The 72,089-nt window shown below is 31.2% G+C and overlaps 2 protein-coding genes and 1 long non-coding RNA gene across 5 annotated transcripts; 1 reads left to right on the plus strand and 2 right to left on the minus strand.

The window, feature by feature from the left end:
• The first annotated feature begins 8,555 nt into the window (after window positions 1-8,555).
• On the plus strand, window positions 8,556-17,700 carry LOC112727723 (uncharacterized protein At5g03900, chloroplastic). 2 transcript variants are annotated; one of them, XM_025777605.3, is made up of 14 exons: window positions 8,556-9,246; window positions 9,989-10,096; window positions 10,199-10,302; window positions 10,433-10,513; window positions 11,167-11,239; window positions 11,334-11,399; window positions 11,631-11,720; window positions 13,262-13,327; window positions 15,368-15,507; window positions 15,599-15,685; window positions 15,767-15,830; window positions 16,378-16,521; window positions 16,982-17,146; window positions 17,232-17,700. In XM_025777605.3, the coding sequence occupies exons 1-13, from the start codon at window positions 8,878-8,880 to the stop codon at window positions 17,123-17,125; spliced, it is 1,536 nt and encodes a 511-aa protein (XP_025633390.1). In that variant the 5' UTR covers window positions 8,556-8,877; the 3' UTR covers window positions 17,126-17,146; window positions 17,232-17,700. The 2 variants fall into 2 exon arrangements, with proteins under 2 accessions (XP_025633390.1, XP_025633389.1); XM_025777604.3 differs by having other exon boundaries at window positions 17,249-17,700.
• A 15,123-nt stretch (window positions 17,701-32,823) lies between these two features.
• LOC112729323 (3-ketoacyl CoA thiolase 1, peroxisomal) lies at window positions 32,824-40,415 on the minus strand. 2 transcript variants are annotated; one of them, XM_025779576.2, is made up of 14 exons: window positions 40,258-40,409; window positions 39,847-39,929; window positions 39,114-39,198; window positions 38,524-38,650; window positions 38,039-38,137; window positions 36,168-36,238; window positions 35,935-36,042; window positions 35,431-35,508; window positions 35,071-35,203; window positions 34,515-34,611; window positions 34,171-34,294; window positions 33,641-33,749; window positions 33,407-33,490; window positions 32,825-33,164 (listed from the first exon to the last, which is right to left on the minus strand). In XM_025779576.2, the coding sequence occupies exons 1-14, from the start codon at window positions 40,351-40,353 to the stop codon at window positions 33,118-33,120; spliced, it is 1,341 nt and encodes a 446-aa protein (XP_025635361.1). In that variant the 5' UTR covers window positions 40,354-40,409; the 3' UTR covers window positions 32,825-33,117. The 2 variants fall into 2 exon arrangements, with proteins under 2 accessions (XP_072066558.1, XP_025635361.1); XM_072210457.1 differs by lacking the exon at window positions 33,407-33,490 and having other exon boundaries at window positions 32,824-33,164; window positions 40,258-40,415.
• Window positions 40,416-67,471: 27,056 nt separating this feature from the next.
• On the minus strand, window positions 67,472-68,919 carry LOC112729324 (uncharacterized). Its single transcript, XR_003166480.2, has 2 exons — window positions 68,475-68,919; window positions 67,472-67,710 (listed from the first exon to the last, which is right to left on the minus strand). It is a non-coding gene; the product is annotated as an uncharacterized lncRNA (long non-coding RNA).
• Window positions 68,920-72,089: the final 3,170 nt, after the last annotated feature.

Genomic DNA, 72,089 nt, shown 5'->3' on the forward strand with positions numbered 1-72,089 from the left:
CACCCAACTTAGTAAAAAAGCAATCATATGCATAAAAGAAAGGGCGCTCTGCCCGATCTAAAGAAGAAAAACTAACCCTCTCCTCGGGGTCAGGCGACACCAACTCATAGTCCTTCTCATCCTCCCTATTCCCACAAATCCTATGATATCTCCTAATTTTTTCACAATATTCCCAATCCGCTACAGTAACACATCCTAATACCACAGAATCTAACCGGTCAGCCATACCAGGGGGAACCTTTGTAGACATTTGATGAGTGATTTTATACCGGTGTAGAATTTATCAATAAACGCAGTCGTAGTATAGTCTAAACTGACACGCAATTACACGTCATACAATCTAAAATCAATAACCGAGAGGATGAGTCCCGAATCGTTCTCCCTAGGAGTGCTCCACAATGCACATTGTTGGTTAGAGATTGTATTGGTATTTTGGATTTTCTTGCAATCAATGAACAAGCTAATAGTGTGAATGAGAATCAAGCAAAATAAAAGCCTTTGCTAGAAGTGAGAATTGGACTTCCTATCATCATTATTTCTATCAATTGTAATCACAATTAGTTATTGCTTCACTTAGTTAACCTCTAGTACTAAGGAAAGTCAAGTGAAAGTAATCAATTTGGATTCACAAATCCTAGCCTAATCCTAGAGAAGTCTAGCTTTAGTGACATGCAAATCAATTAGTAATTTCCAATTGACAATCAACAAAAGACATTAATAATTCAAGTGTCTCCAATATCTCAACTTCCAAGCCAAGTAGGGAAAGTCTACTCCATAGTTAAAGTTAGCATTTTATCAAACACTTGGAGAGCAATGATGAGAGACATTGTAAAATTGAGAATAAACTTGAAATCAAAAGTGTCCACTACAAGAGATTAACAACAAACAAACAATTGAAGGCTAAGAACTTGAATTACCTCAATGTATCAAGAGAAATAGAAGTAACAACATCCACAAGCTAAGATCCACAAGTAACTTTGAACAACAAGAACTAAATTGAGAAGAGTAGAATCTAGATCTAAAATTGGAAGCAATGTAGAGTGAATTGACAATAGATCTCACCAATGAATACAAAAGAATTGGAAATTTGAGAAACAAAACCCTAAAGAGAAGCTAGAGAGAAGGTAGAGTTTCTCTCTCTACAAAATATAACTTCCAACTAGAAAATATCTAAAAATAATGCAATAGATGTGGATCCCTTCAATCCTTGGTCTTCTTATACTTTTTTCCGCCAGAATTCTGCCCCAAACAGGGTCTGTAACTGCCCTGAAATCGCTAGTCATATTTTCTCTTTAAAAGTCACGTGTGGCATTGACGCGTACGCGCACAGTACGCGTACGCATCCCTGGAGCTTTGCAATACACGCACATGCGTTAAGAGTGCGCGCGCGTCCATGAAGTCTGGCTCAGCCATATAAATGTGCCGGCTCCTGGCTTTGGCTCCTTCGCGCTAATCTTGATGGCGCACATCCACGCGTACGCGCAAGGTACGCACACGCGCCGGTGCTAAAATTCCAAAGCTCCGTTTTCAATGCTCCTTCCCTTCATGCATGCTTCCTTTCTCTCCTCTAGACCATCCCTGTCCTATAAGCTCTGAAATCACTTAACAAACAGATCACGACATCGAATGGTAATGGAGGATGATTAAAATACATCAACTTTAATGTAAAAAGAAGCATGCTTTCATCCATGAGGCAAAGTTGGGAAAGGAACACAAAATCATGCATTTTTTTATGAACAAGTGTGAAAGACTATTGATAAAACCCTAAAAATCCATACAAGATAAACCCTAAAAACGGGGTTTATCCACCTCCCCACACTTAAATGATAGCATGTCCTCATGCTAAAGAAAAGCAAAAGACCAAAGGATCACGAGAGAGTAAGATTTATGGGATGCAACCTACCTACATGAATGCAACTAAGATGAATGTCACTATCTACTCGGTTAAAAGCAAATCAATCTTCCAAGAACATACATAAGTACGTAGGGCAAAATGACAATGTGATATATGAATTCTACCAATTCGAACATCAAAGTGAGATGTGCGTGATTTGCATGAAGAATGCCCGTGAGAGCCGGGAACAAGGAATTTGGTTTCGAACCCTCACCGGAAGTATTTGCACTCTATTCACTCGGTATATAGGGTTAGTCATTCAATTCTCCCCTATTTCTTACTTTCCAAAATTTGTTCTTTATCTAACAATCGACAATTATTCAATGCATGCATACAATTATTTCTTCTCTGTTCGTGAACTCTCTCTCTCTCTCAACTTCACTCCCCTTTAACAATATTCAAATTTATATTTTAGCTCACCACTTAAAAAAAAAGTAAAAACAAATATAAATATTCATGACATTTAAATATAATTTATCTTTTATAAATAACTAACATATATTTTGGTTTATATATATATATATATATATTCTTTTTTAAATCAAGATAATATTATTACTATTAATTTTTGAATTATATTCTTTTTTTTGTAATAAGACAGATATATCTTTATCGTGTGTTTTTATAATTTAATATTTTAAATATCTTTATTAGTAATTTTAGTTTTAAAAAATATAATATAAATAAAGTTATGATAATATTAAAATGATGAAAAAAAAAAGTTAACTAATAAATTTAGAAAATAAATAATATATTAATAAAAAAACAAAATTAATTTTGTAAAAATAATAAAAAAGCAGTTGAACCCGCACAATAATACATGTTAAGCTAATATGTAATAAATTGAATATATGTACTTGAATATTTGATTTTGTAATATCTAAGAATTATCAATAAAATGAGGAGGAATGTTAGGGGTCAGCAATTTTGTGATTTGTAGTCATTAAATAGCCATCAATAATGGTTTTAATGGTGTGAGATTGATGTGAAATTTTATCCAATGACTCACTTTTTTTTGCTGGTTATATGTTGACCAAAATTTAACAAAGTTGCTGGCCTTAAACTTTTTCTAAAATGAGTTATAATGGTCGTATAATTCTTTTTTTGGTTAAAAGTCCACATATTTGCTGCATGTGATTATAATTTTACCTTCACTTTGAATAGTATTTTCAGTATTTTGCTTTCATAAATTCTTATAATTTCGCCTTTGATAGTGTTACAAGTTGGGATTTCTGAAAGAATTTGAATACCGAAAAAGTTTCATCACTTGTTCAACAAGTCCATGTGAGATTGTGAGTATTCATGCATTATAATCATTTTGACAAGTTCTCTTCTTGATCTTTTCTGATCAAATATGTTCTTCGTCATCTCTTTTACTTGGCTGAAATTGTGAATAAGAAGAAATTTTAAATGTCTACAAATCATTTTTTTCCTTCCACTTTTTATGTGCTCATCTAAGTACTAATCTGGCATATTAAGTTAGTGAGATAGCTGTTAAGTACTAATGTGGATAATTAAAAAATATCATATAATCAACTTATTCTAAAATTTAAATTGTTAAGAGATTTATTTGGTTTTATTCATTCAGATAAACGATATCATTTTAACGTCAAATCGGTTAGGAATGTAACATTTTAATACAATTTTTATAATTATTTTTTTTATTATATTAATATTTATTTAATAAATTCTTAAATATATGGTATAATAAATACAAATTAATTAATAAATTATTTAAATTTAAATATTATTTATTATAAAATTAAATAAATAATTCAAAATAAATTTTTAAATATATAAATAATAAAATTGAAATACAGTTAATAAATTTGTAATAATAATCCTATAATGTATTATTAGTTTTATGATCTAAATATTTTAAACAATAAAATATAAACTAATAATTATGCATATTATTTAACATATGTGTCATAATAATAATAATAATAATAATAATAATAATAATAATAATAATAATAATAATAATATTTTTACTAAGCTTTGATATGCACAAAATTTTTTGAATAATGCATATATATATATATATATATATATATATGAGACCGTTGATGAACTCGAAGCAATCTATTAATATTATATATTGTCACAAGATTAGAGATTAATAAAATTTAGTAATATAAGAAATAATATAGATTAATTATAATTTTTGTTACGTTGAATTAAAAAATGTCATAATAGTTAAAGAGTGATATAACTTATGAGAAACTCGTTGAATTGTTTGTATATATGTAGCCCATATATAAAATGATTATGGTATATAAAAGAGTTTTTAATTTTCTGGACTTAGAAGATAATAAATTATTATTTCATATTTGTAAGTTTTAAAAAAATATAGAGAATTTAAGAAAATAAAAAAATTAAAACTAAACAAGTGAATAAAAATAGGAATAAAAAATTGATATTTAAGAGAGAGAGAGAAATACTTATTCATAAGATATAAAAAATTTGACAAATATCAATTTTATAGAGTTAGTAAAATAATTAGGTTTACTATTTAATATTTTCAATCATTTTTCATTTATTTAATATTTATAATAATGATGTATCAAGTATTATTAATCAGTTTATATTTATTATACTATAAACAAAAATTTATTGAAAAAAAATACTAATATAATAAATATCACAGCAATAAAAAAATAATTTGAAAAAATATTGTATCAAGAATTTTTTAAGATAAATAGATCTTTGACAAATAAATTTTTGAGTTTTTGACTAATTTAATGTTAAAACGACATCATTTTGAATAGAGATAAATAAATTCTCGACGAATTTGAATTTCAGGACAAATCCATTCCTATCTTTTTTTTTTTAACTATCCATATTGACGTTTAACATCTACTTCACTAGTTTAATGTTCCAAATTAGCAACTTCTATCAGTACTAGACGACAACACTTACAGAAGAGCCCGTTGTCTCACGAAAATAAAGAACAAGGATCAAAGTGACTTTTTTTTTCATAAAAAATCACGTTATTTTTCATTAAAAAAAAAAAAAACAGGAATCGAATACTACTTTTCTTTTAACTTTAGCATGTTGGTACTTATCAAAATGTTCTCGATGTACGCTTTGTTTCTTAGTTTTGAACCATTTGAGAAATCTTCCATTTGTAAGTTCGGATTCAATTTGGTTGCATGTGATGATAATGTCGAATTTGGTGGATGAAAGATGCATTATTACTTTCAGAATTTAAACTATGTAATTTATTTATAACATTCATGGCACAAAAACAAATAAATTAAAAGCATCAAGTCTCAATTTGAGAAATACATTTATAAATTTTAACATATTTGAGCAATATAATATCATATTAGTAAAAATAAAGTTTAATTATTCTATTAGTTCTTATAGTTTTGCGAAATTTTCAATTAGATTTTTATATTTCTTTTTCTTTTAATTAGGTTCCTGCACTAAATTTATTTTTTAATGAGGTCCTTCTTGACAGTAATTGGCTTAATTGTATAGAGAACCAATTAAAAAAAATTAGTGCAGGGACCAAATAAAAGGAAAAAAAATATAAGAATTCAATTAAAAAAAATTGGTGAAAAAATTCAATTAAAAAGAAAAAAAAAGTATAGAGATCTAATTAAAAATTTCGCAAAACTATAGGGATTAACAAAGTAATGAAACCTAAAAATAATTATTTTTTATATTAACTACATGACCATATTAATACTCATCCACAAAAATAAATATAATTGTATAACAGTATAAAATGTTTTAATTGTCAATAAATAAAAATTAAACTATTGATTTAATACTAAAAAAATAAAATAGATTAAAAAAAAGTAGGTAGTTAATAATAATGGAAGGGAGGTCAAATTTTATACCTGAAGTGAACTTAAAATAAAATGCTCAAACAATCTAACTCTAAGTTTTCTCTATATTTATTTTAAGAAAAAATTTTGAAAGACAATATTGCACAAATAATATTGCAGTTAACATTTATATAAAAAAATTTTAAACTCTTAAAAATAAGTCGAATCTCAATTAAAAGAACATCTAAAATCCAAACACAATAAAAATTAATCTTTAGTTGACTTTTTTCTAGATTTGTTTGACAATTTACCTTTTAATATTGACTAAAATGGATTGCTATCATATTAGCTTTTAGTATTACCCTTATTTTAATTCAGGATAAAGTATTATATTTGTCTCTAATATTTAGGCTAAATTTTAATTTAAATTTTAATATTTTAAATATTTTATTTTTGTCCCAAAAAATTTTAAATAGTTCAATGTGGTCATATTCTTAAATTTGACACTAATAATTAATAAAATAAATGATGTAGACGTTAATAATGTTACTAATTAAATCATATTTTCTTTCACATATTAAAACATTAAAAACCTTCTTATAACACTTATTTTCTTCATTTTTTTTTACAAAATTTTAAATCCTACAATCAATCATTGCTTCAAAATAAAAAATATATATATTAATAATCATTAGTGGATCAATTTTACTTATATACTAAAATCGAATGTTGTTGGCTATTCAATATGCAAATTGATTGTATCAAATTTAACAGTGAGACAATATTAAACCCCTTAAAACCCAGGATGTTTGAAAGTTTTTGAATTTAAAATAAAACGTTAAAAGCTAAATTAAGATTCGACACAAATGCTAGGACTAAAATAATACTTTTTTCTTTAATTAGTTAATTAACTAGTATTTTTATCCGTAATTACATTACGGGAATATAAATCTTTTAAAATTACGTCGGTTTTGTTCTAATATTATAGATTATAACACAAAAGATTTATAGAATCAAACTACTTTTACAAAAAGATTGTAGGGAACAAAAGTCTCCGTTGACTAAGAAGACTAGGATCTTCGTAGATAAAAAATTAAATAATAAAATTTTTAGTTATTATTTTTACGTGAAAAAGTTTGATTTATTACTAATAATTAATTTTAATATTCGTTATCTAAAATTTGAAACGATTTAATTTGTATACTTTTGATTATGTGTTAAATTTATTGCACAAATAGAAATAATTAATTTTTATGCTTGTTATTTAAAAATAATACTTTTTCTCTTTATGTATATAAAAATATAATTAGATATTAACATAAAAAAATATATTGATAGTTATAAAATAAACTCAAAATTAATTTTTTTAAATAATTAAATCTTGATGTTAACTTTTAATCATAATATTAGTATTCTCTCCAAATTATATTTAATAAATATTTGAAAGAAGAGAAATGAAAATATAGATTAGAAAGATAAGCAGTAAAAATTTAAAACTAAATAAAAAAATAAAAAATATGTATATAATAATAATAATAATTTTTATTTGAATTGTATTTTTTTGTTAATTTTATTTTTTGTATAACAAAAAGATAGAAAAAAGAGAGAATAAGAGAAAAGAGAGAGAAAGATAAAGATGAAGATTGGGAGAGAGTTTATTAATTTTAAAAGAAAAATTCTTCAATTTTAGAGAAAAAAATTTGATTTTAATTGTAATAAAAAAGTGACATACATATTTTGATTGTAAAATTAGTAATATATAATAGAATATAAGTTTAATTACTCTATTGGTCCCTATAGTTTTGCCAAATTTTTAATTAGATTTTTTTTTTCTTTTTAATTGAGTCCTTGTACCAAAATTTTTTTAATTGGGTCTCTAAACTTTTTTTTTCCTTTTATTTGGATCCCTGTACTAATTTTTTTTACTTGAGTCCCTATGCAATTAAATCAATTACTAGGGGTGCATATGGGTCGGGTGAAGCCGAGTTTGATGTGATCCAGACCCGATCCGAAATATACATCGGGTCTATTTATTAGACCCGAACCGACTATAGACCCGATGAAACCAATATACTTACGGCCACAATTATACTGGGTGAAAACTAGGCCGTTAACATTACATTACATTGATACCTTCTTGTAAGCTAGCATGTAAAAATATCCAAATTTTCAAGACTCTAACCATTATTTGGCATGGTAAAATTCACTTAGAAAAATATAACAAGAATCAACCCTTCTTCAAAATTAAAGCATAACTACAATCAATACTAATATTGTCTAATAACACCAAATATTTAAATCAAGACAAATAACACAATATTATGCATTAGTCTAAAGTCTTATGCATTCTAAACATAAAACATTAACCTATAGTCTTATAATGACTAATAACACAAAATATTAAGGTTTACAATACTTAAATTCCACATAAGAATAGCCATAATCCATCACTAATAACACAAAATATTAATTGTGTATGATGACCGGGCCACCGGGTCGAATTCGAGTGACCTGAGCTATAATTTGGACCCGACCCAAAATAATGACCGAGTCTATTTTTGAGACCCTTACTCGGCCCTAAATCCGGTGAAATCACATCAAATTAGCCCCTAAAATGTTCGGAGCTAGACCGGGTCTTTGGATCGGACGGGACCATGTGCACCTCTATCAATTACTATAAAAAAGGATCTAATTGAAAAAAATTAGTGTAAGGATCAAATTAAGAAAAAAATATAAAAACTTAATTAAAATTCTGTAAAACTACATGGATTAACAGAATAATTAAACCTAGAATATAATAGATAATAGATTAATTTTTTTTAAACCACATTGACATATTGTCATTTCTAGGTAAACACCATATTGGGCAATTAAGAAAAAAAAGGAGCAGGGACAAATGCGTCAATACGCAAACCTCATCCTCCCGCCTTCGTTCTTTCTCCCACACAAGCCTACAACCCCACACTACTCCAAACCAGAAATCTCGTCAGTCATCACTCTCTACTTGCTATTTGCTAAAACTCATGTCTCCTTCAAAAATGACATAAAATATCTCAAAACCCCTCCCCTGAAAAAAAAAAAAAAAAACACAGTTCCATTTCACGCACCACACACTTCGCAGTTCACACAAAACCTTCTTCCATGTCCCAAAATTAGGGGTTAAAAAAAAAAATAAATAGAAAAACCTCACTATCCCCCAACATAATGGCTACCATCTCCACATGCCTTACTGTCACACCTCATTCCCGCGTCTTCTCTCACTCCCGCAGTCCGCCCAGGAGCCCGGGCCCCTTTCTGCAAAGCCCGGGCTTCCTCCGGGCAGTCCCAAGGAGGCCTAGGGTTTCGGTGCCCGCTGTGAGGGCGGGCATCGATGTAGGCCGGGTTATCCGTCCCGGCGGAGCTGTGGAGACCGATAAGCTGCCGTCGGATGTGAGGAAGCGGACGATGGAGGCAGTTGACGCGTGTGGCGGGAGGGTGACAGTTGGTGACGTGGCGAGCAGGGCTGGACTAAAGTTGAATGAGGCTCAGAAGGCTCTGCAAGCTCTTGCCGCTGATACAGATGGGTTCTTAGAGGTAGTTTTTTGCTTTTTCTTTCTGTTTTTCTTTCTGTTGGGATAATGTTGTGTTTGTTGAAGTAATTAGTCTGTGAATTTTGAATAGATGGGGTTTAATTATTTAGAAGTTCCATTTGCTGATAAAATTGTGATAGTGGTGACCACTTATATTTGTTTTGCATGTGCATTTGTTAGCTGAGTGATTATATTATAGGCTAGAGTTCACAGTGGTTTTGGTGCATGGCAATGCGCCTGAGTGACAATCAAGACATACATGCATTGATTCAAGAAAATCCTGAAAAGCGATATTGACGGATAAAGGGAAAGTAGCTGGAGGAAGTGTTATTTTTATTGTTATATTATAGTTACTCATGTGATTTTGAGCTGGTTAAGTAAAATTCAAATAGAATTCCTTAAAAAATGGTGGCTACAGAATTCAATACTTAACTTTAAAGGTAATATATTTAGTTCATGTTAATTCGTGTGAACTGTAGTGGTCGAGTCATATTCGAACTGTAACTTTGAAGGTAACAGTTTCAGTTAATTTATATTGCAATCAACCATGTTTTGGTATTGTAGCCAAAAGGTATGAATAACTGGATGTTGCAAAGTTATCTCTGTAGATGTAAAATATTTTTACATGTGTAGGGTTTAGTGTGAACTTGGGTTATACTAACAAAACACTGGCTTGTTACTTTTGATCTTTAATCTTCCAAGTTTTTGATTGTGAGAGTACAATTGTGCCAAGATGGTCTCTGCAGGTTTCTGAGGAAGGTGACATTCTGTATGTGTTTCCGAAAGATTATCGATCAAAGCTTGGTGCCAAGTCGTTTAGGATTAAAGCTGAACCCCTTTTTGAAAAGGCTAAGGTATTGAAGTTGAAGATAGTTGTATACTCTGCTAGTAATTGTTGACGATATTATGATTGGTAATAGATGTTTTGGCTGTTTTATGATCTTTGGCTTTGACAGGCTGCAGGAGAATACTTGATAAGGGTTTCTTTTGGTACAGCATTAATTGCATCCATTGTTATTGTTTACACAACAATAATTGCTCTGGTTACTAGTAGCAGAAGGTACTTCATAACTTTAACATGAACTTACCCAAATGCTTGTTGATCCATATCATGCGAGATTGCTTCATGCATAGTTTATCAGGAACACTTTTGTGGTTCCCATGCAATAATAATGTGGTTTTAAGTGCAGTGAAGAGGACAATCGTGGAAGACGAGGCAGATCATATGATTCAGGATTTACCTTCTACTTTAATCCAGTAGACTTATTTTGGTAATTGTTTTCCTTACTTTGTTCCCTTTATTTGTTTATTCTTTTCTGCTTCTGTTGTTTTGGGTGGGAAGAATCCTATGTCCCGGTGTAGGACAGCAGATTGTTTCAATACCTTTTTTAACTGTATCATGTAACTGGTACTCAAAGTTCTGTAAACTTGCATGTTTCTTGTTGATGAAAAGGTTTTGATTCTTCCTATTGATATTTTATGTGCCCAAGTGAAAAAAAAAAGTGAAAAGAAGAAAGGCAAGAGAGAAGGAGATAAGGAAAATAGTAGAGCGGTTTAAAGATATTGATTTGATCAACATATGTATTTCTAATACTTCTAATTACATACACATAAGATATTGATTATTAATTTCGCTTTGTGTTGATTTGAGAAAATTGATCATTCAATACAAATGTTTGAGTTAATTATCTTGTTGTCACTAAGCATATATACTCTATGAAGTAGCACAATGCTTAGTAAGAAACCCATTTTTCTGTGCCTAACTTGAGTTGCTTCTGATCAAATTTTAAGTTGAATGCGATAAAATTTTGCTCCTATTCAGTTTAATCTCAGTTTGTAGCATGCTTAGCTAGTTTCTTGCTACTAAAAACCCAGTTTCTTTGAGAGAAACCTAGTGACAGATTGTTATATTTTACCATGGAAGGTACTGGGATCCATATTACTATAGGAGGCGAAGGATACAAGCTGATGATGAGAAGATGAACTTCATTGAATCGGTGTGTGTTGCAAATGAGTGAATTTTGTTTTATCCCCCTTTTGGTAATATTTTACTGTTTCTGACAGAAGGATTCTGCTGTTGTTTTTCTCTAGGTATTCTCCTTTGTATTTGGAGATGGTGATCCCAATCAAGGAATTGAAGAAGAGAGATGGAAGTTGGTAATAATTGAGGACTGAATTCAGTGGTCCGTTGCCTTTGATGGTTGAATTGTTTTTTGTTTCTTTTTCTCAATACATTTATTACATAGGTTATGTCACTGGATGCTACGCTATTTATATGATACACATTATTTATAAAATGCAAGTTCTCTGTTACTTTGTTATCTTTTTATCATCCACCTAACCATGTTTGCCTCATCTGATTGCTATTGCTATTTATTTTATGTGCAGATTGGGCAGTATATATCATCTAATGGTGGTGTTGTTGCAGCCGAAGAACTTGCTCCATATCTTGATATAGATTCTGTGCAGGGACTTCAGGTAATTTGTATTCCCGACTGTGGTATTTTATTAGCCACAGATGGAGGGTAGCTCCTTGATCGCAGAGTTTGTACTCTGTATTACATGTTAAACTGCGGAATTCCAAAACTAGAAAGCAACAACAGGGATCAACCTAAGTTGAATGTATACCAGATTCCACTCGGTGGCCCAGAACTCAAAATTTGACAGTGATATTTTTTCGATTCCTTTATCTCATCTTTCTCAGTTCCATCTTTCCCATTCTGGTGTGATGCTGGAGTTTTCTTCTCCATTTGTATGGTGCCAGCTGCTCCATCCTCTAACAAACACCTCTATTATCAGTCTATCCTTGTTGAGTGTTGTTTCTCCTTTCGTAAAATCTGCAGCTCTTTTATTCTTAGCCCATTTTTGCTTTGCTCTCTCATAAACTTTCTATATTTATCTATCAAAGATTATTGTGAATTTGTTAGGATCCCTAAACCTAAAATATTATTGTTAGGATCCCATTGATATATGAGTTAGGTACCATTAGTAAGTGCTTGTTTGGGTGCCATTAAATTGATAGAAAAAGATCTTTTTTCAATGAAAAAATAATTTTTTTTTTTATTTTTTAGTGTGTTTGGCAAATTTCTAGTAGTAAAAGTAAAAGTATTAGAAAAATAAAAAAAAAAACATCTTTTTTGAGAAGCTACAATTTCTAGTTACAATTGATTAGTTACATGAGTAGTATAAATGGAAGTTATAGGGCAGAGGGAAAGGGGTCTAGTCATTTAAATATTTGTGAGACTTAGGAGTGCAAAGGATCTCTCAGATATACCTAACCCATTGTAGTTCCATATCCAGAAATACTATAGACTTTTGAGGAAGGGAAAAGGCTTGTTTGAGTGAGTTTCTAAGAAAAGATCTTTTTTCGAGTTATCTTTTTTTAAAAGATCTTATAGAAAAGTAAAAGTAATTTTATGTTTGGATATCTCATGCAAAAAATCTTTTTATCTATCAATTATTTTTGGGCTTAACAATATAAAAGTACTTTTTTGTTTATTTATTATGTGAAAAACATCATTTTTTTAAAAAAGATATATTTTTTTTAATTTTTCTAGTGCTTTTATTTTTATTACTAGAAATTTACTGAACACTAAAAAATAAAAAAAAGATATTTTTTCATTGAAAAAAGATATTTCTTTTATCAACTTAATGGCACTCAAACAAGCACTAAAAAAAAAGAATTTGCATGGAACCCGTCCAGCCCACTTTTCTTTTACGTAACACATTTGATTTAAATTCATGACATCTTAAGTTCTTAACAGTAAAGAGTGTAATAGATCTCCAGTTGATCGACTTTCCTTAATTTGAATTAGCGTGTTAAGATTCTCAGTTGCATTTTGAATAAGATAATTTAAATAAAGGCTCAATTGTTTGACCTTGTGTTCTACTATACTACTATACTTTCTTATTAGCTGTATTGGGTTTCTTTTCTTTTCATTGCTTCATTTTTATGATATAATGTTTTGCTATGCTTACTGTTGGTGTTCTATTGACACGGTTTATTTGGTTGGTTCCAGGATGATGAATCATATATCTTACCTGTGCTTTTACGTTTTGATGGTCAGCCTGAAGTTGATGAGAAGGTATTTTGAGATATTGTCATAGAATGAAACATAATCATTTGTGCCCCTTTTCATTCCTTTGCAATGGTGTTTTCATGGTTATCTTTCCTACTTTTTTTAGTCCTTAAAATTTGAAAGAGCTCCCTGTTGTGCAGGGGAGGAGGCCCTGTGGGTGTTTTTGTTGGGGGGGGGGGGGTTGGGTTATAAACAACAACAAAGCCTTGTCCCACTAAGTGAGGTCGGCTACATGAATCAAACGACGCCATTGTGCTCTGTCATGTATCATGTCTACAGAAAGACCGTTTACATGTAGATCTCGTTTGACCACCTCATGGATGGTTTTCTTAGGTCTTCCTCTGCCTTTCGCCCTTTGTCCATCTTCCATCTCATCCACCCTCCTGACTGGATGTTCTATCGGTCTTCTTCCCACATGTCCAAACCACCTGAGACGCGATTCAACCATCTTTTCCACAATGGGTGCTACTCCAACTTTCTCCCTTATATCTTCATTCCTTATTTTATCCAATCGCGTATGACCACTCATCCATCTCAACATCTTCATCTCTGCCACACTCAACTTATGTTCGTGCTCCCCTTTAGCCGCCCAACACTCCGTACCATACAGCATAGCCGGTCTTATAGCGGTGCGATAGAATTTACCTTTAAGTTTTAAAGGCACTTTTTTGTCGCATATAAAACCAGATGCGCTCCGCCATTTTGACCAACCTGCTTGGATCCTATGATTTACATCCTGTTCAATCTCTCCATTATCCTGTATGATGCACCCAAGATACTTAAAACTTTTAACTTTTCGCAGGATGTTTTCTCCAATCTTCACCTCTATATTGGAGTTTTCCCTTCTCAGACTGAACTTACATTCCATATATTCCGTCTTGCTACGGCTTATGCGCAGACCATACGCTTCTAGAGCTTCTCTCCATAACTCCAACTTCTTATTTAGGTCTTCCCTTGACTCTCCCATAAGGACGATATCATCGGCAAAAAGCATGCACCATGGCACAGGCTCTTGGATGTGCTCTGTGAGTACTTCCAAGACTAATGTGAAAAGGTATGGACTTAAGGATGATCCCTGGTGTAATCCTATACCAATAGGGAATTCCTCTGTCACACCACCTTGAGTCTTCACACTAGTTGTGGCCCCATCATACATGTCTTTAATTGCCCGAATATATGCGATCCTTACTCTCCTCTTTTCTAAAACCTTCCATAAGACCTCCCTTGGTACCCTATCATACGCTTTTTCCAAATCAATAAACACCATGTGTAGATCCCTTTTATTACTACGATACCTCTCCATCATCCTTCTTAATAGGTATATCGCTTCAGTGGTAGATCTGCCTGGCATAAATCCAAATTGGTTCTCTGTTACTTGTGTCTCTTTTCTCAACCTCCGTTCTATCACCCTTTCCCATAACTTCATAGTATGACTCATAAGCTTAATCCCTCTATAGTTTCCGCAACTTTGTATATCCCCCTTATTCTTGTAGATAGGTACCAAGGTGCTCTTTCTCCACTCATCAGGCATCTTCTTTGACCTTAAAATCTCATTAAAAAGCTTGGTTAACCAGTTGATGCCTTTTCCTCCAAGACCCTTCCAAACCTCAATCGGGATATTATCAGGTCCTACTGCCCTGCCATTTTTCATCTGCTTTAGAGCCTCTTTTACCTCGAAGTCTCGAATCCTTCGATAGTAGTTAAAGTTTTGATCTTCTTCCCTTGTGCATAATCGACCAAGGCTCGGAAGAGTCTTCTGTCCCTCATTAAATAACTCGTAGAAGTAGCTCTTCCACCTTTCATTAATCTTCTCCTCTTTATACATTCACAAATTTTTCTAGATACGGTTGCATCATATGAGTATTACTGTCCATTTTTGTTTTACATAAAACATTTGGTTCTTGCTTAGTTGATAATTCCTTTGCCTCCCAAAAAGTATAAAGTATTACCTGACTTCATCTGGGAATGATTAACCTTTTTGTACTTCCATTTAGAAAACACAAAAAACAAAAGCAAAATACTGAATTGCATGTTACTTGTTTGCAGGGAAATATCGTATATAGGTTCCCATCTCTACAGAGGACAGCTTCTCAAAAGGGTAAGCGGAAAGAATATGTTGGTAGAAAATGGGCAGATTGGGTTGGAGGAGTTGAGAAGTTTTTCAAGGAAAAAACATGGCAATTCAGGTTCTTATCTTTTGGTTTTTTCTTTGTTTTTTGACCTCAGGTATTCTCATATCATAAAGTCATAACAACATGCACAAATGTTCTATTTCAGTAAAACAAGCACATCAGAGAGAGCAATGGTTATTGGCCTGGGTGGCTTTAATCTGTTTGGAGTTATTATTCTTGGAACCATGCTGAAGTATGTTATTCCCTTTATGTGTTGGTTATGTTTTTTTTCTTATGTTTCTGCTTCTCACTTCTGTTTTTCATTGATCCAAAGAGATATGACAGTTGCACCTAGTAGCTTCATTAAATTTGTGGCAGACATCTTTCCGCTTCTTCAGGTATGATTAATATTCCAGTTTGAAATAAATTAAGTTCTTTGATTTCAGAAATGGATTCGCAAGTTATATTTTTTTGGTTTTTTTTTTTTTGAATTTATGAAAGAATTCTTGATGATGATAATTTTGAGAATTTGATGGTAATGTCTTGCTGTAAATTTAGTATTTAATTCCATGATTTGATGCTGTTGCTTAGAGAAATATTATTTAAGACTTAAAATTTGAGGGTAACATGACCCAAAAAGAAAAATAAAAAAGTAGTCTTAGTTCTGGACTCTGCAAATTGGTGTCGCTGGAAAACATCATGTGTTGACCATCGATGAATGCTTCTCTTGCCTTGCTATGGCTTTTAAATATGATATAAATTGAAAGCATTGAAAACGTGAAATTATTGATAAAAGATGTTTGAGCGTTTGACAGCTTCTTTATGCCCTTCTTTCACTACCAATATATATTTTCTTGAGCATGAGGGTGTTATTTTAATGTCTATTAGCATTGGTTTAGGTTTGCTGTCACAATAGATTGAATGATGAATTGATAATATTTTCAGATTTATGCTGGTTCCTTCTTTGCGATTCCCCTTGTCCGATGGTTTTTTATTAGGAAGAGGAATGCTGACATTGAAAAGAGAAATAAAATTAGGAAGCAGTGTGCAAAAGTACTCGAATTACCTGACCCTTCCCTGAGACAGAAGGTATGGTTATTCATTTTGCTCCCATGTAAGTTAGAACAACAATATATGATGCGCGAAACTGTTATCTTGCCCATATAGTATGTCGATAAGTGTTTTTTACATAAATTTCTATAATATAATTGAAATTCTTTTGAAGTTCATGAAGGAAATGTTGTAGCCGTTAGTGGAAAATAAATATGGATACAAGTTTTAGATTTCTTCTGTTTTTTATCCTTTGGTAACCATTGGCTACTATATAGTTTCTGAATGTTTCAATTGCCATTGTTACATTATGTTTCTTACATATTTTTTATCACATCCAATATGTTATGTGCGTTTTCTTGATATGCCCTTTTGTGATTTGAGGAAACCAATGAATTGGAATAGGAGAGTTAAATGATGTTTGTCAGCAAAGTTTCTGAAGGTGTTTACTCTGTACTCAACATAATCTCTCAGACAATTTCCTTTGTTTTCATTTCAGCTTTTCAGTGCTAGGGACATGGCCCAAAAGACAGTCATAGGACAGGATCAAATTGTGTATAGCACTGACAAGGATTTACTAGAGCAAGAGTACGAGGCTCGTGAATGGGATAGAAAATTTCGGGAGCTAGAGAGATCCGATTAAGATAAGATCAACTGTAAACAGGTAAATTTTCTCTAATAATATAGTTCTGTTGATGGCATTTGCATCATACTAGACATTTTGTTGCTTAAACTGATTAGTTCACAAGTTATATTGAAATTTCAGGCCATTGAAGCTCACATTTTGGCATTCATGAATTACCAATTGTAGCACAGCATCTATAATTCTGCCTTTTGTGGAACGATTTGATGCGCTCCCTGATGAAATAGCATTTTTTCTATGGTGGTCACTACAAGATATGGCAAAGAACTCATGAAATCTGCTATGATGATATTGCCTCCTTTTGCTGCTTTATTCACCATTTCATTTCATAATTTGATTGGTGAACTATACAAGGGGAAACTGCGAAGGGTTTTAATTAGGGGAAACGTAAATTAAAATAAGCGTGTCCTTTGTATTATGTGAATATATTTATTTTATACGTCAGAGTTGACGTTTATTGGTGTGTCCAGTTACAACATAATCAACTTGTATTATAATGAAGAACTTAATTCAAAAGGTAGGTGGCAAGATTGAGAAGAACACTATCATAGGTACAATGGTTTATGGTTTCACAATTGACCTTTCTTGTTTTTTGTTGGTATCTGTTTCTGCTTAAGGGATAATAAAATACTGAATTCTAACGTCGGCGATATTGAATCTTAAACTAGTTGATAAGCTTCTAACGAGTTATTTCTCAAGTGGGCAATAACTTCCTAAAGGGAAATGAATCTCGATCACAATCGATTATTGACAGAACGACGTATTAAAAGCGTCACGAACATTGAGACACTCATCCAAAAGTACACAAATATATAAATAAAATATAAAAAACCATAATATATTTTCAATGTAAATCCAAAAAAAACATTAAAATTTCAACCACACCAAAGTCGTTAACTCGTTATAACAGTAGTGGGAACTGTACCACTACCAAATCAAATCAATAAGCTTGTTATTTACCGAGTCTTTTGTCTCGGTTTTTAATTTTTTTAGAATTTGAATCCTTTAAATTTTAGATTTTTATTTTGGAGGATAACGTGAGATTTCTCATCATTGAATGTTTTTTCTCTCATATTTTCTCTTGGTTCTACCTATAAAATAAATGGTGATAGATTATATTTTATCCTTTAAAGTGAAATTCAAAATTTAGGTTCCAAATCCGGTTTTTTAGGACCCAAAATGAGGTTTTGGTGATCGAATATTTTTCTTTCAAAAAATGAAAGAAATGGTGTGAATTTTGATGGCTCTTTTTACCTATTTGTCATTGTTTTCAAAACTAATTACTTTTACTGTTTTGAAACTTATTACCCAGTTGCCATTCTTTTGCTATGGTGGCAACTGGTTTTTCCATTTGCTGTGGATTAAGTTTGTCACGTACTAACGACATCAGTGTGTAGATTTGTTAAACAGACACAAATCTGACATCATTAGTGGTGACGAATCTCAATCAGCAGCTGACAAAAAAATCAATTGCCACGGTGGCAAGAGTGATAATTGAGTAATATATTTCAAAACAGTGACAATTTGGTAATTAGTTCTAAAAACAGTGGCAAATAAATAAAAACGCTAAGTTCTGATTCACCAGAGCCCAAATTCAGCTTTCAGTTTGGACAGTTATGCCATATGACTGAATTAGACAAAACACGGGTTAGCAATTCATCTATTCAACTGGATGGTTAGGTTGATATTTGCAACAAATTATGAAATTACACAAGAAATATGTATTATGAGTTGCAAATAACATGCTCAAAATATAATCTTTCTTGTTTTTGTTGATATTGTCATATATAGTAGATTTAATGATGATGATGATAATTAGAAGCAGTAACTCTTCTAATTTTACTATAACAGTTTAGACGTTATTTTATATGTTTTAAATTAACAACATCAACAAACAGGACGGATCTAGAAAAATTATTATTCAGGATGGAACCAGCCAATCATGTCATGGCTCATGTTTGATGATGGTATAAAGAAACAATACAAATTTTTACTTGATGGTCAGGAAGCATTTTGCCTTATTGTTTGATAATGATAAATTGATATAAGATCAAACAAGTGGCTAATGGGTACTTTTAATTTCATGGGTGCTGTTTTCTATGACTTGCTAGACTCTCAGTACAATAAAATGAATAAATCCACACTTTAGCGGGAATTCACGGCCACAAAAGGGCACGAAGACTAATGCTATATTTGTTTGAAGGAATAATAAAAGGAAAGAAAAGGAAAGAAAGAAAAGAAAAAGAAAAATAATTATTTTTTATTATTTGGTTGAGGAGAAAAATAGAAGAGAAAAAAAAAAGGATAGATATCAATTTTTTTTTTTATTATTGGAAAGAAAATGGAAAAAAAATTAATTCTCTTTTTTTACTTTTAATATTATTCTTTTATTTTTTTAATATATTTTATAATATAAAAATAAAATTGTTTTTTTATAATATTTTTTGTTTTTTGTTTTTTTTATCCAAACACATCTAAAGAACATAAAAATTCATTCTATTTTTTTCTTTTTTTTTCTATTTCTTTCCAACCAAACATAGCCTAAAAAATTCACCTTTTGAAATTTGAAAAGTTTAAAGTGAAGTAATAATAAAAGAGGTTCAAATATTTGAAGATTTGAAAATTTTATTCAATTGAAAAGTGGTTGACAATACTATTTTTTTTTTCAATTTTAGTTTTGATACTTATTTTTGGGTTATTAAAGATAAATAATATTTGGATTGGACTTTTATTTGTATTAGGTTGAACATTAAATATGCTTAATAATTTAATTACTAGTATAAGACAACTATTTATTCTATCTTTTAAATAAAAATAAAATTATATGATATATAATAATTTCATACACTTAGTATTATTAATTTTTGTTCAAAAAAGTTGGAGGGGGAGGCCTATGCTTGGCCTCCTTTAGATCCATCTTTGACGACGACAATAATAATAACAAATATGGAATTTTGGAGGAGAATCAAATGACTGAAAATGATAATTATTATTAGAGAATATTGAGTAGTTAGTAGTTAAATAGTAGTGATTGATTGTTGTAAATTAATATTTATGATAATAGTTTGTAATGTTTTTACAAATAATTTATGTATTGTATTATATGACACATAATTTAATACACTAAATTATTATTTTAATTTTTTTTTGAGTTTTAATATGATATAAAAGTCATGGTATCTTTATGAGAGTATAGATTATTTTCTTTCGATGTAACTATTGTATTTTAAAAATAATAGTTATTTTAATATAAAAATAAAATAAAAATATTTATAATAGAATAAAAATAATAAAATATTTATTATTTTTATTCTATATTATTTTAGAATAGTTAGATATTTTTAAAATATTAGGTAAAATATATATTTTAAATTTTAATTTTAAAATTTTAATTATTTTTTATTTTTTATTTATAAAGACCGGATTAATCAATTCATTTAATGATCTACTAATTGAATTAATGATCTAATATTCTAACCAATTTCACCACCGATTCAATTCTGACAAGTATAACCATCAGCCCTGAGATGATGCATTATGTTATGTCTTGCGCAGTGCGCGTCTTTTTTTAGTCGTGTTAACTGTTAGGCACTAGATGTTGAAGTAACTGCATGATCACTATGACTGCGTTTGTTTTTAGAGACAGGACAGAACATGACACTGAAACGGAGACAATAGGACAGAGACACTAAAAATTATCTTTTGTGTATTGTGTTTGGATACGATGGACAAGACACTAATGTAATGTCTAGTATTATGTTTGGATACATATGGATAAGACTAAAATATTATATGAAATGACTAAAATAGCCCTGTAATTCCAAATTTTCTACATCAATACAAATTAATTTAATAAAAAATGAGAGTACGTAGGAATACAAACGGAACTTAAAAAAAATATTTGAAGAGGTAAAAAATTTTAATAAAAAAATATATTAGTATTTATATTAAAATAAAATTTATAAATATAATTATTTTATTTTAAAATTTATTATTAATATGTAGGAATACATATGGTTAAGATTAACAAAAAAAAATAAATTTGAGTTTGATTAATAAAAAATTTTGTTTAAGTTAATAAGCCGAATTTTTACATGAAAAAATAATTAGTTTTTGCATATAAAAATATATTTTTATTTAAAAAAACTAATTTTTTTTTTAATCTAAAAACCGATTTTTCTTTATAAAAAACTTATTTTTCTTTAAATTATATGAAATCAATTACAATTTATAAATTATTTTTTAGCATTTTAAAAGATCAATTTTACTTTTGCCAATATTTATCTTTCAAAAATTTTAAGATTAATTATTTTTGTTATTATTTTTATTACAAAACAAATAATATAATATAAGATTAAAATGGTATTGAAGTAAAACGATAAAAAAAAGAATTATCTATCTCCAATAAAAAATTCTACAGAAAGAAGAGAGTATCTGAAAAACAAAGAGATAGAGGAAGAATAGGAAGAAAAAAGTATCTCTGAACAACGCAATAGAAAAAATAAAAAGGGGAATTATTGGAAAAAAGGGAAAACAAAATTTATAAAATTGTCCGTGTCCACTATTCCAAATCCCGTGTCCATCATTGTCCTTCGTGAAAGAGTGAACACAAAAGTATAAAAAACTGTCTTGGAGATAATATGTCCACTGTCCATGTCTCTGCTTCTAAACACTTTTTAAACAAGTGTTGTCCATATCTCCGTATCCTGCCCCCGAAAACAAACGCTACCTATATGTCAAATTTTTTTCTTTTCTTTTTTTTTTTCGTTTTCTTACTTTTATAAATAAACAACAATAACATGAAAAAAGATAAAAAAAAAAAAAACTTCTGCATAGTATAAACTTTGCAATGATGTGACGTGGTGTATATCCATATTGCATAGTTAACCATTGCCTTTTTAAGTTTCTTTATTTATTATTTTATTTAGTTTTTCCTGTTTTTATTTTTGTTGATCCAAGTTTGATTTTTTTTTTTTATCTAAACAAAAATCTATCTGGAATTTTAGTAGTAAATAATGCCATCTCATTGTGATTCATTGTTTAAGTTAAAAAAATATAAGTATTATTTAAATGATCATAATTTGTATATAATATTCAATGATAATTGTTTTAAACGGATGTATTAATTAATGGTATAGTGGAATTAAGTTTTCATCCTTCTTTTTGTATAACTAGACTTCTAAACTCAAGATATCTTTATTTAAAGGTTAATTTTCACAAACTAATGGTTTTATCCAATATTTTCCATAACAAAATTGGTGGCGACTCCATTGTTTATATATCTATTTTCTTTTGTCACATTCTTGTAGTCCATTTTGGGCACGTTGTGACAATAATTTTTTTTTTCTTTTGTAACCACTGTATTTTTTTTTCATAAAGATACTTTTTTTCAGCACCTTTTTCTTTTTTTTTTTTTGCCATTGTTTTAATGTTTTCTTGTTATAAAGACTAGCCTTACTCCCCATCCGATCATTTCAGTTGAACAAATTAAAGTTCACCTTCATTCATCGCGGCACGTGCCCTTATGTGCCACCTGAAGTGTTGCTGGCGTTAAGTCTTCAGCCTCGTATCAATCCTTTCGTTATTTTTAGTAAGTTTCAAACTCAAGTGTTCAAATTCAAGTTGTCATTTGAGTTTGGGAGAATATTGAATAGTTAGTAATTAGATAATAGTGGTTGATTGTTGTAAGTTAATAGTTTATATTGCATCTATAAATAACTTATCTATTATATCAAATGACACACAATTGAATACACTAAACAATTTTTTTAGTCTTTTCTCTTGAGTTCTAAGACAATATCTGAGCCATAATATCATTTTTAAAGAGCATAAGTTATTCTTCTTTTGATAAAACTATCATGATTATCTTTCACAAAGATACTTTTCCTTCATGTCTTTTTCCCTTCTCTTTAGCCACTGTTTTGATGTTTTCTCGCAATAAAGACTAATCATTCTTCTTTGTCGCATGGTTCTAAGTTAAATGAGCTGAAGTTCATTGTCATTTTTTTCCACAAGTGACCTCATACGATGCCCAAAGTGATGCAGTTGTCAAGCCTTCAGCCTCCTTTCCATCCTTTCATTGTTTTTAATAAATTGCAAACTCAAGTTGATACTTGAGTTAGTTTGAAGGGGAATATTAGAGAATATTGAGTAGTTTGTAGTTTAAACATATTGATTGGTGGTTGTTGTTCAATATTTATGATAGTAGTTCATAATGTATCTATAAATATCTTATGTCTTATATCATACAACATACAATTGAATAATACACTAAATATTTTCTTTAGTCTTCTCTCTATAGTTATAATATGGTATCAAGGCTATATATGGTATCCTCCTTGAAGAGTATACATTTTTTTTCTTCCGATGAAAGCACCATATTTTTCTTTCACAAAGATACTTCTTCTTTGTGACTTTTTTTCTTCTTTTTTTTCATTGTTTGGAGCCTTTCTTACTATAATGACTAGCTCCTCCTTTCCACCGCATCGTTCTGAGTTGAATTAGTCAAAGTTTACCACCCTTCGCCACCGCACATACCCATTCGCTCCACCCGAAGAGCTGTTACCATCAAGGCTTTAGCCTACTACCCATCCTTCTGTTATTTTTAATAAGTTTCAAACTCAAGTTGTCACTTGATTTTAAGGAGGAATATTAGATAATATTGAATAGTTGGTAGTTAGATGTTGGTTGTTGTAGGTTAATATTTATGATAGCAATTTGTCATGCATTTATAAATAGCTTATATATTATATCATATGACACACAATTGAATACACTAAACCTTAGTCTTTTCTCTTGAATTTTAACGCGCTATTAGAATTGTGGTATCCTCTTTAAAAATCATAGGTTATTTTTCCACCAATGAAACCATCATTTTTTTTTTTTTTACAAAAATACTTATCCTGTGTGTCTTTTTCTTTTTCTTTTGCCATTGTTGTGATGCTTTCTCACCATAAAAAATAGTCTTTTCTCTCCGTTGCATCGTTTTGAGTTGAACGAGCTGAAATTCATCGTAATTTACCATCACAGACGCCTTCATGCACATCACGAAGTGCCACTATCATCAACCTTCAGCCTCCTATCTATCTTTCCATTTTTTAATATCTCTCAAACTCTAGTTGCCTATTTAGTTTGTGGTAAGATACTAGAGAACAGTAAATAGTTGATAGTTGGATAATAGTGGTTTGTTGTTAGTTAATATTTATGATAATAATTTGTAATGCATATATAAATATGTTATGTATTTATCATATGATATACAATTGAATACGCTAAACCATTTTCTAAGTCTTCTCTCTTCAGCCCTAACATGGTATATGGTATCCTCTTTAAAGAACATAGATAAAGACTAGTCTATTGCATTTTTCTTTCAAAAAGATACTTTTTTTCTGTGCCTTTGCCCTTCTCTTTTTTACCACTATTTTTATGCTTTCTTGCCAAACGAGATGAAGCTCTCCATCATTTGCCACTGCACACATCCTCACGCGGGACCCTAAGTGTTGCTGCCATCAAGCTTTTAGCATGCTATCCATCTTTCTATTGTTTATAATAAGTTTAAAACTCAAGTTGTCATTTGAGTTTGAGGGGGATATTAGAGAATATTAAGTAGTTGGTATTTGGATAGTAGTGGTTGGTTATTGTAAGTTAATTTTATGATTGCAGTTTGTAATGTATCTACAAATATAACTTATATATTATATCATACGGTACACAATTGAATAAACTAAACCATTTTCATATTTTTCTCTCTTTTGTTCTAACATGGTATCAGAGTTATGGTGTCCTTCTTGAAGAGCATAGGTTATTTTTCTTTCGACGAAACCACTATATTTTTCTTTCACAAAGATATATCTCTTTTATACTTTTTTCCTTCTCTTTTGCCACTATTTTGTTGTTTCTCACCATAAAGACTAGGCCCTACTCTACGTCACATCATTTTGAGTTGAACAGGCCAAAGTTTTCCGTCATTTTCCATTGTACGTACCCTCATACAGCCGCCAGAAGTGCTACTATCATCAACCTTCAGCCTCCTATCCATCCTTCCGTTATTTTTAATAAGTTACTACTTGAGTTTGAGGAGGTAGGGATATTAGAGAATATTGAATAGTTGGATAATAGTGGATGGTTATTGTCGATTAATCTTTATGATAATAGTTTGTAATGCATCTATAAATAGCTTATGTATTGCATTATATGACATAAAATTGAATACGCCAAACCATTTCCCCAGTCTTTAATTTTGAGTTCTAATATGGTATCAAAGTCATGGTATTCTCTATGAAAAGCATAGGTTATTTTTCTTCCGATGAAACCACTATGTTTTTCTTTCACAAAGATACTTTTTTCCATTCTTTTTTTTTATTTTGTCACTATTTTGATGGTTTCTTGTTATAAAGTCTAACCCTTCTCTCTGTCTAATTATTTTTAGTTGAATGAGCTGAAGTTCATCGTTATTTGCCGCCGCACGTGCCCCACGCCACCCGAAGTGCTACTGCTGTCAAGCCTTTAGCCTACTATCCTTTCTTCTGTTGTTTTAAATAAGTTTCAAACTCAAGTTGTCATTTTAGTTTGAGATGGAATGTTAGATAATATTGAGTATTTGGTAGTTATATTGTAGTGATTAGTTTCTGTCAGATTAATATTTATGATCGCAATATGTAATGCATCTATAAATAGTTTATGTATTGTATGATACGACATACAATTGAATACCCTAAATCATTTTCTTAGCCTTCTTTGTTGAGTTATAATATGGTATCAGAGCCATGTTATCATCCTTCAAGAACATAGGTTATTTTTCTTCTAATGAAATCATTGTGTTTTTCTTTAACAAAGAAACTTCTCCGTGCTTTTAATCATTCTCTTTTGCCACTGTTTTGATACTTTATTACCATAAAGACTAGTCCCTCCTCTTTGCCGCATCGTTTAGAGTTGAATCAGCCAAATTTCATCGTCATTTGCCACTACACATGCCCTCACACACCACCCAAAGTGCTATTGTGTCAATCTTGAGCCTCCTATCCATCATTATATTGTTTTTAATAAGTTTTAAATTCAAGTTGTCTATTAAATTTGATGTGGGATATTAGAGAATATTAAATAGTTGGTAGTTGAATTTGGATAGTATTAATTAGTTGTTGTTGGTTAATATTTATGATGGTAGTTTGTAATGCATATTTAAATAGCTTGTGTTGTATCATATAACATACAATTAAATAGGTAAATTATTTCCTTAGTCTTCTATTTTCAATTCTAATCTAACAGCTCTAATATCTATTATTGGCCTCACGTTTGATCGAGTTCATATGCATTGTATTTTGTTGAAAGCCATATTTTGTAGTAATATTTACTAAATTTGTGTTGTAGAAGTATTTTATATATAGGTTTTGTAGATCTCAGATTTTCAAAACCTAACGGTTTCTTTTTTTTTTTTCGAGAAATAAAGTCTAGTAAGGGAAAGAAGATGAATACAACAAATTTTGTAGAGTAGTAGAGAGACTTTTTGCGGCCATGTGTACTATTGGCGTTTATGTTAGAATTTTATGTTTTGAAGACAGATTTTTTTAATTTGGTATTTGTGTATGCCTGTTTAATTTCTAAAATAATCCCAAGAAATAATAATAAAAAACAAATGAGAAAGAAATTATTGGAGTAAGACGAAAACTATAATCTAATTAACATAGTTAATAGTTCTCCATTATTCCTGTGAAGCAATGTCAAACATGCAAACAAAATTAAAAAAATTCATCACATGTCAGCATGTTATATTTCAGTGTCTCACAACTAGGGGTGTTCATGGTTCAGTTTTTTTATAAACTGAATTGAAACTGCACTAAACCATTTTAAATGGTTTAGAAACTGAACCAAACTACTTTGTCACATAAGAAACTGGTTTTAAACCAGTTTACAATACAGTACCAGTTTAAACCAATTCATAAAAATAAAACCAGTTTTAATTGAAAAAATCAGTTTAAACTGGTTTATAGGTTAAAACTAGTTTTAACTTTTAACATATATAAAATTAGTTTTTTCATTTTCTCTATCTCCCCTTCTCTCTCCCACTCTATCTCCCTTCCTCTCCCTCCCTCTCTCTTCCCCTCTCCCTTTCCCTCTCCCTGCTCTCTCTCCTTTCTCTCCCTCTCTCTCTCTCTCCTTCCCTTCTCCCTCTCTCTCTTCTTCTCTCTCTCTCTCCCACTTTTTCTCTCCTTCTCTCTCCCCCTCCTCTCTTTATCTCCCTCTCTCTCCTTTCCCTCTTTCTCTCTCTATCTCTCTCTTTTTCTCTCCCTCTCTCCCCCTCCTTTCTCTCTTCCTTCTCTCTCTCTCTCCCTCCCTCCTCTCTCTCTTTTTCTTTTCTCTCTCTCTCTCCTCCTTCCCCTCTTTCTCTTTCTCTCTCTCCTTCTCTCCCCCTCCTCTCTCTCTCTTTCTCTCTCTCTCTCTCTCTCTCTCTCTCTCTCTCTCTCTCCCCCTTTTCTTCCTCTCTATCCCTTTCTCTCATTCTCTCTCTCCCCTATCTCTCTTCCTCTCTCTCTCCCTCTTTCTCCTTTCCTCCCCCCTCCTCTCTCTCTTTCTCTCTCTCTCTCTCTCTCAACATATATAAAATTAGATTTTACATTCTCTTTCTTCCCCTCTCTCGCTCCCCCCTCTCTCTTTCTCTCTCTCCCTTCTCTCCCTTTCTCTCTTTTCTTCCCCTCTTCCTCTCTTTCTCTTCTCTCCCTCTCTCCCCTCCTTTATCTCTCTCTCTCTCTCTCTCCTTTCCCTCTCTCTTCCTCTTCTCTCTCTTTCTCCCCTTCTTTCTCCCCTCTCCTTTCTTTGCCTTCCTCTCTCTCTCCCCTCTCTCCTTATCTCCCTCTCTTTTCCCCTCCTTTCTCTCTCCACTGCCCCTCATTCTCCCCCTCTCCTATCTTTCTCTCTCCCTTTTTTTTCTCTCTATCCATTTCTCTCATTCTCTCTCTCCCTTATCCCTCTACCTCTCTCTCTCTCTCCCTCTCTCTTCTTCCCTCTTCCCCTCCTCTTTCTCTCTCCCTCTCTGCTTCCTTCTGTCTCTCTCACTTTCTCTCCCTCTCTCTCCTTGCGCTCTTTCTCCCCCTCCCTTCTCTCTCTTTCTCTCTCTCTCTCTCTCTCTCTCTCTCTCTCTCCTCCTCCTCCTCTCTCTCTCTCTTCTATCTCTCATTCTCCCCTCTTTTTTCTTTTTTCTCTCTTATTTTGGAGAAAAGAGGAGGAATGAGAGAGAAAAGAGGGATATAGAGTGAGAGAAGGCTGAGAGAGAAGGAGAAAAGAGAGAAAGAAAGGTAGAAAAAGGAGAAAGAGAGAGGAGGGAGAAGAAAGAAAGAGAAGAGGAGAGAGAAAGAAGGGAAGGAAAGAGAGAGAGAAATAGGAGAGAGAAAGAGAGAAAAGGGAAAAAGGAGAGGGAGAGAGAGAAAGAGGAAGAGAGAAGGGAGGGAGAGAGAGAGAAACAAAAGAGGAAAGAAAGGGAAAAGAGGAAGAGATAGAGAGAGAGAAAAGGGGGAAGGGAGAGAGAGAGAGAGAGAGAAAAGAAAAGAAAGGGAGAGAGAACGAGAGGAAAACGAGAGAGAGAGAGATGAGGGGGAGAAAGAGAAGATGGAGAGTGAGAGGAAGAAAGAGGGGAGGGGGAGAGAGAGAGAAAGAGGAGGGAGAGGAGAGAGAAAGAAAAGGGAAAAGAGAGAAAAAGAAGGGAGAGAGAGAGAGAGAGGAAGGAAGGGGGAGAGAGAGAGAGAAAGATGGGGGAATGGGAGAGAGAGAGACAGAGAGAGGGAGAAGGAGAGAGAGAGAGGAAGAGAGATGAGAGGAGAGAGAGAGAGGAAGGAGATGAGAGAGAGAAAAAGAAAAGGAAAGAGAGAGGGAATTGAGGGAGAGAGAGAGAGAGAGAGAGGAGAGGGAGAGGAAGAGAGACGGGAAGGGAGAGGAAGAGAGAGAGAGAGAGAGAGAGAGAGAGAGAGAGAGAGAGAAGGGAGAGAGAGAGAGAAGGGGAGAAAGAGGAGAGAGAGAGGAAGGGGAGAGAGAGTGTGAAGGGAGAGAGAGAGAAAGAGTATGTAAAAACTAGGGTTGGAAGTGAGCCGAGCTTAGTCGAGCTAGACCAAGCTCAAGCTCGGCTCACCAAAATTGAGCTTGGCTCACGGCTCGGCTTATTAACAATCGAGCCTATTTCTTAAGCTCAAACTCGGCTCAACAAAAGCTCACGAGCTGGCTCAAGCTCACGAGCTGGCTCAAATAATAGAAACATAAATATATCATCTATAATTTTATATCAATAAATTATAACTTATATAGTTTAAAATGAAAAAGTTTAGGGGCCAGCAACTTTTGTATTTTGTGGCCAGCACTTAACCATCAAAGGAAAAATGAGTGATCTCCTACCATTGGATGTAATCTCACACCATTAAAAACACTATTGATGACCAATTGATGGTTAGAAAACACAAAAATTGCTGGCCCTCTAGCATTCCTCTTTTAATAAATATTTGAAAAGAACAATTTTATATATTATTTATCTATCAATAAATATAAATTTTTTATTTATGTCCTACATCAAAATTATATGTAATAAATAAATATAAAATTTTAAATAATTAATATCATTAATATATATAATTATATATTACTATTTCATATGTATATATATAATATTAAAAGTATAGACTAGATGCATATAGGATATGGGTATTAATTATATATATATATATATATATATATATATATATATATATATATATATATATATATATATATATATATATATATATAATCGAGCTAGCTCACGAGCTAATGAGCTGAGTTTATCTAAGCTCAAGTTCGGCTCATTTAATTTATGAGCTCAATTCCAGGCTCAAGCTTGGCTCACCAGCTCACGAGCTTAGCTTATCGAGCTATTAACGAGTCGAGCTCGAGCTGGCTTATGAGTTGGCTTCACTCACTTCCAGCCCTAGTAAAAACTAATTTTGGAGTTTAAAAAAACCAATTTTAATTTGGTTTAAAATTAAACTGAACCATAAAAATTGGTTTTTAATAAACTAATTTTCATAAAAACTATGATTTCAGTTTAGTTTTTTTATTTAAAAAAATTAATTTATTTAAAACAATTTTAGTTCAATTTCAATTCAGTTCAATAAAATCAATTTTTTTGCACACTCCTACTCACAACCAGTGTGGAACCATAAAAAACAGCCACAATAAATCGCATCAATCATATTACTTGATAATAAATGTCAAAATTTTCTATTACTTGCATCTTTTTTCTACTCTCAAGATTCATCTACCGCCGGACACGATATTTACTACCACCACCGATACTATCACCTTTATAATAGACGGAGATAGATCCACTCAACTCTTTCTCTTGATTTTTTTTGTATTTGTCAAATGTCACTTGTAACTGAAACTCCTTTTCAATTGCTTCTGTGTGTATTTAATTAAGAAAAATATAGATAGACAATGAAAATACTAAATAATGTGAATAATGGATATATTAAACTTTTAATTTATTAGATGTGCGGATGATTATCCTAATATTAAGATTTAGGTAGATAATTTAGATGTATAGTGTATTTTTATTTTATTGGACCAATTTTAAAGTCTATTATTTACATTGTTTACAAAAATTATTATCTACCTAACAAAATCTATTAATTAATACGGATGACATACTCTTTCACCAAAAAAATTTAATGTCGGCCACATACACTCAACTGTTGAGAATGAGCATTAATTTTCTTGGACCATCAACTACAGAGGTTATATTTTTCAAAATAAAAAGATTACCACTTCATTGAACAATTCATGCATCATAAAATTTTTTAGAAGCAATTATGAAAGAAGGTGAAAATTTACATGTAGTTATGTTTATGTGAAGTTGTTAGTTAAAAAATATTAAATAATTTGATATATTTGATAAAATTATTATCTAATAATTTTTAACTATTAACTTCACATAAAAGTATCTGTATTATAGAAAGATTGACACGTGATGTTTTCATGTGTGGATTGTTATACTATAGTAATGATAATAATATTGAAAGTTATAAAATCCAGTTTCTTTCTGAGTAGTGCTAGGTAGTTAAACAGTAATTACAATATAGAAATGTTACGTAAAAATTCTCATTCTCTTGATAAGCAAGTGACATACATCTCCTTATCACCCACTTTTTTTATCATCCACCTTTATTCTGCGTGGTTAGAGTCATTAATATTCTTTCTAAAATTAGTTTCAGTTTCTCCCAAATCAAATCCCTAACATTCCTCAATCACATTATTACTCATTAAAATACAATTTCTCTACAGAAATTATAGAGGTTAAATTAAAAAATTTTAACAACTTTTATTATACAACTCATATTTTACATATAGACTATTAGAAAATAAAAAATAAAATATAAAATATAAACAAAAATTAAAAAACAAATTTTTAAAAATAATTATTAACTTATTATATTAAAATCAATAAATAAACATACATATGAATATTAAATAAAAAATATTAAAATAATTAAAATCATGACTTATTAGTGCACATATGAGATAATTTGAAGAATATAATAAGACGCATAGTTTAAAATTTTGTAATATTAATTATAAAAATTTATTAATTATAGACATCATAGATATGAAATTGTGAATATTATCAATACGAAATTATAGATGTTATTAATATGAAGTTATGCATGTTATGTGTATAAATTTATGGATGTTATAAGTAAATTTATTAATTAAATAAATTAATTTAAGAATTTGATATTTTTTCAAATTCAATTATGATCAAATTTAAAACATCTGTGTTAACTTAATAGTTACTTATGCAATAATTAAAAAATGATATGTGTATGGATGTAATATCTAATAAATATGAATTTAATTTTTAGATGTTTGTTGTTATGTAATTATAGATGTTATGTATATGAACTTATGAATGTTATGTGTATGAACTTAGTTAGTACAGTATAGTATAATTATAAATGCACATAAAAACACAAAAAAAATTATATCAATTTATTACCATACCTCATCAAAACTAGTGTGATTTTTTATATTCTCGAAAATTGGTTGACTAGCAACAATTTTATTGAGTGAGTCTGTCTGTTGTTTAAATTATTCTTCAACTCCTTCTGATATCAGTACCGTGTTAATGTCAAATTCAAATGTTATACTATTTGCAATAATAAAGGCGACTTCTTATAAATTTTTTTAGCCTATCCCAATTATTGTGTTTGTAATTGAACTAGAGTTGTGATTTTTTACATCTAAGCTATACAACCTTCAATTCATGATCCTTGTAACAATGATAAAGGTATTAAACAAGGCTTTCACGTTTTCTAATTCCTGATATGGTAATAAATGAATTAAAAAGAAATAAAAATTAAAGTCAATTAAATCATTTAATGAATATTATTATTACTGTTTTTTTATTATTATTAGTCTTTATTGCATTTTTAAATATAAAATTTAAATTATAAAAAAAAATATTAAATAATAATTACAAAAATGTCTAGTCACCAAAAAAAAATTACAAGAATGTCTAATAATTAGAGATATAATATTATAATGAATATTATTAATAAATGGGTTGATAAAAGTATGATAAGTAGATTGATAAGAGAGTGAAATAAAAAATAAAAAATATTATTAAATATTATTAAGTTATATAAATGAAATAAATTTTAAAAAATTTTGATTATGGCTAAAAATTTTTTGTTACCAAACTTTTTCCTTTCTTTATTTTGATCCAAACCAAGAGCCCAGTCACAATAACTTGATTTTAACAAGTTATATGGAGAACAAGTATTTACAACAAGAGTCAAGAGAATACATAAATATATATTTATTTAACTTTTCTTTTCTACATGGAAGATTGAATATAATGTTCTAAGTTTCCACTAAAGCATTTAAAGTTGAGTCCATTTATTTGTAGAACCTTTCAATTGAAACTGAATTCAAAATAGAAAGATTTGAAATGTGTTCTCTGTCTAGGTAGGCTTGCGTCTTCAAGTGTCTCCCCTTTCAAACACAGCAGCAGCTCCCATACCTGTCCCTGAATGATGCGCCAAAATAATGTTATATATTCAGCAAGGATGGAGATAGGAAACATTATAATAAAATTAAAATATTTTTTATTTTAATAAATACATTAAAAATTTAAAATTTGTATGCTTTTTCTAAAAAAAATCGGATTAATAATCTTAATATATATCATTATTAGAATATATTTTATGAATTTAAAATCTAGATTACATTACTAAATCCTAATTATTCTAGCATCATCATCATCATCACCTATGCACATTGAGATTACACCAAAGCGACAATCCTTGCCACGACGCTTCATTTCATGCAGTAAAGTTGCAACACAACGTGCACCTAACACACACGTTCATCATGAAAGTTCAACACACACACACAGATATATATATATATATATATATATATATATATATATATATATATATATATACTTGTTCATGAATACGGAAATACATTAATTCTAAGTGTAACATATGTGAATGTTACCCGTAGCTCCGAGAGGATGCCCAAGAGCAATGGCGCCGCCATTGACATTCACCTTTTTGGGATCAAGTGCCAATTTCTTGCAGCAATAAACAAACTGAGACGCAAATGCCTTCACAATATATACCATTATATTATTGGTCATAAGAGTACATACAGTAAATACTTGTTTGTGTAAATAAATTAAAAAATACAGAAATTCTTAAGGATCAATCATTTTTATCAGTTTTAGTACAAATATTAAATTATTTTTAATAAATAATTTTTATTAATTTATATGTATAAATTTTAATAAATATAAATATAAATTGTATTGACTTATATATATAAACTCTGATAAATATAAATACTAATTATATAATTTTTATGTGCAAATTTTATAATGTAAATATAAATTATTGTTGGTAATGTAGTATTCTATATATATATATATACATAAAAGTTAAAGGAAGAAAAAGAAAAATAATGTTTTTACACGCAAGTATCACGGACATTGATATAAAACAAATTATAATAAAATGGATCCTTATTACCTCATTAATTTCAAACAAATCAATGTTACTTAGGACAAGACGAGCAGATTCCAGTGCAGCTGGAATTGCATAAACAGGACCAACCCCTTTGACAGCAGGGTCTACTCCAACAGTAGCAAAACTCCTACAACAGTATTGAACTCAATCAGTCATCATTTGAGTCATGATGATTTCCAATTTTCACATACATTAACAATGATCAGATAATAATGAATGAAAATGAGGTTTGTATCATGTTTGAATAATAATTTCTAGCTTTTTCTATTGAAATAAATATTAAAAAATAACTATTTACATGCATGGTACATATGATGTATTGAGGGTTATATCCAAATCCTCATTACCTGAAGATTCCGAGAATAGGGAGCTTTCTTTGCATAGCCACTCTTCTCTTCATGAGCAGCACTGCTGCAGCACCATCACTAACTTGGCTAGAATTCCCTAAATTGCAAAAACAAAATAATAATACTAAAAAAATGAAATTGAGAAGAAACACATACACTCTTTTACATATATGCAGTTTTTAGCAACATTTATTTAATCTGAAACATTTATATTACTAAAATATAATAGATCAAATTTTGTTATTGAATCAATCACCTTCAAAATATACGAAGAAGTTTAAAATTCAAAATTCTTTTAGTTTGTTGGCATAGTTTAAAATTCAAAACTCTATTAGTTTGTTTTGCTTTTGTGTATGTATATAATTAGTCATTATTTTCTATTTTCAATTAAATAAAAAATACATTCTTTACATATGTACTCTCTTAATTTTATTACTTGTTAAAACTTGTTAGAGACATAACTAATGGCTAATTAATGCGATATTTGTATAAAAATATTACTAGGTAGGACAATAATGTTTTCCATAGTAACAAAATTAACAAATTCTTTTAGCACCTGCTGTGGTGGATCCATTCTTTTGGAACGAAGGCTTAAGCTTTGCAAGATCCATCAGAGTTGTGTTTGGTCGGATACAATCATCAACACACACTACAATTTTCTTCTCCTCTCCAGTTTTTGGGTCAACAATCTTTGGAAAGAAATCATTATTAGTAATTTAGTGGTTGCATATACCATTAAGATGTGTTTGTAACCTTTGGATTTGCGTATAGCCTTTAGAAAGTAAACATTTTTTTCTTCCAAACACAATAATTGATGATTCACAATTCAATTTAATTCCAAATTGTTTCCTTTACAAACATACCCCTATCTAATTCATAAGAAATTAGTTCATGTTGGCAGTGTGTTTATATGTACCTTAGTGGGAAGAGGAATGATTTCTTCTTTGAATTTACCGGCTGTTGTTGCAGCAGCAGCACGCTTGTGAGACTCAACCTTTATTACACAAATTAAAAGCGTTTAATTAGGTACCTTCATATAATCTTTAATTTAAATTGATTTTTAGTTTAAGATGTATCCAGGGCTAAGGCTATGTATATATGTCAGCAGTAAAGTAATTTTTTTGAAGGTATTCATAGAAAAATTCTAAATTCTATCTTTTTTTTTTAATGCAATTAATTACTAATAAAACATACAGTGTAAAAACTAAAAACCACCAAGTAATATAAATAGAATAGTAGGAGAGAGCGTATATCCTTTTTGCTAATTATTTAATTATATTTACACATGCACGATTTTAGTGAAGAAAAAAAATAAAAAATTAGTTAGTATTGATTTAAATACAATATAAATATAAAAATATTAATCACCTAATATTTCTCTTAAAACTATACTTTATTGTTATTTGTCACATATACTTACGGAAGCTTGGTCTTGCTCCTGCCTTGTGACACCATAACGTTGTGCGAGATTCTCAGAAGTAATTCCCACTGGAAGAAGAAAATCCTGGGCTTGTGCCAAGGTTTCCACCTGTTATTTAAAATGACATGATAAAAAGTTCCAAGATGAATAATGAAAAAAAATGATACAGAAGATTATTATATGTGAGAACTTCGAAAATTTAATACTACATCATAGATAAATTATATTATTACTTTTGGGTTACTGTTACGGAGCGTTGTAATGATACTATCTTGAGTCATATACTCCAATCCTGCTCCAATGCCTGCATCATATAACAGGAATAAAGTTGAGATCTAGCCACGGTTAGTTAAGACTTTTAGCACTTTTCAATAGTGTTTTTAATGTGAATCAAGGTTGGAACCTTTTTCCCATGCGCGGTGAGTCACATATTGAAATAATTGTGCTCCATAAATTCGTTTTGTGTTACTTTTGGGCTTTGGCTAGCTAGTATAGTTAGATTTAGTTTTATAAAATTTTTATTTTTTAAAAATAATTTATAAAAATTAATTTTTTAAAATTTATATTATTTGACAAATTAAATTAAAAATAATTTTTAATTTATTTAAAATTTAAAAATATTATAATAGATATTAATATAAAAATTAAATTTAAATATTAATTAATGTGCGAATTTATATTAAATTTTTTAATTTTGATAAGCACAAGCTAATTTTAAAAAGTTCTTTCTTAAATGCTTTTAAATGTATTCCTAATTTTTAAAAATTACAAAAATAAGCACATAAATTTTTTATTTATCAAATACAAAATGAAGAGTTTATACTTTTGAAAAGTATAAATATCTCTCCAAAATATTTTACCAAACTAAATCTTAAATATATGTTTATTTGTGATTAGAGTGGATTAAAAATTTTAATAGAGAGCTGAATTTTATATAAACTTTTTAATTTTTGTGTATTATTTTTGTTTATTATATAAAAATAATTTATGCATGATATGTAGCTATTGAACTAAAAAAAAAAGTTTATTGAGTTAAAAAAATGTTAGAATTTTTTTAATAGTTTCATTTTTGATATGATAGTTAATAAAAAAGACACAACAATATTAATAACATTTTATAAAATAAAAAATACTAATACTTTGATAGTATTTTTAGTTAAGAAGTTATGACATATCTCAATAATTAAAATTGATTCTTTAAAAATTTTAAAATTTAAAGACAAATCATAAATGATTAATTATCTAAAAATTATTAGTAATAGAATACAATATACAAATTTTAAAATAAAATGATAGTTGAAATAAGATATGATTAAAAAAGATATGGTAAAATGTTTTTCTTTTGACAATATAAATTTAGAAAAAAATTTAATTTTTTAAAAAAATATCTAAAATACACATTATATAAATTACCAAAACAAAAAGATATAAATTATTATTAATTTTTATATAATAATATGAATATTAAATATGTTAATATTTTATATTATTAAAAATCAAATAAAGTTTTATAAAATAAATATAAAAATAAATATATAAAAGCTAATTTTAAAAAAATATAAAGACTTTAGTGTACGATGTTAAATTATTTAAATAAAAATTATTAATAAGTAAAACAATTGAAACTTAAACTCATTACATAATAAAAAATAATAATCACATATAAATTTACTACATTATATATCATCTTTTATTTTTTTAAGCAAATATTTTATATAAAGATATAAATATTTAAAATTCTAGAGCCGAAACCGCTATTCATCATCACTTAGCATTCGTCAAGTTGATGAATAAGATTATTAGTAATTATTTATTAACTATCTTTTATTATATATATATATATATATCCAATAAAAAAAAACTATAAAACCATATATATTTTTCTTATTATTAGCTAAAGAAAATTGGATTACTATCAAATAATTAACACTTTATTATACAGATTTAAATTGTATAAAAAAAAATAATTTTTTTATAATTATTTTTTATTATTTAATTGTTGTTTAAAATGTGAGTCTTATTTTTTTTAATTTTTTTTTTATCCTATAAAAAAAATATGTAAACTTACATTTTACCATATAATTTACTAATAATTAATTGTTACCAATGTCATAGAAGCCTGATTTTATATAAGCAGCCACGTCAGCAACAGCCTGAAGTCCAGAGGAACATATTCTATTGACAGTTCGGATGGGTACAGTCTCTGCAACAAGATTAGTGGAGGGATTCGTTTATTATCAATAGTTACACTCGAAATTAAGCTTTCAAATACATAGGAGCTCAAATTAAATCATCTGTCATATCTATTAAAAAATCTACGTCGATACTAAATAAGTTATCAAATTAATTATTATATATTTAATTAATTTTTAATATATATTTTTATTTTAATATATATTATATAATTTTTTATGTATACGTTATGGTTATTATATATGAATAATATTAGAATAAATTTAAAATTTTTTAATTAAAATATATAATAATATTCTTTTAATTAATTTTATAACTACTATTATTATTATATATTTAATAAATAAAAAATAAATTAATAAATATGTTTGTGTTTATCTATATATAAAGATAGACCAGGGAAACCAGCGTAGAAGGCTGCCAATCTGCATTCAACAAGTTTGTCAGCTCCAGGAGCCAACACTGTTCCAACAACTATGTCTCCAACTTCACTTGCCTTCACATTTGTTTTCTCTATTACTGCCTGTCTCACATGTCATGAAATAATGATGGTTAGAATGTGAAAGAAGACTTCTTATTAAGGACCAAAAAGAAAACAGCAATAAAGAAATTAACAGGTGGATTTTATATATATTAATTGCGTAAAATATTTTACAAAATTATTTAATTAAATTTTTTATTTTAAATAATTTTTTATATAATTAGTGTAAAAGCAAAAAAGTAACTAAATATATTTATTAATATGATCATAAATAATTAAATATTTGTATAAAATTTAGTATGTACAAAAGAACCACATATTATATATTTTTATTCTTGTTTTTTTATGGCAAAATTTTCGTAGAATTAGATTTGACTTAATATATATCGAACAAATTTTAATCTCACAAAATTGATGAATCAATTATTATTATTATTAAAACCTATAAATGAAGCATGAGAATTAAATTTTGGCAAACAATGAGTTGATCATGCATGGAATTCACCTTCAAAACTGAAGCAAGTAGGTCATCCGGAGGGGTATCCTTGAAGCCACCACGCTTTGCTTTGCAAATAGCAGTTCGGTATGCACTAATATTTATAATTGTTTTTTATAGCCTCATTAGTAATTAACCATATAGGTTATCAATAGTGTCTCTCTTAATATTAAAAGACCAAAATGAAAAAGTCAAAACAATGCCTTTTATATTAAATTCAAATTCTAATACAATCAAATAATCTAATTTTATACGGGTATATGTCTTTTTTGAGTTAATCCTAAAATGTTGTTTTAGGTGTATAATTTTCTAATTTTAAATGTATATATATAATTGTATATATAATTATTATTAGAGAAAGTGTTTGAAACTAATATTTTACAATCAACATTACAATTAATATTCAATACAAAGAAAGAAAATATCTAAAAAATTAAAACTCTTAAAAATAAAAACATTTAAAGTTTAAACTTAACAAAAGTTCATCTTTAATAGATTTCATAATAAATTTGTTTAGCAACCTGATATATTGATTGAAATTGATTACTGTAATGTTAATTTTCTAACATTACTGTTATTGTTAACTGATTTTTGTCGTTTTCTCCTAATCAACAAGACAATTATATATTAATGAGTTATAATTTAAATGATATAGTCTCTTCATTTTTATCTAAAAATTTCAAGTTTGCGGTCTCACTTTTAACTTTGAAAAAAAAAAAAACAAAAGCCATTATAAACTTACGCTACGATAACCACATCATTATCATCAACTTCAGAAGCATCAGTTTTCCCATATGAAGATTTGCCAGCAACACATGCTGAGGCCTAATAAGAAATTTGAAATTGGTCGAAGGAAAGAGATCAGAGTAGTGTAAGAAGATGAGAGAAATTTTATTTGAAGGTGAGAGTAAAATATACATAAACTGAAAAATTTTAACACCGCACACCGGCGGCATTCATTTTTCTGTTTATGGAAATCATCTCTAAAATAAAAGTAACCTGGCATGCCTGTTAATTAATTCTTAAAATAATTAATATAAGTTACCATACTATTATGCAATATTTCAACTTTTTTCAAAGCTGAAACCTTTTGGACATGCATGTCTCCGTTTGTAAACACTAAGACATAATAATAATAGGTAAATAAACTTACTGAGAGATGAGTGGATTGAAGATGAAAAGATGAATGTGAAGGATTTTGTTGTAGATGTTTAAGCAAAACTCTCTGTCTATGAATTGCTTTCTCCATATTTGAACACCTTCTTCTATTGCTGACTTTTTCGGAAAGAAAAAGTTATATATAACAAATAATACAGAAGAGGATTGACTTATAGCCTAGTAGTGTTCCTCCAACTTGAGGATTAAAAATAACAAAAATTAAGAATGGATACTTTAAATATGCCAATTCATTTCTCCATAAATGACTTAATTGATATTTTTTATTTCAAAAACTAATTAGTTTAAAATCAAAACCATCAAAACTCTAATTTTCAATCTACTCTTAATGGTAACATATAAAGCTCCTCAATCCTAAACTATTATCTTCAACCTAAAAACAATCATAAATTCAATAAAGAATCATTGAATAATAACTGTGTGATAAAAAAAAAATAAAAAACATCCAAAACTCGTCAAGCAAAATAATAAAGAGTAAGCTAGTTTTAAATATATTTAAAGACATTCTTGTTAATAAAAACTCCTAAAGTTGCAACTAACATAAATCGAAGACTGCGAAGATCAGTGTCTATAGAAGAGATGAAAAGAGTTACATTCAGCATGTATACTCAAAGTGTCTCAGAAGAAAATGGATTCACAACAAAAATTTTTTAATTTTAAAAAAAATTGTTAGTGGAGATGTGTTTACAGTAATTCGAAATTTCTTTCATAGTGGCCACATGCTCAGGAACTTCAATCACACCCAAATTTGTCTCATATCAAAGATCCTAGATGCAAATAACATGATTCAAGTAAGATTTATTAGCTTGTCTTCAGTTATTTACAAGATAATTTCAAAAATTATGGTGCATAAATTATAAAGAATAATGAATAAGATTATTAGTGCGAATCAAAATGCCTTTCTTAAAGGACGCCTCATTTCTGACAACATTCTTATTACACATGAATGTATGCACTATTTGAAATATAAGAAGAGAGGCTCTGAGTTTGAAATGGCTATAAAACTTGACATGAATATGATAGAGTTAAATGATATTTCCTGTAGTATATTATGGAAAAATTGAGTTTTGATTCAAAGTGGATTAACTGGACCAAAGAATTGGTGACTACTGAAAGCATTAATTATAGACCTTTTAGCAAATTATGAAAGTTTTAGTGGTCAGACGATTAATTTGAGGAAGTCGGTTATATTTTAATTTTCAGTCAAAACACGCCTCAACATATGAGACTGGAAATTATAGAAGCCCTCAGTATCAACCACATCGGAGCCCAAGATAAGTATCTCGGGCTCCTTTTAGTTGTTCAACGTTCCAAAAAAGGGATATTTAGAGAAATTAAAGATAAAGTTCGTAAGAAGGTGCGAGTTGGAAACGAAGTTTGCTTTCCTCGGGTGGCAGGCAGGTTCTGATCAAAGCAGTGGGTGAAACTATACCTATATACACCCTATCATGTTTTCGTCTACTAGACACGCTACTAAATGAAATTCACAGCTTTCTCTCCCAGTTCTGGTGGGGACAGCGTGGCGACGAACGAAAAATGGCATTGGTCAAATGGGATACCATGACAAGAGCTAAGAAGGAAGGAGATTAGGGATAAAGGACCTACAAGCTCAAATTTGACATTTTTAGGTAAACAATGTTGGTGAATCATTAAACAACCTAATTCTACTCTATCACAGATACTCAGAGGCAAGTATTTTCGCTATAGTAACATTATGAATGCTGAGATAGGCAATGTACCTTCTTGAGGTTGGAGAAGTATCCTGGAAGGCCGTAAAATGATTGAAAAAGGCCTAGTTTAGAGAGTTGGTTTGGGCAGAAATATCCAAAATTTTCAAGACCCATGACTTCCACCACCATGCCCGTTCAATGTTCTTGTGTCTGCAGTCCCAAATCTTCTAACACAGTCCCAAATTTACATTGATTTTAGTGGGACCTTTATTAGGTGTAACATTTCTTAATTTTAATGAGACCTTAAGGTAGAATTGAAATTGATTTTATTCTTTATAACGTTTGATAAATTTAATGGAATGTTAAGGTGTAAAAAATAAATAATAAGACATATGAAGAAAGAGGAGTAAAAAATTAACAATGGATCTAGAGCTACTTAAACTGATATGACATCATGTTAGAAATCTAGGAGGTTAAGAATGAATCTGAAAGCTACTTTTAGCTCTCTTTTAATATATTATATTTAAAATTTCGTTTAGTTATATTTTAAAACTGGTAAAAACTCAGGTGCAGATAATTTTACGTGAAGTTGATAATTGAGAGCCGTTAAATGATTTGAATGATTTGACTAAATTTTCATCTAACGGCTTTCAGTTATCAATTTCACATGAAATTGACTGCACCTGACTTTTCACCTTTAAAACTAATATTACAATTGATTACATTTAAAATAGATTGGTTATCTTAACTTTAGTGAAAATTTAAAAGAATTTATTAATTTATCTTTTATTTCTTATAACATTTCATTATTTTAATGGGATCTTAAAAATAAATTAATTTTTTTTGTACATTGAATTTTATTAGGAGTAACATTTCATAATTTTAATGAGAATTTAAGGTAGAATTTATATTGATTTTAGTGAGATCTTTATTAGGTATAACGTTTCATAATTTTAATGAGACCTTAAGGTGGAATTGACATTGATTTTATTCCTTGTAATGTTTAATAAATTTAACGGGACGTTAAGTGTAAAAAATAAATAATGAGATATATGAAAAAAGAGAATAAAAAAGCTAACAATAAATCTAAAGACTAAAAATAAATTTAGAGGCTATCTTTAACATAGCATTATATCAAAAACTGAAAAGCTAAAAATGAATCTAAAAACTATTTATAACTCTTTTTTAATATATTACTAATAAATATAATATAACACTAATAATTGAGAGCTTTAACAATAGAATAGTGCACATAACAAAGGATCTTCTAATTAAGAAAGGAGGAGAAACCAGCCAAAAAACAACGACAAAAAAAATTAATATGTATCTATGTATGTACGTTGGCACTATATTCATAGTCACTCACAAGATCACTGTGTTAAAGATCTCACCACTGTCTACAATCTCTTCCTAATTTTCAATGGCATCTTCTTTTGGATGCTGCCAGAATCAAACACGATGTCTTCATCAGCTTTAGAGGAGAAGACATTCGCACTTCTTTTCTTAGTCACTAGCATTTGGTCCGTGCAATTGTGCGAAAATATTTAACCTTTTTTTTTTTGTTAAAATTTATATTTCTCATATAAAATTTATACAAAATAAAACTTTCAGTGGAAATAAAAATTAAAATATGGATGATGTCAAATTATATCAAAATAAGTCTGAACTTATTATATATATAATAGTAATATGACTATTACAAAATATTACAACATTCATAAATCATCCGTGGCAAAATAAATTTTTGCATATTCCAAATTAAAAGTAGTATTTATTGATACTATTAAAACAAAATAAAAACGACAAAAAACAAGATAATTTCAACCAGATAAATTAGTTAATTCTAATAATTTCATTGAATCGTTTTTCTTAAACAATTTTAAAAGTATACATATGTCTTTTTTCTTAACACGATGCACCTTAATAAATATTTTTTTTGTTTAAACTTTTGGAAAAGTTTTTAAATATACTTATACACCGGTATTTTAATGAATTTTATTCGTTGATGTTAATTATATATATTTATTATATATATCTCATATCATTTTGCAAGATCCTTACTTTTGACTGGCCAATCAAAAAGATGGAATCCAATGTTAACATCATCAACACATGAGGAAAGCAAGCTTTTGTATCGATATCATAAAAAAATTGAAAAATTTTTAAGTATATTGATAGATTGGTGTTTCAGTAATTTTAATCGCAAATTTTAATTATAAAAAAATATATAATAGATATAATTAATATTAACAATTAAAATTTATTAAAATATCGTTGTACTGATATATTTGAAAACTTTTTTATACTATTTAGATAAAACATTCAAAAGATTACATTGTTATTTTGTAAAAAAATATTGATAATATATATTTGACTCAAAAATATAAATAACATATCCACTCTATCATTTTCAATAGAAGACATAGTATCCATATCGATGCTAGCATTACTAACAACTGCAACAACAGTATCCACATTAAACTAAAAACCTGTACTTATTTATATAAAGACCAAATATTTAGAAACACCAACAAAAAAAAAGTAATGTTCAATTTTTTAACATAAATCCATCACTGGAACCAAAGTAGTATGAAAAGTATAGTTTATTCACAAATATCAAACATTCTAACTCCTAAATAGCTATATCTAATCAAACAAATGATACTTTGATAAGATGAATATATCATGCACATCACAAGAATTGTGTGTAAAACTCGGTTAATTAATGACTAATTAGCCTATAAATAAGAATTTATTTTAGAAAGACAAAAAATGTGATTTTTATGGCTTAATATGATAGAGGAGATTGAGACGAGAATTTCGATACCAATTTTATAGAAATCGGCCCAAGATTGGACCGAACGGACCAAACCGGACCAACCGGATCCATATTGGGCCCTTAGCCCAACCAAACTAAATCTAAAACCCTCATTTCAGTACTCTCTCTCTTCACTAAACACTCAATCACGCTGGAAATGAGAAAGAAAGGGGGAAGAACACTCCTCCAAAGTTCTACCCTTGTTTGATCTTCAAACCACCATAACTTTTGATCCGGAGCTCCAATTGTCGCACCGTTTGCGACCACGCATTCACCGCGATGAGCTCTACAAAACTCACATTTTGTTCTTGAGATAAGCCACAATTTTAGTTCAGTTCCTCAACCCTTAAATTCGAATTTATTGGGAAAAAGTGTTGAAATTTTGGGCTCTTTGATGTTATAAGGTCCAACTAGCTTGAAGGAGAAGAGTAATCTTGTCTCCTTGATCCTTGAGTGTGGTAAGATTCTCAACTCTAGTGGAATTTGTTGATTTATGATGATGGATATTGAGTTGTTGTGTTTGGATGTGATAATTGTGGCTTAGGTAGTGTGTATGTGAATATTGAAAATTGATTGAGATTTTGAAAAGCTTGAAAAAGGGTTTTGGTGTGCTAAAAATATGTTCTTGGAGGTGTTGGAACTTGGTGAGCTTGTGAAAAAGTGATTTGGAAGTGCTCGGACTGAGCGGAGAAATCGGCTAAGGTATGGTCTCGTTTTTCCGTATCTAAAATGTAATGTGGTGTGAAAACTTAGGCTAGAGGCCCTAAGATAGGAATTGAATTGTTGATGTTGTTGAATGGTTGAGACAGATTGTGTGGTCATATATGTGATTATGAGTATTGATGTTTTGATGGTATGATGTATAAGAGTTATGCATGTTTTGATATATGCTTGATGATTGGTTGAGGTTGAATTGTGAGTAAAACCATGTTGATGGTGGGGTGATATTGATTATATGTAATGATGGTTGATTGGATATGTGTTGTTGGAAATTGGGATGAGGAAGAGTATATGACATGGTAATGTGTTTAAATTGATCTATTTGATTGAGATGGATTATAAAGGTGGGATGGTGATTTTGTGAACTTGATAGGAATGTTAATGTATGAGTTAAGGAGGCTTGAGTTGATTTTTGGTATGTTTTTCTTGATTTTAAAAAGGGTTGGAATTGGGTTGTTTTGGAAATGGCACTTTGTGATTTTGTATGAAAATGTGGTTTTTGGGCATACTTTGACGGAGCGTAACTTGGACTCCGGATCCCCGTTTTGTGCCAAATTTGTTTAAAAATGAAATTAGATCCGGGTGGTTATGCCGTTCAAAGAATGGGTGAAAAATAATTTAAAACGGAGAAGTTATGCCCGTCGGAAGATTGGGGTTTGAAGTTGTAAATTCTGCAGCTTTTTAACTTAGTAAAATTTTTGGCAGAACTCACTCCCACGCTTATGCGTGGCCGACGCGCATGCGTCGCTTTCAAAGTTTCACTACCCATGCGTGCGCGTGGCTCACGCGTATGTGTCGATGAGCTAAATCAGTTGCCCAGCCAAAATTTCCGAGAGTTGTGCTGGTTTTGTGCCTGGGGCACAAAACGCACTTACCCGTACGCGTGGCTGACGCGCAGGCGTCACTTGGCTTTTCTCCCATCCATGCGTGCGCATGGAGGGGATGCGTACGCGTCACTGTGTCTTGCTGCCTTCCACGCATGCGCGTGGGCAACGTGCACGCGTGACCCTGTTTTCATCCCAAAGTTGGTTTTTGAGTTTTTAAAGCCAAATTTCAGACTTCTAAGCCTCCGATCTCACCCCTTATATATTAAATTCTTATGATATGCCTAGCAATGGGAAGGGCTAGCCAATGTGGTAACTTGTGGATGAAGAAAGGGGAGAGTTAATGATGAATGATGATCAATGATCATTGTATGAGATACGGAGGAGGTATGTGGAAGTGCTTGATATGCCATGAGCCGAAGGGCTATAATTGTTATTGAATTGGCTGGTTATGAATTTTATTATGAGCCGGATGGCTGAGATATTGCCGAGTTACGGCTGAGCTATTATTGAATTACGACTGAGTATGTTTGCATATATGCGTATTGAATGAAATGTGAATGTTGCACTTCCACTATCTGAGATACGAGTTTCCCTGGGAGAAAGCAGTGGCTAGCCACCATGTGCTCCAGGTGGAGACTCGATACTCTGCTGACCATATGTCATAAGTGTGGTTGGACACTGTGAAAGTTCCGGATGAGCTCGCCCTCGTGAATATACATCAGTGAGGGTGTTGGATATGAATTATGACTTATGTTGTGAATAACTCGAGTTGGGGATGCACGACAGAGAGACAGTCCAATGGTTAGCTACTAGGACTTGTCGGGTTGGCTATATAACTGACAGATGATATCATCAGCCATTAGGACAGGCATTTATCATATGCATATTATGTGAATTGTTTGGAATTGCCTAATTGACTGCATATTACATGCTAATTGTCTAAATGTCATAACTGCTCCTAATTGTATATACCCAGGTTTGATATAACTGTGTTTGCCTACTGCTGGCGGTTGGGAGGTCTGCAAGATTTGGAAAGGGGAATGTTAGTTAGACTGAAGATCTTTAGTCAGTTGTCATTTATGGTTTAGTCTGTTTATAAGCTTTGAATTATCTAGTGGAAGTTCTAGGATTGCCTTCGGCTTTCCCAGGACATTACATGTTAGATATGTGGGTACTGTTACCATACTGAGAACCTCCGGTTCTCACTCATGCAAATTTTGTGGTTTTCAGATGCAGGACGTGAGGCTTCTTGTTGAGACATGCTGGAGACTTCTAGATTAGTGAAGATCCTTGGTTCTTGGGACTTTATTTTTGGTCTTATGTTTTTACTTAGATACTTTTACCTCTACTAAATAATGTATATAAATATACTATTTTGACTCCTCTTAGAGGTTGTTTTGGAGATTAGGTTTTGATAGTTTGTCCTTGGGGTTTCCCTTGGGTTTCTTACTTTACTTATATGTATATACTTCTATGCTCGGACCGGTTTTCTTTGCAACCGGATTTTGAGTTTTGACTCTCTCTTGTTTATGTATTCGCGTTGGTTTACCTTTTTGTGTCTCGTTACATTATCGATCGGAGTGCTGCGCTTTTCAATTTAACGGTTTTGTTTTATCCCTTTTCTTTAAAGGCTCCTAGTTATAAATATTCTTCACAATAATATATGTACTAAATTTTATTTTTAGAGGTTGTAATACCTCGCCACCTCTGTCTTATGACTTAAGCATAAGGCTCTGTGTGGTAGGGTGTTACAATATGCATATATAACCTTCCTACGGCTAATGCATCTCACAAAATATTTTCCATCCAAAACCAAATTTGTATTCATTCTTTCGATCTCGGCTGTTGAATAGTTTAACGATGAACTGATTTTGAACTCTATTTGGTAGACCAATTATAGTCCATCTACTCATAACTCTAGCTTGGTGAAGGATCTTACAAAATGAACTGGAACATATTGAAAATACAACAATAGATTAGTGGCTTCTAATTCAAATTATAACAACATGATTTTTTGAAAATTAAGTAATGAGTTATTTATGATTTATTATATTTGTTGATAATTCTATTTAAAGAAAATTATTTTTAATAAAAGTAAGTAAATTAAATTTTATGATACTTTGAGTTTAAAATTCATTAGAATTTATAAAATTTTTTAAATAATTGAGTATTTTTATATAAAGAATTTAAAGTTTAGTAATTGAAAATAATGAGATTTTTACATAATTTAAATTGAATAACTAAAAGTTTTGATTAATTTTATAAACTAAAAGAAAATTATTTATTTATCTCTAATTTTAAATTAGAGTACTTAATTAAAAATAATTTATAAGTTGAAAAAATAAATAATATTCTTAAAGTTAATTATATTCACCATCGCCATCCCCTTTCCCTTTATCCAACCCTACACACACGTGGCGTGCACACACACTAACGGGGGAGGGTGGGAGGGGGGGGGGGGGAGCGAGAAAGAAAGGGAAAGAGAGAAGGGGGAGGGGGACCGAGGGAGAAGAGGAAGAAGGGTGAGCCGAGGGGAGGGTCAAGTTTGACTTAGTAGAAACCTGTTAATACTCACTTTTGATCAGCTTATTGATGAGTCCATATTTTTCGGTATATTTTGGTTTGATTCGAATAGATTTCATCATATAAACCGACATTTATTCATCCAAATAGTATGCTTTTGTGTTCTCTCCTTTAATTGAGCCTAAATGTGAAAACATGCTATTTTGTGCTTATTTTGATCACTTTTATCCCACTTTTATACCATTCGATGCCATGACATATTTGTTGAGTGATTTTAGGTCCTAAAGGCAAGTTTGGCAAGGAAAAAGTGGAAGGAAGCATGAACAAAGGGAGAAAGCATGAAGAAAACAAAGGAGAAGCACACATTGGAGTGTGCGTGCGCACAACCACCTGTGCGTACGCACAAGAGCCACAAAACCATGTGTACATACGCACGACATCCTGTGCGTACGCACAGGAAGAAATCAGCATGTGTGCATACGCACACACCTGTGTGTTCGCACACATCCCAACACGTAACTCATTTATTGCAAATCGCTGGGGCGATTTTTGGGCCTTTAGGGCCCAATTTTGGGACTTTCTGAAGCTGATTGGGTGCTATATGAAGGAAGACCTCACTCCATATAAAGGGGAAATGAAGAAATTAGGGCTAGTTTTGCATCATGTAGTTCATTTTCTAGAGAGAGAAGCTCCCTCCTCTCTCTAGAATTAGGGTTAGCTAGTTTAATTTCCTTGTAATTTTTATGCTTAATTCTTGTTTTATTCTAGTTTCTTCTACCTTTCTTTGTTTTATTATCTTAATCTCTTTAGTTTATCATGTTAATTTCTCATTTTGTTGCTTTTTATGTTTATGAGCACACTCTTGTTACTTTAATTTACATTTAATGCAATTTTATGTTTCATGTCATTTATTACTTCATTGAGTTGCTATCTTTATTTTCTTTGCTTGGTAGTTGTAGCATTTATTATTTCTTGTCATTTTACCATGCTTTCTTTACATGCCCACCAAGTGTTTGACAAAATGCTTGGTTGGGTTTTTACATAGTTTTTCACACTCTTGGTTGGGAATTTGGGTGTTTAGGTGAACTTGAGTGGTGGATGTCCATTCCACGTTGTGTGAGGGTTGTTAATTAATTTGGTTTTCCTTGACTCTAAGTGACCCACTAGTGTTGACTTAGGACTTATGGATTGAGATTAGTTATGCCTAGTTGACTTATCCTCGATGTAGGGTTGACTAATTGGGATTAATTCACACACAATTACCATGTTTGTGGTCCACAACTAGGATAGGAATCCTTAATTACCCACTTCTTGCCAAGAGTCCTTTTTAGCTTTCAATTTCCATTTTCATTGCCTTTACTTGCTTTGACTTTTAATTTCTTGCATGCTAAGTTACCTTCTTACATTTTAATTTCTTGCTATTTATATTCCTTGCTCTCTCTTGCAATCATCCAACCCCAATTTCCTCCTATAGCCAATAATGAACATTTCATTGTAATTCCTAGGGAGAACGACCCGGGATTTAAAACTCCCCTTTATTTTGTGTTGATTGTGACATTTTTAGGATTATAATTTGATTGATGATCAATGGTTGGGTTTGGACTATACTTGCAACGTCAATCCTATTTTTAGTGTGAAAATATCCAAACCTATGCTTTTGGTCATTCATCAAATTTTGGCACCGTTGCCGAGGAGTTGCAATGGTGTAAAGTTAGTGGCTATTGTAAATATGTTAATATGTAAATAGCTTGCTTTTTTATTGTCTTTGTTGATGGTTAGGATTGGGATCCTAGAAGATATTGGACTTTCTAGCATTTGGTGGGGAAGTCAAGCACAAGCCACCATAGCAAGGGCTCTCCCAATTGTCTAACTTAAAGACATTAAATAAAAGTGTTTGGTAATATTGTTCTAACTCTTCTCTTTTTGTACATATTTTGACTTGTTTGCCTTTTTGTTATGCTTGGTTAGCTTAGAATTAGTTTAATTTTGAGTTAGTTATGTTAATTTTGGTTTGGATCATGAATTTATGGGTTCTTGCATATTTTGGTGCTTGGTTTTGATTGAGCTAACGCTTGGTACCTTAGAATTTTGAAATTTTTTTTTGCAAAACAGGACATCTGTGCGGACGCACGTACTTGTGCGTGCGCACAAAACAGCTATTTTCTACTTCCTGTGCGCACCAACCTGTGCGCACGCCCACGCATGCTTTCTGCGACCTGTGCGTACGCACCCGCTCGTGCGTACGCACACATACCCTTTTTCGCGCTGTATGTGCGGTCGCACAGGCTTGTGCGTCCACACGCCAACTCGCAACCACTCTAGTGGGAGCGTTGGCACAGCCTGTGCGTATGAATCCCTGCCCTCTTATGCTTCTGTGTGCGCGTACGGACCTCTGTGCGCGCGCACACATGATCCAATCCTAAAAAAAAAAGTCTTCTGTGCGTGCGCACAGGTTTGTGCGCACGCACACGCCTTAATTCCTCTTCTGTTCGCAGCGCTCGCACCATGCTGTGCGCTCGCACACCCTCCCTTATTTCACCTTGTGTGCATACGCACACATACCTGTGTGTACGCACGCCTCTGTTTTCACCCATTATACTTCTTTTCTTCTCTTCTCTCTACTTCTTCTCTTCTCTTCTCTTCCACCCTTCTTTTCTCTTGCTTTTGCCTTCTTCTCTACTTGCTTTACTTTGTTTTGTTTGCATTTTATTTTGATTTTAGAAATTATATTAGTTTTTGTTAAGTTGTTTGTTAATTAAATAAATTGCAAGTGTTTGCTTGATGATTATTGGGTTGCTTCTTGCTTAAGTTTTGGTGTAATTATTGATGAATATGTGCACTAAGCATCAAAAACTTGTTTAATTGCCTAGATGAATTGTGAGTTTGATTCATATGTTGTCACGACCATATGTGTTAGACTTTATCCTTGTTTAGCATTATGAATTGTGCACTTTTACTTTAGTGAATTGAGTTGAACTACTTAGTCATCACGGTTCTTAAGTGAATATAATCACATAACAAGGTATTTGTTCCTTGTTAATGCTTTGCATTTTTTTTTGAGTTGACTTGACTTGATTCTTATCAAAACTTGTCACTTTTTGTAACAAGCACCTTATACATGTGATTATTTCCTTCTTCCTAAGGGTGAATAAGTAGCCTCTTTTAATCATTGAATTGGTTGTTGTTTATTATGCCATTTTCTATTAATCTTGCACTTTCACTTGCACGATTCCAATAACCGATTTCTTCTATACTCAATTCACTTTAGTTGTGGCCACCTAGGTTTGTTTATGCCTTAAGTTTTGCTTATTCATCACTTGCAACCTAGACCACTTAATTGAGGAACATGCTATTTCTTTTGCTTTTGTGGTTCTTGTTTTACCCGATCAATGTGTTGTGTTCTCAATTGTGTGCGCATTTAGAATACACACATTGTCTATTATCATACCACACACATCTTACTTTCCCTCAATTGTTATTTATTTGTTTACAAAGCAACCGGAGCCCTCGGAATCCACCAGCTGAAGGTGGAGCCTCACAGTTCTTCACCCCTGGATCATGTGCATGCACGGAGGACCATGCATTATTTAAGTGTGGGGGAGGATCGCTAACTTCAAGGGGGTAAAATTTCTTTTCTTAGACACTTTGCAATACTTTTTTTGTTCTTTTTCTTCAATTTTTGCAATTTTTGTTCTTGTTTGCATTTTGTTTAGTTTGGTTTGTTTGTATAGATCTCTTTAATGCTTATAGTTATATGATAGTAAATACTTGCATGTTGCATGTTAGATTGAATAAGTTTTGGTAAAACAACAAAGAATTTTCAAGAAATCTCTTTTTGGGCATTCCATTGATTAGATTTAAAAATTATTTTTGAACTTGCTTGAAGTATTTTTATGGAACATAGAAAAGAGTTTGAACAAATACCAAGTGAGATTTGAGCTTAAAGTGTGTGGTTGCATATTTTCAACCACAAATTTTGTTCTTGTGTGTTATACTCCTTTTATGATTGTGATCTTAGATTTGCTTTAGTCTATATATCCTATATTTGTTGTTTTGGATTGCATTTAGTATGATTGAGGCCATCTTTGTATAGCTCACTAACCCATATGGCCAACCCTTGCATCTATCTTTGTAAACCACTTTTTGAGCCTTTAATTCCCCTTTGTTCTCATTATAAGCACATCATTCATCCTAAGAGAAAAACTATTATATCCATTGATTGTCTCTTTGATTAGCGTGGGTTTGAGTGTGTGTGTTAATCAAGTGTGGGGGGAATTTGTGGAAAACAATGGTAGAAAGTTATTTTGGGTATTCATTGTGAAAATTTGGAAAAATAGGTAAACACTCATGCATCTATCACTTAAAACATATGCATCTCTCTTATTTGATAAAAGAAAAATTTTGATGTACATACTTTGTTTAAAAAAAATGTGAAAAGAAAAGAAAAGAAAAGAAAAGAAAATAAGTATGTAAATAAGAGATGCATATGTGGTTGAATTGAAAAGAAAATGCATGAGTGAATGTGAGAAAATGGATAAATGGGTAGCTAGGATTGTTTTGTTATGTATATAGGATGATATATAGGATTAGTTGGATACTTAAACTAATCAAAGATCCAATCTATTAGCCCACTTAACCATATTAATCCTACCCTTACCTAAGCCCCGTTACAACCCACAAAAGTCCTCATGATGTTTGCATTCATTCATCAAATATTAGTTGATTGTTAGACGACTTGCAAATCTTTGAAAAATATTATTAAAGGAGGATTGAGTGATTAAACCCTACACACTGAGCGATTAGAGTGTAAACACATCCGGTGAGGGTTTCATTCGTTCAATTCTATGTTCCCTTTGCTTATCTTGTGCCTTCTTGCAAGTTGTTGAAATGAATTTTAGAAATTTCAAATCAAATCTTTGGACATTAATTATATTGCTATATTTTCTTGTCTTAGCCCTAAGTTCTTATTTTGGATTGATTGAGATTCTTTTGTTTGTTTTTACCAAACTCAATAGGAACCATAGTGTAGATATAGATAGATAGTATTTAGTATAGTTGCATGCATGTAGTTAGTTGCATTAAATAAATTGCTTTCCCTCCTTATCCTTCTCCTTTGATTATGATTAGCATGAGGATATGCTATTGTTTAGTGTGGGGGAATTGATGAGTCCATATTTTTCGGTATATTTTGGTTTGATTCGAATGGATTTCATCATATAAACCCACATTTATTCATCCAAATAACATACTTTTGTGTTCTCTCCCTTAATTGAGCCTAAATGTGAAAACATGCTATTTCGTGCTTATTTTGATCATTTTTATCCCACTTTTATGCCATTCGATACCATGACATGTTTGTTGAGTGATTTTAGGTCCTAAAGGCAAGTTTGGCAAGGCAAAAGTGGAAGGAAGCATGAACAAAGGGAGAAAGCATGAAGAAAACAAAGGAGAAGCACACATTGGAGTGTGCGTGCGCACAACCACCTGTGCGTACGCACAAGAGCCACAAAATTATGTGTGCGTACGCATGACATCCTGTGCGTCCGCACACGTCCCAGTGCGTGACTCATTTATTGCAAATTGTTGGGGGCGAATTTTGGGCCTCTAGGGCCCAATTTTGGGACTTTCTAAAGCTGATTGGGTGCTATATGAAGGAAGGCCTCACTCCATGTGAAGGGAGAGGGGAGAAATTAGGGCTAGTTTTGCATCATGTAGTTCATTTTCTAGAGAAAGAAGCTCCCCCCTTTTTCTAGAATTAGGGTTAGCTAGTTTAATTTCCTTGTAATTTCTATGCTTAATCCTTGTTTTATTCTAGTTTCTTCTACCTTTCTTTGTTTTATTGTCTTAATCTCTTTAGTTTATCATGTTAATTTCTCATTTTGTTGCTTTTTATGTTTATGAGCACACTCTTGTTACTTTAATTTACATTTAATGCAATTTTATGTTTCGTGTCATTTATTGCTTCATTGAGTTGCTATCTTTATTTTCTTTGCTTGGTAGTTGTAGCATTTATTATTTCTTGTCATTTTACTATGCTTTCTTTACATGCCCACCAAGTGTTTGACAAAATGCTTGGTTAGATTTTTACATAGTTTCTCACACTCTTGGTTGGGAATTTGGGTGTTTAGGTGAACTTGAGTGGTGGATGTCCATTCCACATTGTATGAGGGTTGTTAATTAATTTAGTTTTCCTTGACTTTAAGTGACCCACTAGTGTTGACTTAGGACTTAGGGATTGAGATTAGTTATACTTAGTTGACTTATCCTCGATGTAGAGTTGACTAATTGGGATTAATTCACACACAATTACTATGTTTGTGGTCCACAACAAGGATAGGAATCCTTAATTACCCACTTCTTGCCAAGAGTCCTTTTTAGCTTTCAATTTCCATTTTCATTGCCTTTACTTGCTTTGACTTTTAATTTCTTGCATGCTAAGTTACCTTCTTGCATTTTAATTTCTTGCTATTTACATTCCTTGCTCTCTCTTGCAATCATCCAAACCCCATTTCCTCCCATAGCCAATAATGAACATTTCATTGCAATTCCTAGGGAGAATGACCCGGGATTTAAAACTCCCGGTTATTTTGTGTTGATTGTGATATTTTTAGGATTATAATTTGATTAATGATCAATGGTTAGGTTTGGACTATACTTGCAACGTCAATCCTATTTTTAGTGTGAAAAAATCTAAACCTATGCTTTTGGTCATTCATCACTTACCTCACAAAATTATTCTAGAAATATTCTTAGAGCCAGGATTTACTTTTAGTGATGGCTTTATCCATATTGAAAAAAAGTTAGCACACGAAAGACTATAAAATTAGTAACAAATGTAATTACCACCCTAGTAATTATATTTTAGGATTAATCTCATCCACTCATTCTAAATTTATTCTTTTATGAATAAATCTCAACCGTTCATTATTTTACTACACGATAAAATTTAATGTGAGGTGAACCTCAGCCTAGTATTCTGAAAACACCTCCTCTCTCTTTTACTTTCTCTGTAGTATTTTTAATGTCGAGTAATTAACTGCGATTTATTAGGGATAATCATCACATAATGAGCCATGACTTGGCTTCTTAATTTTATATCATTCCACCCTTGTTTCTTCATTCTTGACCTCTGAATTTCTACACTCTTTTACCATCTTGCATGCTTACTTTAGCCTTTTATTTAAGCAAATGCGTAAAGCAAAAATTTAGTGAGAATTGAGAGAGAAAGAATCTTGTTTTAGAGAGAGAGAGAGAGAGAGAGAGAGAGAGAGAGAACTAGTCAAAATAACCCAAATGACAACAAAATGGAATGAGGTCCTCCGCTCTGCCACCATCAAGCAACTCACCGAGGTGGGTTGCGACCTGCATCTGAAAAATAACAACAAAGTATAGAATAAGAACCGAAAGTTCTCAATATGGTAACAGTACCCAGTAATGTAAGATATAAGATTTTGGGATGCCAGAGACCATCCTAGAGCTTCATACTAATCATGAGATTCAACTTAAAGCATACTAAAATTTAAAACCATTACTTTAAAAACCAAAATGAAATAAGAGAATCTAACTTAGTGGATTTCTAATCTAGCAATTCTCCGCTGTCCCGCAGCCTTCGCCAGCCTAACCGCCATGCGATCCGATCGCCACCGCCTTCCGAACCTCCACAATTCCAGTAGAAAACACAAGTAATAACAATACAAGTAAAGCACAAGTATAGCATGTATATCAAGAAATTCAAGAAGCAAATAATCATGTTATACAATTAGGCAAGCAATTCAAGTCGGTAAAGCAATGCAAACAGATAGAAGATGCACATGATGAATGCCTGTCCTAATTGGCTGTGATATCACATTGTCGGTTCAACTGCCAACCCGACACATCTCCATGGAGATGTCGCCTTTCTATCACGAATATAGATACGGAACCTCCCACGGCTATAGTACCGGGCACACTCCTGTGATCTGAAAGTATGCGAGCGGGATACTCTACCTCAGACCTCACATCTCAACGTAAGCGGGATTAACCACAGTCCTTACACCACTGCTGCGACCTCGACAAGCGGGATTAACCACCGTCCTTGCCAGGCGCATAGCATCTCAACAATCTCATTATAAATAATACATCAATGGTTTCAGAAATAATTTTTCAATACTCAGAATTACACAATTTCCACAACTCATGTCATTAATCATCAATACAGTACTTCGCCATTTCACTCGACTAATCCGTCCTCAATACTCAAGAAACCTAAGTCTCTGTTTTCTAATTTCACATAGAAATTCACTAAAATAATTTACTAACTTATCTTTAACAATATTAGAACCTAAATATTAGACAATACTCTTAATCATCCTTTGAAGGAATTTTAGAAAGTAGGAGAACCTTTGAAAATAGAGAAAAATCATGTTTCAGCAAAATAGGGGTCTCGCATACGCAAGCCCCTGCCTCGCATACGCATGCTGTTGAAAAAGGGGTGGTCGCGTACGCAACCCAATACTTGTGTACGCGAGATGCCCAACCCGAATGGGTTGCTCGCGTCGCATATTAAAGTTTGCGTACGCATACAGTGTTCCGCTTACGCGAAATGCCCAACCCGAATGGTTTGGTCGCGTCGCGTGCACTGTGTCGCATATGCAAGGGTTGAAAGTCTGCTAGCTCACGTACGCCTGCAGTGCCTCACATACGCGAGATGCCCAACTCGAATGGGTTGGTAGCATCGCGTGCACCATGTCGCGTATGCAACCCTCACCAGACTTAGAAAATTTTCAATTACAGAATTCAGTTTTAAACACCAAACTTTAAACGTTCATAAGTTCCTCTACAAAAATCCATTTTTATCAAACTTTATATCAATTTAAATATCTTTAAATGAACTTTTATTTAAGACAATCTTCAACAAATTTCAAAAACTAAGGCTCGAGTTATAATCCGTCAAAGTTCACTAAAAACTAACTTTTACCAAAAATAATTAGGTTCTCAAATTTTCAAAATTCACAATCAAAGCAAATCTAACCCACATCAAACTTCAATTCATATCAGAACTTACCCTTTATGTCTCAATTCACCACTCTTACTAAATTTTCACTCACATCACATAATCCTCAACCCCAATGATCAATTTATCATACTAAAACCATTTCTCAACTAACACACTCATCATAATTAACCTCATTCTGCCTTAATATCAATCTTTAACTATTTATCAACATCAACAACATAATTCATCAAAATAGTCAAAATCATCAAATCATCATACATTATCATTCAACAGGTTCAACAACTAATTCAATCCAAACCTATCCTATGGTTCACTAGCCTAAGTGTCAAAAAATATTATATATTATATAGAGAAAACTAAAACTATACCTTGGCCGATTTTCAATATGCGCTATACACCAAATTTGTGTCCTCACCAAGTCTCCAATCACCAACAATTAATCCAAAGCTCCAATAATTCACAAGTTAAGCTAGACATACATAATTTTATCATAAATCAACACCTAGGGTTCATAAATTTCACAAATTCACAAGGTAAAGAGTTTTCTTACCTTCTCCGATGGTGTTTGGGGTACAAACCACCAACAGCCCAACCTTAGATACCACCTAATCAATCAAAACACAAAAAATCACTCAAAACCAACACCCACATTTTTGAATTTCTTAGGGTTGCAGAAAGGAGAGAAAATTTCGAAATTTTACCTACAAAAATTAAATAAAACTAACGGACTTGGTGAGAGCTTCTCATAGCCGCTGACGGGCACTCGAATTGGAGCACCGTAGCTCGAGTTATGGCCACTAGAAGTGGAGGATGAATAGTGTTTTCTCTTCTCCTCTCTTCTCACTTGCAGCTACTGTTGTGTTTATGTTATAAGGTGGAAAGTGGCTAAAATGAGTTCATTTAAGTGCATTTATATGTTAGACATGGGCCCAACTTGGGTCCGGTCTAACTCGTTAGTATTTTTGGCCTAAAATTGGGCCAAACCTTGAAAATTAGGGCCCGGTTTTCAATTCTAAAAGTTTTCTTAAGTTTTTCTACTATTTTTATCATTCTCACACATTATTGGATAGATTTAAGCCGGTACTGCCGATTAATTTACCAGTTTGCGTTTCATGCGGTTTTTCGCAGAAAATTACATTTTCCAACTCAGAAAAATCTATTGAGTCCAAAAGTCATATTTAAATTTTCTAATTAACATTCTAAATTTTTGGAACCTATTTTGGGTAATTTAATTATTTAATTAAATGGTTAATTAATCACGATTCTTATAGTATTCATAGTGTTCTTCTAGGCTGCGTTTGTTTACAGAGACATGACACTGAAACAGGGACACAGAGATACAAAATTGTGTTTGACAGAGGAGATATGGACAGAGACAATGTGTCCAGAGACACTGAATTAGTGTATTTTGTGTTCATCCTGACAGGAAATACATGGAGACACTAATAAGGGAGACAACTTATTTTTCATTTTTTTCTTTCATTATTCTTGTTAATTTTTCATAATTATATTTTTTATTATTATATTTTTCGTCTCAAATTTTTTGAATGAAAAAAATTAGAATAAATTGGATTTTCATAATTTGTTCTAATTTATCCCCAAATAGAATACAAAAACACAAAATTTTGTGTCTCTGTCCTTTATGTCTTGGTTTCAGTGTCTTGTCTTATTTTGTTCTTAGAAACAAATGCAGCCCTAGAGTTCTTGGCTAATTCTTCAAGGACTCAAGCCTTCCAAATCCAATTCCTTGTTTTTTTCTTGATTTTTCTTGTTCTTCCATATAAATTTCAGCAAAGGTACCATCATTCTTCACCCTTTTTTTTCCGGTTTTGAACTTGAAACTAAGGGTTTATGTTGCTCTCTTTCATGTCTAAAAAATTGCTCTTGAAGGTCTTAAGGAGGCACGCTTAAAGCACTCAAAATTCAAGCTCAAAGTCGGTGAAAATTCATTACTTTTTCTAGCACCCCATTCGGCCAAGAAGATTAATTTCTATTAATTATCTTTTTGCTTTTGTTTAAGTGATTCTTGGTGTTTAAGTTTTTAAGGATTGATTTGAACAAGAGAGGGTTAGGATTAGTTAGATTATCTTCATGCATGATTTTGTGTTCATATGAGTCATTTTATGATATTTTGTGCATAAAAACTAATTCTCGAAATTGTATTTTGTTGATGAGTGAAAATTGAAGCTCACAGATACTGACAAGTGTACCAAATTATTCAAGTAATATCAGGGTGAGTGGATATCATTCCCACGAGGATTAAAGGATTGAACAAGAAAATATCATATTAAAAGTCTAATTAGATTAATAAAATCTAATTGATGAGGAGGGAAAAAGTGAAAGTTTTGAAGATCTTGAATGTTGAATGCTTGAATGCCACGAACAATGAGCTTGAATGATAATTTGAGAGAAAACAGTGACGGTGAGAGTCAAGGGTTTCAAAGATGTTTATGCTCTTAGAGAAATCTAATCTTATTTACTTGAAGTTTTTAAAGATCTTTCACGACAAAACCTTTGGTAACTGATTTTCAATTCCTCGACTCCTCAGTTTCTCAAGCATTAATTAACTGTCAATTAATTAATCAAGATATTAAGTACAAAAACTGATATTAGATTCAAATAAGATTTAAAAGTAGTTTTTAGGACAAATTATATGTCATGTATTCAAGTTAGTCCTGTCCAGTTAAATATTAAAAGAAAATATAATTTTTAAAAGTTGTTCTAATTCGAATTATATGTCACGTATTCAAAATTAGAGTGATAGAAAACCATGTATCTATCGCACACTAATCGAATCACTATTCCTAGCCAAATTAAAAGAGTCATATGAAAGCATTTTCAAGCTATAATTCAAATATCAAATTTTTTAATTACAATAGAAGAATTCAAAAAGAGATTAGCATACCTTTCGATATTACTAATCCGAATGAAGAACGAATAACTCAATCCTAAAATAGATCAATGTAAAAACTTCAAAATAAAACAAACGTAGATTAATAACCCATAGAAAATATAAACAGAGCTCCTAACCCTTTGACAAAGGATTAGTTACCTATGAAAAAGTGAAAGAAAAACAAGAAGAAGTGATTACGGAGGGGTTGTATCTCTATGAACTAGGTTCACTTATTTATATCCTAATTCTAGAATTGAAATTCAAACTAAAACTAATCTTATCTTTTCGGAGAGAGATAAGATAATTACTTATCTTTCGGAGAGAAAAACAAGATAACTGCTTAATAATTCAAATCAAAATCTAAGCAACCAAATCTCTTATGTTTTTAGAAAGAATTAATAACTAATCTTCTAGGATCATCAATGCTTTGGATGTGATTAAGGCCTCTAATGATGTAGATAATTAGGCTTTGGAATTAATTATTGAATCCGAGAGTTGTAATTACTTCTAAGCTGGCTTGGATTAGAGGAAATTTGGACAAAAGTCCAAAATCTGCTTCTAGGATCATCACTCTGCCAGGCGTGCTTGGAGACCATCAGGCGTGCTGGACACATGAAGGACGTCCGCTGGACGTATTGAAGGACCATCAGGCGAGAATCTTGTCCACCAGGCATGGAGTTTTCCTGCTAGGCGTGCGTGTGTGCGAGCCCTTAAGGGTACGCTTCTGATTTCTTAGGACATACTTTCCTTTCTTAGGCCACATTTTTGCTGTTTTTGATTTTTTCTTTGATTTTTAATTATTTTTTTGCCAAAAACTCTTGAAATAATTAAAACACTAACACAACTCCAAATATTTGATTTTTTATTAAAATCTATTAGAAAACATAAGAAATTTGATTAAAACCTAAGAAAATAAATGAAAAAGGACTTTAAAAATTGCTTAAGATGACGTGCCATCAGATACACAGCTATTTTTGGCTTGACATATATGTGAAATATAAATTTTTAATGTCTATATTTTTTGTATTTAAGGGCCGAAAATTTGTAACACTTGGAGTTTAAGTTTCAAGATTTAAAAGTTACTAAAAAATGGAGAAAACATGGAAATGCTACTAGAAATTCAGCCATGAAATAATGTAAACAGTGTTGAATAAAAAGGTTAAAAAGAGGCTAGAGATCAGGTTTTAGTTCTATGGAATTTTGTATGATATGCAACAAAAGGGTAATTTGGTCATTAAGGAGAAATAGAGAGCTAAAAATATAACTAAACTAAGTTAGGCTTAAAATTGTGATCTTAGTAGCCCTAAGGGTAAAATTATAACTATATAAAAGAGTTGGGTTAAATTTGTAATTAAGATAAAATTTTGAGTCTAAATAAAACCTTTAGTAAAGTTAGGGTCAAAAGTGAAAGTGCGGTAATTAATAAAGTAAGCAAAGTAATCTAAGAGCGAAATAGTCTTTTATATCATTAGGGGTAATTTCTTTTCATTAAAAGTGTCAGGGATAAATTAGTAAATGAGGAGTCATAAGATCAATTCGGTAATTTTAGCACTAAATAAGACTAAAAAGTATGACTTAAAACACTTGGAGCATAATAACAATTTTTTAAGGAAAAAAGTTTAAAATAATTAATTAACTTACTTAGGAATAAATTGGCCCTTTTCACAAAATATGAAGATAAAAAAGTAAAGTTACCATACTAGAGGTAAAGTTATCTTTATAGAAGTATAAGAATTATCTAAAGTGGAACCTAAAAGAAAAGGAATAAAATAGAATTTTTATATAAAAAAAAAACTAAAGACCAAATGGCCTTTTAGTGAAAGCAAGGGCACCATAGTAATTATATATGTTGAAAGATGGAGGGCAAAAGGGTTCCACACTTAGAAAAAAACAAGGTATTATAAGAAGAAAAGGTTAGAGACTTTAAGATTTCAAAATGTACGCCCTTTCAGACTGTTTGCTTGGCAATGGTAGCGGTTACATTTCTCTTGCCTACTACTTAATTGAAATTGAAGGTGGCGACACCCATCAAAATTCACATTGTTCCTCCAACTGCTAGCACACTATGGCGTCAAGCTCTACGATGATTGCTGGTTGCCAAAATATACGTGGCTTTGTCCATTAGGCACATATGCAGAACGTATGCAGTTGGAAAAATCATATTTAGGCTTAGTCCTAGGTAACGCCGGTTTGCGGAAAGTCAACCGACGTGTGAGCTTATGGCCTGTATAGGACCAAGCATGCATCATACTGGGTTGCTGCATTCTCTATGTTTGGGATTGCGTACCTTGTGACTATTATAGACTATATACTTGTGATTGTACTGGTTTTTGTGACTTGCCAAATATAATTGCATGAATTTCTAGACTTAGGTTGCGGACCCCTTAAATTTCCTATGTAGTACCCTACTGGGAATTTTAGGTTCTCACTCCCTTATCTCCCACCTTCTATAGATGGAATATGTGTGATCTTCTCTGAGTACCCAACAACTGAGATAGTGTGGACTTAATGACAGAAAGCAGCAGAGGAGGCCAGTAACAATGACTTCATAGGCATGTCTGAGTGACTTTCTGCATTAATGGACGAGTTCTTCTGGTCAGCATCTATCAGTAGCATAGTGGTCTTTTTCCCTTGCCTTGTATAGACATTTAGAAGGTTAGTATCTTTTGTATATAGTTATATAATCTATATAAGTTTTAGCATAGGATGGCTCTCGTGTGAGCCGAAGCCTGATAATATAAGTCATAGAGTTTGTATATGTATCTATTGTGTATAAATAAGTCATCAATGAATTCTTTAAACTATTTGGTGTATTAAACTGAGCCTACAAGCGTTATATGACACTTACATGATTTCTATTTATATTTATATGTTGCATGTTTTGAATTGCTTAACTCTATACCTGTTAATGTTGTAAGTGTGAGGAGTGTTGAAGTTAGTCCCACATCAAAGAAAGCAAGGAAGAGTGAGGAGTTTATAAGATTAGAGACCCATTAACTTACTACCTTAAGGTTTTGAGTTGGATGTGGTGTCTTCTCATCTTATGTTATCTCACTTGATTCCTTCCCAAAATCTCTCCGGTGGTCGAGAGCTCTCCACGGTTGGCCCAACAAGTGGTATTAGAGCCGATGGTTAATCGGTCTGGTGGTTTTAAGAGGTATTCAAGGTGAAGCATTGAAAGTCTTCCCGGTAAAGGTGGTCTAGGCGGCGTGTCCCGCGGTGTTTTGCGGCGGTGTGATGGACAAATACTAATATGTAGTGGAGGAGCTAGAGGGAAGCTAGAGGGGAGTTGGTGCTTGATGTGGAGGCTCACACTTGAGGGGGAGATGAGGAGTGTTGAAGTTAGTCCCACATCAAAGAGAGCAAGGAAGAGTGAGGAGTTTATAAGATGAGAGACCCATTAACTTACTACCTTAAGGTTTTGAGTTGGATGTGGTGTCTTCTCATCTTATGTTCTCTCACTTGATTTCTCCCCGAAATCTCCTTGGTGGTCGAGAGCTCCCCACGGTTAACCCAACAAGTGGTATTAGAGCCGATGGTTAATCGGTCTGGTAGTTTTAAGGGGTATTCAAGGTGAAGCATCGAAAGTCTTTCCGGCAAAGGTGGTCCGGCTGGCATGTCCCACGGTGCTTTGCGGCGGTGTGATGGACAAATACTCATATGTGGTGGAGGAGCTAGAGGGGAGCTAGAGGGGAGTTGATGCTTGATGTGGAGGCTCACACTTGAGGGGGAGATTGTTAATGTTGCAAGTGTGAGGAGTGTTAAAGTTAGTCCCACATCAAAGAAAGCAAGGAAGAGTGAGGAGTTTATAAGATGAGAGATCCATTAACTTACTACCTTAAGGTTTTGAGTTGGATGTGATGTCTTCTCATCTTATGTTATCTCACTTGATTCCTTCCCAAAATCTCTCCGGTGGTTGAGAGCTCTCCACGGTTGGCCCAACAATACCTTATATACAGGCTAACTCTTGATCTCGATAAGCGATACAGGTTCATAATAATATGTTTAATATATCTAGTCCAGAGTCCCTAGGATAAGCTGAACGGGGAACTAATCTCATAAGTAAATGCCTGTCTGCATTGCAACTAAACTAATAGAAAAAAACGACTGGATTCTCGCTCAAAGGCTATTCTCGAGGCACTTTTTCTCTTATAGCAAAATTCCCCTTCACTTGCGAAACCTTCTTCTTCTTTCTATACGTGACATCTCTTCCTTGTACCTATATACGTAACCATCCCGGAGCAAATCAACCTTATTTCGACCGGTGATACCGGTGTGAGAGTTAGAAAAGAAAGCTAACTTCACTCATGCATAATCCTGTTCTTGCAATAGCCGGCCCTTTCTTTTTACTGTTTTTTCTTCCGGTTCTGCTATGATTGAGATGAAAGCCATTTAAGAAGTCTTGGATACTTTGTTCCATATACCTTTAGCATCTCTTCCCACGTCCTGTGATTTTTCTCTTATGAAATTCTTTCTATTCAAGAAGGCATGAAGCTATGGGATCGAACTCAGGTAACTCACTCTCCAATTTTGGAATTTCTAGCCTCATGCTTTATAATGGGGCATAGAAAGTGCCGCTTCTTTGCCCTTTCTTCTGCTGTTGCTTGTGAAAAGAGAAAGTAAGATTGGGCTTGTGAAAGGATTGTTGTCATCAAGAATTTCTCTCTCTTCTGTCTGGCCTTTCCTTCTAATTCTAATATCGGGATAAAGAGAGCAGGAGTCTTGTGGAGTTTGAAAGACCCTTAGCTTGATGGAGTCTTTTCCAAGGCCAGCAGGCTTACTTACATAAAAAAAGGGAACCTAGCTACTAGTATTGGTCTTGACGTGTTAGGAGTTGTGTCGTTATACGCTATGTCTTCTGTTCTTCTGTATTTTTTCCTTATCATTTGGTATTTGTTACAGGATGTAGATAAATTCTTGTTTATCTATAAAGTTTATGGTTCTAGTCCAGTTTCTACTTTCTTATTTTTTTCTCTACAATTTTAATTTTGAGTCATATTTAGCAAAATAAAACATAAAATTTCAAAAGAAAAAAAAGAAAGAAAAAAAAAGACATGTGATTTCAAAAAAGAAAAGGAAAAAGAGGCAGTGTTGTTGGAAAGAGAAGCGCAAAAAAAAAAAAAAAAAGAATGTCATACAGTTAACAAAGTTGTTGATTTCAATTTTTAAGTATGAAAAAAAAATCTAATTTTTATTAAAATTCACTTTAGGGTATCAATTGGGATAAGAATTTTTTCTTTGTCCAAAACATAAAAAAATGTCTCTTCTTGTTTTGTTTTCTTTGTCACATAATCTGAGTTTTTCTATCAAATTAAAAGTGAAGATTATAACTAAATGCATTAAATGCCTAAAATAATATCTTTGGATTTTTTCCGATTCTTGTTATCAAAGTGTTCATATCATTTTCCATCTCTCGCATCATTAATTTAAAGAAAATGTCTGGGTAAACTAACATCTCTCCTATCAATTTCTTAACAAATCAGTTAATTTTATAACAAAAAAAAAATCCAAAATCTAATAAAAAAACTGAAAACCACTGAAAAAGAACATTCAAAACTTAACAAAAGAAACATCTAAAATCATTAAAAAATAACATCCAAAACATATAACAAAAAAATCTAAAACCAAACAAAAAAATATCTAAAATCATTGAAAAAACACATTTAAATTCAAATAAAAAACATAAAAAATCATTGAAAAAGAACATTTGGCTATGCGAGAAGCTACAACTAGAGGTGAGAATAGTGCATTCGACTGTGAGGGGTATTTCTTGCACTGCGACAGTAGCGTTGTTCTAGTGATAAACAACAACCTGAGCGAGTAACGACGACAATTATCATTTGGACCTACACAAACTGCAACTGGAGGTGGAACACCAATATAGATTTGACAAGGATGGCGAGGGATGGACGGCGGCTACGGCAATGGTGTTGACCCAGCGCTGCGTGCCGAGTAACCTAGAGTTTCAAGATAGCATGATGGCGGTATTAGGTGGAGAGTTCTGCTGAGGGGGTATTTACATTTGAGAGGCAAGGAAAGGGAGAAAGCAAAATTAGTTTGGAGTGATTTTGGATATTTTATATTTTATATTTTTTTTGCTTGTTTATAACTGAATTATCTTATTGGTTTTAGTTGGCTAGTACTCTAATTAATTACTTAGAATAATTTTAATTTAAATTTAACTTGGATGAGCCTTTCGTAAACAAATTCTGGAATAATTTCCATTTAGATAGTTTTAGTTCATTTGATCGTAAAAATTTTTGGCAAAAATGAACGCGGATCGAATTGGATCGGAGATGGCCAAAATCTTGATACGATCTGCACTAAAATCATCGGATAGGATCGGATCTAATATCCGCAGTTTGTAAGTTTGGATTCGATTCGATCTACACATTTGCGAATCGAGTCGGATATCGGATATATCCGCAAAATACAAAATATTTTTAAAAGCTTATTTTTATTAAAAAATATCAATAAAATTTCTTTTTTCTACTCTTTTAAATATGTTTACTCTTAAAATAATAGTAAATATATTTTTTTAAATAATAAAATTAAAATAATACAACATATATAATAGTCATTAGTTAAAATAAAATATAAAAAATTATTTATTTATTTATTTACTTTTACAGATCCACGAATATGTAAATATCTGCATAAAATTCGCAATCTAATCCTATTAGTATGCGAATCGGATCCATATATATCTATAATTTTTAGTTCAGTCAAATAAATACTGCAGATATACTAATCGAAACTGATTCATGAGCGCCTCTAATTTTTGCCTTGATGAAAGTACATTTAAATTTTGGAAATAGAAGGTTAATTTAAGCATAAAACAAGAAAGTAAACGTTGTAAACAAATAATTAAAACACCTCACAAAACCAGCTGGGTGAATCATTTCCTGATCTATTATTCAAAAGGTGCTCGAATATTCTTCCATCCAATGGAAAATTTATTAAAACTTCAAACATTGTCAAACCCTGTAACAAATATATACATATATATAATATATTAGAACAAGAACAAACTTATTGATGAGTTATTTTCCCTGTCCCGCTAACTTGATGATAATGATATACAATGCTTCCAGATTAAATTATTTAAAGCAGAGAAACCAAAATTAAAACAAAATGTTGAAGCACCATAAACGAAAAACCAAAACTAAAATTTTGAAATGTTTCATCATGTAGGTGACTAACTAAAGAGGCATAACTACATAAGAACCATAGGTCCAAAATTATTTTGTGAAATTTTACTTCATATGATTGTAATTGATACTATTGTCTCACACATTTGTATAATTAAAGTATTAAATTATTGCTTAAATAAACTAAAAAAGTACATATAAATAAATTTTGAATAGACAAAAATATACACCAAAAATTCATAAATATCAAAGTACAAATTAGGGATTATTTTTTACACATAAAAGTGTCATGCTCGTGTAGTAAAAGTTTGATATTTACAAATCTTTAAAGTGTACTTTTGTTCATTAAAAATAATCTTTATAATGTGCTTTGATTCTTATGAATCTTAGTGTGTATTTTTGTCCACTTAAATTCTTTCGTGTGTACTTATGTTTATACTCTAAATTGTTTTTAATAGTTGTTTTATATCAAATCGTATATGCCTTAGAAAGTTCCTCAATGAATCATTGTCTCAACAATAAAAAGAAAAAAGTTTAAACATGATCCTATTAAATTAACATATAAGAAAATAAATACCAAAACTACAATATTCATACGGGTATTATTTGTTGAGCTCAGCATTAAGCGTCTCAATGCTTTTGGTCCTCTTTTTTATATTTTTTGGATAGTGCTCGCAGCATGCGTAGATAATACATCCCAGAATGCAATGTTTCTTCTTTATCTCATCCTGATCAAAACGCATCTTGCACTCATTGATACAAACGTCTAAAGTAGTAGAGGAAATTGCATAAGAACTTGCTAAAATTACTAACATTGTAATTGCAAGAATCGCACCATTCTTAGCCATTGGTTTCTCTTCTTTTTAGTCTTGCAATAACAAGTTTATGGTAGATCACGTTTTATATAAGCTTAGAATCTTTCTTTAGTATTTTTCTACAAATGATTTTATAAGATATTATTTGCTTAGTTCCGTCCTCTCCTTATACCAAGAGCTACAAAATACTATATATAAACAAAACTAAAATTTCTCATTGTAGCAAAGTGTTGTTTTGAAGTTAATTATTCTAGGTAAGCTTGAAATATCTCTTCAGTCCAACATATTTTCATAAATATACATTAGATAATAAAGCAACCAATTTAATTTTTTAAGAACTTTTATGATATATTGCACATCAGAAAATGTTGAATATAAAATTTAGGATTCAGAAAGTTAAAAGCTCCCTGCCTCAAACAAATATTGAAAAGATAATGGCAAGCTAGATCTTATTTGTTTTCAAATGAAAATTATTTAAATAATTAGTATTTTAGAAACAATGAGCTTGGTCTCGGTCTAGTTCTCGTGGATTACGGTTAAGAATATCTATATCGTCAAGAGAAGACCATTTTACCAAAATTTTGTGTCTCTTAATACGCTGCATCCGGATTCAAAATTTGACATAGATCAATTAGTAGAACTTTTTAGTGTTAGATGTGTGAGTGTGTAGTGTGAATGTGTTTGTGATGTAATACCTAAAATTGAGGGTTGTCTAATCTATTTGACCAAGAAGGAGCAAGTAATAAGTTTTATATAAGAATTTATTAACTTATTTAATTGTTATCATGCAATAGAGTTTAGTTTTCTACTAATAATTAATTTTAAAATTTATTATCTAAAAACTAAAAATTAAATGTATACGTTATTATATAAATAAAATTAATTAATTTTTATATTTATTATTTAAAAATGATATTTCCTTTCTCTTTTTTATATTAGTATAAAAAATTTTATAACTATAAAATTAACTCAAACTCTACTTTTTTTTTTTAAAAGAAATCTTAATTCTAATCACAGTTTGATATTTTTTTCAAATAGTATCTAATGAACATTTGAAGGATGAGAAAAAAATATAAATTAAAAAGATAATAAATAAAAAAATTTGAAAATAAATAAAAAATTAAAAAGTATATATATATATATATATATATATATATATATATATATATAATATTTCTATGGCTATCGCATGGTGATATGGTTGAGTTACTACTGTTGTATAGTGCTTCTATGGCCGTCGCTGTTGTGGAAAATGGTCGGATTCGATGCCGCTGATTTCAGGTCAAGAGAAAAGGATTTTTAGACGAGTTTAGCTTTGTGGGTTTCAACTAATTGAGTTAGAGAGTTTCGTTTTTAAAATTAAAGGTTTTAATTTAAGAATGTTTACAGAGTCTATTGAATAATTGCAAATAATTCATGATTGTCTGGACTGAATTTGATGAATATGTGTTTAATTTTCTAATTATTTGAGAATGCTGAAAATTCTTATTCCTAGCTAGTTGTGATGATGAGAATTGTTTGAATTTTGGCTGTGAATACGTTATGTTTATGCTTTGGTTAAATGATGTATGACTTTTGAATAGTATATAGGTCTCAGTTGCGTGGGATGGATGAAATTGTTTGCTTGATTGATTTACTATTTGATTTGGTTAATTCTGGATTGAGTGCTGGTTTGGATCAAGATAAATTGAGAGATTGTGAAAATGAAGGAGCCAGTAAAAGTGGTAAAGTCTAATTTTAAGGGGAGGTTCTGTCCGAGTTTTTGTAAGAATATACCAAAAGGTGGTTTTAGTTAATATTAAATGTTAAACGAATATGGTCGGAGGGTAATGTAAATTTTGAATGAACGAGTGATTTTTCTTTGGTTTCAATAGTAAAAGATTCGAAAGGGGGCTAATTTTTATTGAAATAGAAAGTGGCTTAACTTAAAAGAAAACGATTTGATTATTGAAAATTATATTTGAAAATAGTTTGATTAGTGAAAAGGATTTGATATTTGAAAACTGTTTGATTATTGAAAAGGATTTGCTATTTGGAAATGATTTGGTTAGGATCCTTGAAAGGTGGCAAAGTCCGAATTTTAGAGGAGATGCTGCCGAAACTTTTATAAAACTCTGAGACTTTATTTGAAGCATTATTTAAATGAAAATTTGATTTAAGAATCATATTATTTGATTTTGATTTATTAAAACAAGATTCATGTTTTCAGTTTGATTTTTAAGAAAAATATTATCTTTTGAGTTCGATTTATTTAGAAAAAAAAATTTATCTTCATTAAATGTTAAAAAGATTTGAATACTTATAAACTAAACGTTTTGATATTATAATTGATGAATGGCTAAAAGTGTACCTTTCTGGTGATGCGGAGGTGTGAATGATTATATGGTGATGTGGAGGTATGAATGATTATGTGGTGATGCGGAGGTATGATTGATTATTTGGTGATGTTGAGGTATGACAAAGAAAAGGAATGAGAATCTATGAATGATGAACAAATGAATGAAAATTGATAATTATTTATGAGAATTGGTTATTTAATTTGTTGAGTTGAGAAATTAACTAATTTCAATTAATGATGACAAATATTATTTTTTTGGGTTAATCATTTAATTAGTTTTTAATTGTGTTTGATAAAGTGATGCATGCCAAAGAAATAAAATAGTTGCAGCAGCCCAAACAGATAGAAAAATAACCAAGTCTCTCAGTGGGCTCTCAAACACTCAAGGTCCAAAGAAATATTGCAAAAATCAACTGGGCTGAATGAAAACATATTCAACCCAAATCCAAGTTGACTACATTAAGCTTCTCATCCAAGATTGAAGACTTACCTCTCTCCGCTTGCTTCGGTCAGCATCAGAACAAAAGAGAGAGAGCTTCGTTAAATTGCTCTTTTCACCATAGAAGAAAGAAAGAGAAAGCTTAATCCAAAAAGCAAACGTCTATTCACCCAAATCAAACCATTTCAAGTTAAGTCAGAAGATAAAAGTGATTTATTTCCATTTGCATGCATGTTAATTTCTTCACTCCTTCTCCAACTTTCTGCGACACCATTTTTGGTTAAATGAAGAAAGAAGTCTTTGATCTCTGCTGTTGTAAATTAATGGTTCACAAAGTTTCTTGGAGCCAAAGCACATTATTAATGGTTCAGATTTGGGTTTACCATTGAAACAATTTTTCTTTGCTGATTTAATGTCTTCGGTCAAGCAAAAAGAACCAGCTTTGAAGTCCCTAATTTGGGGATTAATGGAAGAAAGTGAAAGGTAAGTTGGTGAAGCACACAGTTCGAAAAAGTTGACTTGGATGAGAGCAACTTAGCAACATGCAAGGATAGACAAAAAAAAAATTTTTGTTAATACAAAGGTAAGGAGAGAGAACCAGGGTTTGAAGTTCAAGTTCT

The sequence above is a fragment of the Arachis hypogaea genome, chromosome 12, assembly GCF_003086295.3.
Source record: "Arachis hypogaea cultivar Tifrunner chromosome 12, arahy.Tifrunner.gnm2.J5K5, whole genome shotgun sequence".
Taxonomy (NCBI): Eukaryota; Viridiplantae; Streptophyta; class Magnoliopsida; order Fabales; family Fabaceae; genus Arachis; species Arachis hypogaea.

Coding starts and splice junctions, on each gene's coding strand:
- LOC112727723 (XM_025777605.3), top strand. CDS start 8,878: ATGGCTACCATCTCCACATGCCTTACTGTCACACCTCATTCCCGCGTC. Junction 10,303..10,432: donor CTGGTTACTAGTAGCAGAAG/GTACTTCATAAC, acceptor TTTTAAGTGCAG/TGAAGAGGACAATCGTGGAA. Junction 11,240..11,333: donor AGATGAACTTCATTGAATCG/GTGTGTGTTGCA, acceptor GTTTTTCTCTAG/GTATTCTCCTTTGTATTTGG.
- LOC112729323 (XM_025779576.2), bottom strand. CDS start 40,353: ATGGAGAAAGCAATTCATAGACAGAGAGTTTTGCTTAAACATCTACAA. Junction 39,930..40,257: donor TTCAATCCACTCATCTCTCA/GTAAGTTTATTT, acceptor ATTTCTTATTAG/GCCTCAGCATGTGTTGCTGG. Junction 38,138..38,523: donor CTTCTACGCTGGTTTCCCTG/GTCTATCTTTAT, acceptor ATCTTGTTGCAG/AGACTGTACCCATCCGAACT.